Source organism: Diplotaxodon limnothrissa, linkage group LG3 (genome assembly GCF_057381915.1).
Source record: "Diplotaxodon limnothrissa isolate DT_005_m linkage group LG3, D_limnothrissa_male_GT1.1, whole genome shotgun sequence".
NCBI lineage: Eukaryota > Metazoa > Chordata > Actinopteri > Cichliformes > Cichlidae > Diplotaxodon > Diplotaxodon limnothrissa.
This window is the reverse complement of record NC_140598.1, coordinates 43,279,580-43,351,221: the sequence shown is the minus strand read 5'-3', so window position 1 is coordinate 43,351,221 and position 71,642 is coordinate 43,279,580. Positions and strand designations below refer to the sequence as shown.

General features: G+C 41.0%; 1 protein-coding gene across 1 annotated transcript; it reads right to left on the bottom strand.

The window, feature by feature from the left end:
* Positions 1-11,400: 11,400 nt before the first annotated feature.
* shroom4 (shroom family member 4) lies at positions 11,401-41,598 on the bottom strand. Its single transcript, XM_085350251.1, has 11 exons — positions 41,265-41,598; positions 36,598-36,810; positions 26,186-29,075; positions 21,126-21,187; positions 18,087-18,878; positions 15,898-16,554; positions 14,342-14,471; positions 14,140-14,241; positions 12,352-12,522; positions 12,083-12,225; positions 11,401-11,557 (listed from the first exon to the last, which is right to left on the bottom strand). Exons 2-11 carry the CDS (start codon positions 36,648-36,650, stop codon positions 11,401-11,403), a joined length of 5,157 nt encoding a protein of 1,718 aa, XP_085206377.1. The 5' UTR covers positions 36,651-36,810; positions 41,265-41,598.
* Positions 41,599-71,642: the final 30,044 nt, after the last annotated feature.

The following is a 71,642-nucleotide window of genomic DNA, read 5'->3' as shown; positions in this document are numbered from 1 at the left end:
TTTGACTTCATAAATTAAGCCAAGAATAAACATCTATAGTGGGGTTTATAAATCGCACACTAGGGAGGAGTAAGGCTTTATAGAATATGGCTTGTGGATTTAATAATACCTTCCTAATTCTTAATATTGTGTGATGACTATAAAGTGTTATAATCTTAAAACATTCAAATGGAAGCAGTTTGAAAGCTCCCAGAGCAGTCTATGCCAGAAATGTGTTGGCAGCAGTTTTCAGTTTTGCACTTTACTCATTTTTACAAAACCCCACGTGAGTGATCATACAAAAGTATTAGTAACAATTAGTAACCATTGTATGCATTCAATAAGAAAGAAAGTTCACGAGACCTGGAAAGCATTGGTAACGAGAGCACTTGGGACGTGCAACTACCCCCAAATGGCAAAGGGCTGTAGTCATGGCTTGTGTTGTACAGCTCTCTCCGGGCACGATCAATACGGTTTCTTGAAATGTTTTTTCCAACGTCAACTTTGACCTTGGGTGGTAACAGTGAAGATCAAGGTCAAGAGCTAGGCGGTGACTACCTAGTTTGGCTGCGTACCTAGTTTTGGCTAAGCATTTGGAAGTTTCAACTAGAGCAATAAAGTTTTTAATGCTTTTCACATTCAGTGTGACGTTCACTTTGACCTTAATCCGATTTAAATCAGCTCGAGATGTTATTGGTATTTACCGTCACACAAAATTTGAAAATGATTAAATGATCAATGATTAACCCTGTCATGCATGCATTATGACAACCTCAATTTGAAGTATTTTTATTCATCTTTAGGCATAAAAAAGGAATAAAAATACTTGTGACTGTGAGGTAAGTCTGCAAGAGCTTATCTCCAAACCATAAAGAGCAGAGTAGTTTGGACTTTGTGACTAAGTGAAGTTTGCGATATTAATACTTTTGTTTGTTGTGCCAGTTTTCATTAAAACTGTTCATGTGTGTCTGCTTTGAGTCCTTTGAAAAACAAAATGAACCCAAATTATAGAACAAAGCAGTGTTAAAAGGTGTCTTCTTTCTCTTAAAGTGTGCATAACGAACACAGACAGAATGCTACTAAACAGATAACGTCCTTAGAGGAGAAAAGAAAAACTGATGAGGTCAGTTACAGTCTGTTAAGGAGTTGGGTGGAGAATTTGGTTTAAACATTACACAAGATTTTAGTAAATACACGTATCTCTGTTCTCAACAAAAACCACAAAGAGCAACAAGTCTGACTGGATTGTTTGATGAGGCCCTGATAACTTGTAGAAGTGGGCGGAGCTGATCATATTATTTAGATAACGATGGCTCTCCAACAGTTTGCGTGCGCTTTCACTGTGGTGATCATTTCCTTATGCAAACGTAAGAAAAATGTTTTATTTTTTTCAGATATTTTCTCATTGCTCAGGTTATATCAGGGGTGGACGAAGTGTGAGATTAATTAGAGGTACAAATGTGACTATTCTAAATGAAATGTTTCACCTGGATACAAGGAAAGAGTCCATTTAGCATTAAAGGCATTCAGAGTCATGTCTATTATTAAAATGTAATCAAACAAAATCAGCCACTGGACTGTTTCCTTTTCACACTTATTTGATATGAACATTTTGTGCTCTATTCAGTCAGTTTCTCTATTTTATAAAGTGCAGATATTTCATGTTCTATCTTTGTTAGTTTTCTTTGTCATGACAGTTATTTTTTTTCGCAGTTCAGCAAGAGTAACTGCATATGTCACATCTGATCATCCCTCAAACCTGTATTACAAAGAAACGGCACCAATGAGTTTACTTTAACCATCTTCTCTGTTTTCTTATTTGTCTGTTATCAGTATTGATATGATAAATTGTGCATGTACTGTGATAACAAACATTAAACTAAAGTATAACAGTATTAATTAGTCAGTGAGAAAAATTGTGAGCTCAGAATTATTTTAGAAGTTGCAGTGTAGTGAGATCATTTTGTGAGATTGTTTGAATAAATAATTTCATCTATTCGCTTTCTCACAAATGCACGTGTTTGTCTCGGTTTTTCTTTTCAGGTTGTCGTTCAGAGCAGCCCGGTAAGCAGCCAAAGACATTTTTACTATTCAGGTTCTGTGTTTTTGACTTATTTCCTTCTCTCGGCTGCACAGTAATTGGAAAATATACACAGTAAGCATGTCCTTATTTGGTTATGATGGGTTATTTGGTTATACAGTATAAGATAAGATAAGATAACCTTTATTAGTCCCACACGTGGGAAATTTGTTTTGTCACAGCAGAAAGTGGACAGTGCAAAGTTATACAGCAAAAATTAGAGAACACTGGAATACAATGAGAATAATATACTGTACACAACTGCACAGAATGGAATAAAATATACAACATGATAAAACATAGAATAAAAATGCTATATACAACTGAGTAAAAATACAACTTTGTCAGAAAACAGTATTGCACTTAGTCTTATTGCACATGTGTGGGTTTGATCAGCTGCAAAAGTCTTTGTTGTGGAGTCTGACAGCAGTGGGGAGGAAAGACCTGCGGAGTCTCTCCGTCCCACACCGTGGGCTCCGCAGCCTGCCACTGAAGGAGCTGCTCAGTGCTGTCAGTCTCCTCCATGGGGTGGGAGATGTTGTCCAACAGGGATGACAGCTTAGTCACCATTCTCCTGTCACTCACCACCTCCACAGGGTCCAGAGGGCATCCTAGAACAGAGCTGGCCCTGCGGATTGTTTTAAGTGATAATTCAGTGTGAATTCATCTTTTTGTTTTATCCTAACAACATGGATAAGCCTTATAGAAAGACTTTGTTTCTAGACAGGCGCCCTGAAATGCAAATTGCGTGTTTTACAAGCAGATTTTCATGGGTTAGTTAAGCTGAACTTGCGGCTTCCCAAAACATACCCCAAGGTTTGTGCCTATGACGCCGTGTATCTCGAGAAATGGGGGAGATGGAGTCTTTGAGGATGGGTGGGAACAGGCATAAAGGCTGATAAGAGCCAACAAACTCTTTCCTTGGGGTTAAGCCTGACACCTGCGACCACGTTCGTTAGTTTGTGTATTTGACCGTCTAAATTTCAAATTGTTTAGACAATATACGCATTGACTTTCGATACCATATTTAAAACATAGACGTGCAATACATTATTTAATTTTGTTTGTCAACCGCTGTGTATTTTGGTTTTCAGTGTGAATTTATACAAACAGGAGATACTTTTGTAAATGCAGGATCATATTTTTTAATGATGCTTTTTAGACACTGATCTGAAAGATAAATGTTTGTGTTAGAAGCAGCTTTGCTGGATTTGTTTTTAACTTGATGAAACATGGTGTGAAACCTTTTTCTTGATTCAGTATTTTTACAGGTTTTAACTGCGCTGACTTTCTGTCTTTCTGGAAAATGTAGGCCAACTTGTGAAATGAGAGCGTGCTCCTGTTACGGCTGAGAGGGCCAGGCTGTGGGTGTGGACTCATGCAGACACCGGGGGAGGCAAAACGGGCGTGAACACAGTGCTTTATTTACAGTGCCTAGTTAACGTACAAAGCAGGAAACTATGAATGCTATGAACTGTGGAAGCTATGAACTGAGAACTATGAGGCCAAACTGTGAACATGAAACTCTGAGTGCTATGACTAGGTGCAAGATTTCATGGATGGATCCTGGGAATGGAAAAAGGGGCAGCGGCTTGGATGGAGGTACGCAGTCACTATAATGAGAGGAGACAAGTAGTCAGTGGCAGTCTAGTGAATCACAGCTGCAGGATTAGACTATGGAGGTTAGGGCTTACGCGTTGCAGGTTACAGTGTCATGCAAGGAGGGGGTGTCCAAGGGGTTCCGGGTGAGGAGTGTCCAGAGAGGATCCAGAATATACTTTGAGTGAGGGACTTGGCAGGGAGGCAGGCAGGTGTAGTCCGATGATGGAAAGGAAGCAACCAGATGACAGAACCAGCGTCCAGGCGGAGATGTGAGTAGTTTAGCTCAGGAAGTGCGACTGCCAGGTGGGTCGTGAGTTAGCAGAAGATCTGGCAGAGGTCTGTTGTGAATGCTGGTCTTATATGCTCTGCTGATAAAGCTGATTTTTTATGGATCTTAATGTTTAGAGACAATAGCGAGGCACTGACCTGTGTCTTTCTTTAAACTGTAGATGTTTAATTCTAAGGCTACATATGATTTATGAGTCTGCTTGGCATATGCTGTGTATAAAGGCTCTGGAACTTTGCAAAATGACGTAGAGGCGGCTTTCGCGTGATTAATTGATTACAATTTCAGTTTCTGGGATGTTTTCAGTTTTCCCTCCTGTGTCTATGAACAGTACGGTTGGTGCAAGTTTTTTATTTGTGAAACTGAGCGTGGTTGTGGACAATTCCGACTGCATCGTTTGATTTGAGTTTCGTGTTGGATCCCTCTCTTTAATTGTTAATTCTCTGGGAGCAGTGAAGACCAAAACTAGGACTTACAAGTTTTGCCGTGCCCCAGTGGCCAGTGCGAGGTTGTGCCGCAGATCCCAGCTGAGGGTCCAGCCGGCCGGTGGGAAGACCGGTTGATGTCTGGACGTGCGACTTTGGGTAGCAAAGTTGCTACCCGCACAGAGCGTTTTTGACAGTCGGGCGTTGCTTATGCAAAAGAGAAAAGCAACAATACAGCGTGTTTCTCTGCTCCAAGACATCCGCGGTTCTTTCACACGGTAAGCATGTCTGCGCTTCATAAATGTCTGTCTGCCAGCGTTAATTATTCAAACCGTGTTTAAAACGTGATTCATTTGTTTTCCAAAAACATTTCCTCTAAATTTGCAAAGTTACTGATTTAAAAATATATATTTTCAAGTTTTTAGCTGGATATCAAGCATATAGGTCAAATATATCTCAAATATATGATAGAGTTTTGAGCATATTTATATAGCAAAAAAAATCACAATGGCATAACCATGTTAAATAAAAGATGCCCAAGTGTGCACCAATGCACTCTAATGCATGCCTTTGAACTGTATGTTTTTAAGTGCATGAAGTGTACCTCTACCTCTGTAGCTGAAACCAGTCTGTATCCATAATTTGTGGATCTACTGATTTGTTTTAATGTGGCACCTTTTTTTCCCACAAACTGCAGACGGTGAAATCCTCTTTATTTGATAAAGTGCCCGTAAACTATTCTTGCTCATACTTACTTTGTTCCCCGGCTACTTCTTTACTATGTCAGTAAACCATTTGAACAAGAAAGGTATCGTAGATTTAAAGGCAAAAAACTGGAATGACTTTTATGCAACTGTACATATTAATTCCAACAAAGAGTGAAAATCCAAAAGCTGCAGCAATCCTTTGTATTAATGGTGTGTGTGTGTGTGTGTGTGTGTGTGTGTGTGTGTGTGTGTGTGTGTGTGTGTGTGTGTGTGTGTGTGTGTGTGTGTGTGCGCGCTCACAGAAGGAAGATCATGGCAGGAGCTTTTTTTGAATGCATTTCCAATCAGCTTCTTTTTTTTTTTTTACAAGAAGTGTAGTTCATACATTGGAATAAATGTATTCTTTTCGATACTTTATAAACACGAAACTAAAGATTTTCAGTTCATGCACATTGTGAAACAAGAAACTAAATATTTGTGTCACAATGATTTCTATAAAAGCAGGTTGTTTATGGGGATCATGTGACAAATCTATTGTGGTCACAATTAATGATCAATGGTGATTGAAGAGGAAGCTTGAACCCTAACTCTGGACATTTTCATGACAAGTGACAGCGCAGACATCTGCTAACGAGAGAACATGTTTTTTGTTCACCCCAAATTTGACAGAACCCTCAGACATCCAGAGCTAACTAACTAACAATGTGGAGCAATCTCAGTGTATTTAGCAGCTTTTTTTTCCCTAAACACAATCAGGTGACTGAGACAAATGCCTGTAGTCATCAACTTTGGTCAATGTGAACATTGAAGGAGATTTGTTCCATAGACACCTTACACTAGTGTTTCCTACACTTAATCCAACACTGCTGTGTTCTATTTAAACCCAGATTCCTTTTATAGTTTGCAGTGAAATTTCTTAAACCATTGCTTAACGGGCCAGAAGTACAAGTCACTCTTTACTAACACATTGTAGAAAAGTTTACTGCCAGACAACAAAGCTAACAGTCTCACGCGCTCTTTAGATTTTTACCCTTTTTTCACCAGTATCACAACAGATGACTCCCAAAGTACGGCTCAATAAACAAACAAAGACTCTAAAGTCAGAACAGAAAGAGACAGTTGGAAGATTAATGATTGGGTTTTTATGATGCGTGGTAAACGACACCGTCCTCTTCTTCTTCTCTGTGTTGTGTGTGTGTGTGTGTGTGTGTGTGTGTGTGTGTGTGTGTGTGTGTGTGTGCCTTAGAAGTCATATTATACATTAGCCATACTTACAAAAAACATTTTGAATTTCATTTAGAACTGAGATTCTAAGTTGTAAGCATTAATCTCAGCCAGGAGTATGTTTCCCCACTTTCATAACGCTAAGGTGTCAAATCCGTGACCCCTAACAGATGGTTTGTTACACACAGGCGACAAGGGCGAGCCACCCTTAACTTACAAAGCCTCACACACTATAGATTTTTAAAGTTCTTGTGTACAATGCTACACAGTAAGAGACACCGTGTGCTCTGTGACATTATAGACTTCTACTTCTGCTTCCATTGGTTTGCATTTTAAACTCCCAACCTTTCAGGCTGTTATGAATGGCTCATATTTCTAACATTTTGTGATGTAAAAGCGAACCACACTTTTCTAGTCACCGACAAAATGGAAACTTTTAGTTTGAAGCCCTGCATTTCTCTGTACTTGGTAGGGATGGGTATTGATAGAGAAGATTTGAAAGAACAGTGAGATCTTAAGAGATCCAGCCTACGGCTGTATGTATGTATGTAGCGACTAGCAGGTGAGGTAGGACTTCATTTTGATGGGCACATCATCACCAGTGTTGGTCAAATTACTTGAAAAAAGTAATTAGTAACTGATTACATCTTCAAAAAAGTAATCCAATTAATTTACTGATTACTTATTTTCAAAAGTAATTAGTTACTTAGTTACTTTTCAAAAATTGATTGGGGAGATTAAAATTAATAATATATTTTTATGTGTTTCAGCCACAACTCTACTAAAACCTCAGCCAATAATAGGTAGGCCAACCTTTGGACCTCCTAGTTGTCTGTATGATAGCCGCAGTACGTGCACCACATTTGCACACTATCAGAAAGTGCCCTGGTGGAGTGAGGAGCTGTAAAGAGAAGCAGTTTATATTCTAAAAATGTTTTAAACTTATAATCTTACAACACAAAATTAGTATTATTAAATTAGTAAAATTAGTATCTGCAGTAAAGATCTTTTCATACATTCTATACATTGTACTATAGGCAAAGTTGCCTCAATTTTTATAATTTTTTATTAATATTTTGCACATTTGTACATTTCATGGACTCTTCTATTTTGGAGTGTATTTTTTTATGTATCTGTATTATATTATAAAATACACATTAAAAGTGAATCTCTGTCCAAAAAATGCAGTCAGTTTACTTTTTATTCACTATGAGCATCATCCATTATTCTCCCGCAGTAATTAAGGTTAGGATATGTATTTTTTTTTTTATTCCAATCCATTCTTCTTTTGCAGCATTTAAATAACCTTGATCAGATTTGATGGTTTTGTTACAGACTTTCACAAATGTGGGGATTAAATTGTGTTAAAATGTACAAAACAGTGATTTCATGTTTTGTGAAAAGGACTCAGGCACAGAGAGACTGCAGTAGTACAGAGGGCTGGATTTAAATGCAAGTTCATCGGGAAAGTGAAGAAATGGGCAGAATCAGAAAAAGAGCAGAATCTAGATGCATTTCACTGATACGGACCTGAGTGCAGAATCTGTAAAATGACACCCATTTTTATTTTCACTCACTTTCCAGTGAATAGGACAAAAGACCTTAAACCACATGACCTTAGTAGTAGCAAATGCATAAAAATTAGACTTTTATGAAAACGCTGAATACAAATGCAATTTTTTTCTGTTCAGGAATGCAAGTAATTAACTGCAATTGGACAAAATAATAACAATAATAATAATAATAATAATAATAATGTACTTTAGTTTGTTTGGTCTTTTTTATAAATGGTCATTTTCGGAATTCATTAATAACAATAATTATATTTTAACATTAAGAACATCATTTTAGTTAAATAGCTTGTGTATCTGGTGGATTAACCATTAAACCAATATAAAAAATAATTTTGGGAGTTACCAAAACATTAAACTGGGGCGGTTTTGCTCCTTAAACATACAACTCACGACACTGTACGTTAATATTGTATTTCCTGGCCTCTGCTCCATTCAGCAATTTAGACAGAGCATCAGTATTAATGACACAGAGATCATTTCCCTTCAGGAGAACTCCCCAGATCCCGCAGAGCTGCTGAATGACTCCCCCTCGTCATCAGTCAACCTCCATTTACCCCGAGCCGTATTTCGTCCAACCACATTTGAAGAATGGCCCCACCCCGAGAGGAAAACGCATTTCAGCACCGGACAAGTTGATATAAAGAGAGCTTTTACCCATGAGGGCATAAATCACAGCAGGAGACCCAAAGCTGGTTTAAAATATCATTATTATTATTTATGGTACTTTTTCCTCAGATGAGTGTTTTTGCAGTTATAAAACAGGCCTTTTCAGTAATGCATGTTACAAAAAGAGACAAAAAATGGTTTGTATTAAATCAAAATGACAGATGGAAACATGAACAGAAGAATTATTCTCTTTCTCAGGTCCAATAAGCAACTTTCTGTCCCTCTCCTTTCAAATCAGTACATTTCCAGTCAATTTATAGAGCAGGAATACATTTAATATGTACAAAACATGGGAGTAACACAGTTTTAAGTTTAACTGGACATCTTAAGAAAATGAAATGATAATGGAATAAAATGTAGGTTTGTTCTTTGTTTCAGTTGATCAATAATTAAATGATCAAACAGATTGGACCAAAGCGTTTCAGAGCCGTTTCATTTCCCTTCAGCATCACTTTCCTTAGAAATCTTTGGAATGGGGTTTGCTCTTCTAGTTTTGAATTTGTATTTATTCAGACAGGCAGGTCTGGACTCCTTTCTGAGGTTTAGGCCAGCGGAAAAAGCTTGGAATTGGATTTTGGCAACAAATCCCAAATTACAAGACAGAAGTTATTTTAAAGTTTAATGGAGGGTTGTAACAATAAACAATTAACTAGAAGTTCTTCTCTCTTTCAGGAAAGCTGAATTCTCTCCATTTTGTCAACAAAAACCACAAAATTCAGTTTTAAAACGGGCTGTATCTGCTCTCTAGATAAAATGTAGATGAGAAAACTGATACTACATATATCAATCTACTTCCAAGAGCGTGTTAGCTTAGCTTATCTTAGCAGAAAGACTTGAAACAAGGGAACACTGCATTTTGTTTGTTTAATGTGTACAAACTGCACTTTAAAGCTCAATATTTAACACATTGTATCTAGGTTGGTTATTTATGGTTTATTTTGTGTTTTTTGTGGTTAACCTAAAAGTTATAACAAAACCAAAACAAGCTAAAACAATTACGTTAAGTAGCTAGGTCTTTACACTTTTGTTCCAGTATCAATTATGATACTTACCTTATGTTTTTATAATAATTGGTGTTTAACATTTACTTTATGACTCAGTGATTAGATTGGTTTTGTTTAATTTGAGCTGAACTTTAAAACAAGGCTAAAATAAACAACTTAAAACAATTAGCCGCTAAATCCTAAATACCAAGATGCTAGCTCCATTAGCATCAAGAGGTAGAGCTTTAAAACACTGCAGTTTTCACACTTTCAATCCTTTGTTTATGGATCAATAAACAAAATACAATGTGTTAATTATTTAATTTTGCTGGCAGAAAGAGTCGGGCTTGTCATCAATGCTAAACTAAGCTAACTGGCTGCTAGATGTAACCTTATATATACTGAAAGGGTTTGACAGGGTTTGAATCTTCTTATCAAAAATAGCCAAAATTTATACAACATTTGGGACTCGAATACAAATTTTAGGGCAAAAATGGTGGACTTAAAAACATTTTTAAAACTTTACAGTTGCTTGAACAAGCTTATTGGACAGAAAAAATGAAAAAGGATACACAAAGTTTAGTTTAACACAAACCAAACACTGGATTCATCCACTGCCAAAATATACAGTAAACTTCAACTCCTTCCGGTCTTCTTTCTCATCTTTTACAACCTATTCCAGTCATTTCAAATATCAAAACCGCTATATACATTATAAACACGCATCTTCTGTACATAACGGTCACTCCGTGGCAGAACAAGTCAGTGAAGTGTCAAACTCCACACAGTAACACATGTTTACAGCCACAGACATTACAGTAAAAAGAATATAAAGTGATATGACAATATGATGCTTAGATAAAACAGTATATGTGTTGCTGAAGGCTGTAGAAATGACATGTTTAGCTGTTAATAATCCTGCAAATGGCATTTCACAATATTGGCTTTAGTGTGGTTAAGTTAAGCACCAAAAAAATCCTTTAATTCTCTGAACCAGGAGATTTAAATACATTAAAAACAACAACAACAAAGTGAGCAGCGTCTTAGTGACACATTCAACAAGCAAAAATGTCTTTGGCAGCGTGGCGCGATACTGGTTAGAGGACAATAAATGTTACAGTACGTGGTTCATAACGTGAAGCAGAGGGTACAACATTTTCTCACGTGTTCGTTCGGTCCACGAGAAGCCGCTCACTATGAATCTTCACCAGCTGTTTCACTCACAGATCGCCCCCCATTTCCAACACTGAGCATGCTCTGTGCTCTCAGATCGCATATCCTGGAGATTAATTGTTGATATGTTTTGGTATATCTTTAGATTTATCCATCCACTGCAGTCTGTAGTTAATGATAATAACAGTCTTTTTTTCCCCCGTCTTTTTTCATTTTGACACCTTGGACTCGTGCCTCTCTCCTGGTCTCTGTTGTTGAGAGACCTCCATTCCTTCTCACCTACTTAGAGCCTTGCAGGGTGCTGATTCAGCTGTTTGTGTTGGACCTGAATTCTCTGCGTACAGGTCTGCTAATCCTTAAAAAAGTAGTTCGAGGTGCTAAATGTGAAGCTACATGAAGACTTCAGAAATCTGTGAGGCAGTCAGTTTTAGACAAGGAGACGATTTCGCTATCTGCAGATGGAGCCAGCCCAGTTATTTCCAAGTTAATCAGCTCCTAGCAATGGTTTCATACTTGGTCTCAAAACAAGTGATGCAGTTTTCCTTCAAAATAAGAGCGGAGGTTCACGATGAAAATTGATCAGGATGGCATCCTTTTCTCAGACAGATGAAATCGTAATCACCAAATCTCCTTTTCTTCATATCCAAGTAAAGTCTACAAAAAAACCCTTCCTTCTTCTCCGCTTTCAAGCTTTGTTGTTCCTAATATTGTCCATATCCCATCGACATGCCCATTCCCAGCCCCAGCCCCAGTCCCAGGCTCTCCCTCAGCCCCCTCAGCTGCTCTTCTCCCAGTCGGATCTTGTCCTCCAGCTGCCGCTGCTCCACCAGCAAGGCGGCCTTCATCTTCACAAAGTGGCTGCCGAAGGGAAAAACACAAAAAACCCACAGTGAATATTATTAAGATGTTTGGGGTAGAATGTTGAGCTTTGATACTTTGATTTATGGAGTTAACATGCTTTAGTGTCTGTCACATGCTGCCCTTCAACACAAGAAAATGTATTGAGCTCAGCTTATATTTAGTGAAGCAGTCAGATTCCCATGGTTTGCACGAGCTCAGGTGCATGCTCAGAGACAACCCCACTGAAAACCCAGGTCATAACACACATTATGCACATGACCCAGACTTTTTAGAGATATCTGGCTTCCTGGCTTCCCTTGGCGACCTGGATACGGTCTGGCGTGATACTTTAGACCATCTCCACTGGATTTTCAAAGGTCCAGAGAGAACTCACCAGATGCTGCAGGATCTGTGACACTTTCCAGTCTCTAGATGAACCCATTCCAGAGCTCCTGACTACACTCTTACAAAGAAAAGTGAGCTCTCACCAGAACTCTCCACCGGTGGGTTTGTTTATGTTGCCACACTGGGCATATATCCCACCTGTAGTCTCTGTGCTGCTCTGGAGAGAGGCAGCGGGCCAGCACACGGCTCACAGCCTGCTCTCTGCGGTCTACGTGGTCCTTCAGGTCCTGAGCCTCGGACAGCTGCCTCATGAGCTGACGCTTTTTCTCCAGCAGGGGGAGCTGCAGTGCAGAGAGCGAGGGAGAGGGAGAATAGAGGTATTTTAAAAACAAAGCCCGATGCACTACAAGTCCACTCTGTCTACATCTGCTCTTGTCCTCGTTTCTCTCCACCCTCATCACCCTCACCCTCTCGTGGTGCTCCGTATCAGGGTCCAGTGTGTCCAGCGTGGTCTCCACCCTTAGCAGCCTCCCGGACAGCGACAGCAGCAAGCTCACCACCTTGTCCAGATCGCCGATGAACATGCGGAACTTGTCCACCTCGTTGGGCTTGCACACGGAGACCACCATGCTCTCCACCTGAGAGCAAACAGGAAGAGCAGATTTACTGTAAGTCAGTGACGTGATGGACAGAGCTGATGAAACACAGAGCTGATGCAGTGGATGTGAAACCTTACCCAGCATCAACACGCTTCTTCATTCTGCATCCATAAGATGCTATTAAAAAAATAACTGCCACGAACTTTTCAAATAAACCTGTCTGGTTTTTGTAGCCTCCTATTGGTTAGAAAATCCAACACAATGTGCTAATTTAAGTGAAGAAAAAAACCTAGCAGGCTGAACACTATTAGCTTTAAAGGTCCCCACACTCTTACACTCATATTTGCACTGTTCATTCGTGTTTCTTAAACACTTCCTTAAATGTCTTCTCCTTTAGGGTTTGTCACAGTGGCTCATTTGCCTCCATCAAACCCTATCCTTACCATCCTCCTCTGTCACACCAACCACCTGCACGTCCTCCTTCACTATCCATAAACATTCTCTGTGGCCTTCCTCTTTTCTTAGTATTTAAACTCTACCTCCACTCCCTGCATGCTTACCTATCCACCTGCCTCCGTCTCATTCACACACATGGATTCTGTCTTGCTTCCACTGACTTTTATTCCCCTCCTCTCCAAAGCATACCTCCTCCACTCCAGGATCTCTCCCACCTGTTCACGACTCTCACTACTGATCACAGCGTCGTCTGCAAACATCACAGTCCACAGAGACTCCTGCTTGTCCTCATCAGTCAATAGAAAAAGGGGCTCAGAGCCGATCACTATTATAATCCCAGTCTGTGTGATCGTTGTGTTGGTGTTGTTCCTGGATCATCATAATATGTGTCCAGGATCAACACTGCATCTGACCAATCACACTGTTATGATGTCACAGAAAACAAAAATGCTGATGACGTACACTTAGGAGGAGAGGCTGTCCGGGTCAGGCTCAGGGCGGGGGTTAGGATGCAGTTGTGGTTAAGGATATAGTTTGGTTAACCTTAACCCCTATCACTACAATGTGATTGGTCACTTGCAATGGTGAACCTGGACCAGAATTAGTTTTTGTTTTGTTTTGTTTTTTTATCAGGAACGACACCAACATGAGGATATCAGATCGTGCATATCATCCCACCCCCACCTTGAACCCATCTGTCACTCCTATCGCACACCTCCTCGCTGTCCTCATACATGCACCACCCTCACATACTTCTCTGCCCCTCCTGACTTCCTCATGCAGGACCACAGCTCCTCTCGCTATCATATACTTCTCCATCAACACAAGAAAGCAAACATCACATCTGTAGTACTCTTGAAGCCAGTGAAGGCAAACTGCCGCTCACTGATGAGCACCTCCCTTCTTAACCAAGCTTCAACAGCTCTTTCATCAGCTTCGTCTCTGTGCAGTTACTGCAGCGCTACACATCACACTTCTTCTTAGCACATTAGATCTCTTGTGTTTAACCACACAAGAGCGTTTAACCACTCTTGTGTGTTTAACCACAAAAAACCATCTAAAACAAAGCAATAAACAGCTTTGCTTTAAAAAGAAAAAGGTACTTTTCTTTTAATCTGATTGAACAAGAAAAATACAACATGTTAATAAGTGTGTTGTTCTGTGCTGACATAATGACCAGGTGAATGAGTTCGTCCTTACCTCCTCTCCCAGCTGTGCATTGGCTCTGATGTCCTCCTGCAGTCCTCTCTGAGCCTCCCTCAGCACTCCCAGCTTCTTCCGGAGGCTCTCCATCAGCTGTTTCTACACAACAGAGGAAGAACTTAAAGCCCAATAACCAGGAGCGGTCCTCTCCCTTTATCTCCACCACACCCGTTCTTCAAACAGCAGTCGCATGAATTACCTTGTAGGTCAGCTCGTCATCCTTGTCGCGCTCTCTGTTATCTGTGAAGTCCTTCATCTGCGACAGGATCTGAGCCTTGGCCGTTGATGTGCTGTAATAGGACGAACAGCTGGAGCTAGCTCCTGACCGCCTGTGGAGAAGGCACCGGCAGGGGAGTTTATGTTATTCCCACAGTGATAAAAGACAAAAAGAGGTGCAAAACAGACAAAGCTGTAAAAACACGGAGATTACAGGTGCATGTAAAAGAAGTGCAATTAATTACGTGGGTTTAATGAGGCAAGACATTAACGAGCGGCATCTCGGCACAACTCGGCTCCAAAACTGTGAAACATGAAGCCAAATGAGAGGACAGTGAAGTTTGTTTTGTTTTTTCAACACTGTGTAATGCTTAGGGGAGTTCTTTTTCAACATAATGGGTTGAAATATTAAAAATAAATCCATGACTTAGAATTTCACAATTACTTTAACTACGTTTTTGGGTAACTTGACCCGCTTCCACCTATACGGCTTTGTCTGGACTACAGGTAAGCTATAATAAAAGTTTTCAGTGTTAAGTCAAAGAACTTGTCAGGGTCCAATCCAGGCCTTTGGAAAGGATCGTACGATGTTGAAATTAAAGATAAGAAGGGTACTGTGTCCGTTCACAGAGATAACAACCTGCTCCTAAACACATTCGTAACAAAAGGTGCTGTCTTTAATTATCAGTGGGAAGTATGTGGAGGCGAGTCACAAACGTCCGGTTTCTGGGAGTTTACATCAAGGAGGATCTGATCCCAGAAAGCACAGCAGAGACTTTACTTCCCGAGTGTCCTCAGGAGGAAGAACGTCCCTCTGAGACTGTTGGTTTCCTACTTCAACTCTATAGATAGCATTTTAACATACTGCTTCCACGTGGGGTTTCCTTGTTGTGTGGTGGCACAGAAAAAGGTCCAGAGGGTTATCAGTGTTATCAAGGGTTAAAATGATTGGAAACTGTGAGGACCTACACAGTTCAGACAGCCTAATATCATAATCAGATCATCACAGATCTCTCCCAGCCCGGTCACCTCCTGTTTAATCTGTGACCATCAGGTGGGGCAGAGCAATTAAAAGGGCAAACAGACTAAAAAAAATGTTTTTATGCTTTCCCCCTTTTTAAATCTGTTTTTAAATCTTATATAGTTTTATATGTTTTTTAGGACTGTTGGTGAGATTGCATTCAAAATTGCTGTACAGTGACAATAAAGACACTTCATTAAAAAAAGTGAAGACAAAAATGAAAAACAAATGTTTCTTTGTTGATTTTTCAGTTTTAAGATTTAAAAAAATGAACCCGTCTGCACTCTATGTGGTGCTAATTACCCACCATGCACCTGTGCCTGCGACTACGAACCATCTGTAAACCTAACAGAGAAGAACCAAGTCTTTTGGAAAGGTTGTGGGAAACAGAATGAGCTTAGTGATGAGAACAGTTAAGTCTTGTACAAATCAAATGGTCTGTGTAACACACACACACACACGCACGCACACGCACACACACACACACACACACACACACACACTCTCTTCTCTCATACCTATCCAGGCTGTCTGTGCTGTGCTCTACGGGTTGTGCTTCTCTCCAGCTCTCTGTGCCCGACTCGCCCTCACTGCTCTGGGGGAAGAGCTCCTCCAGGCTCAGCCCCTCTCTGCTGCTGCTCTCCCCACCCTCCAGCTCCTCCTCCAGGGAGCTGCTCTCCACCCTTGTCCTGCCTGACGGAGATGCCTCAGAATCCGGGAGCGTGTCGATGTCCGTCTCCAGGACCGTGACAGGGAGGGCGAAGCACGGGAGCTCGCTTGTGATGGGAATGTCCTCTCCCGGAAGCTCCTCCTCCTGGAAGTCATCGATGTCGGTCTCTAGGGGGACGTCCAGGTCAGCCTCCAGGCTGTGCTCCGGGCTCGGGCTGAGGGTCGTCTCTGATTCGGTTCCTGTTTCAAGGATCTTCTGCTGATCTTCCATCTGGAAGCCTCTGTCCACACGAAGTTGCTCGCAGTCGGTTCGACTGGCATATCTACCGGAAGCCTCGATGACACCTCCGTTTTCTAAAATAGGAGGGGTCGCCGTGTCGCTGTGAACCCTGGGGGCTGAAGCTCTCTCCCACTCTGCTCCAGGTCTCACGCTGGGCTGCTGTTTGTAAGGTTTGACTGTAATTTTGTTGTGGTCTGGGCTGCAGCTGACGTCCGTCGCAGATGAACTACAGAGAAACAAGAGAATTAAAATAATCTGACACATCAGTAAACCAAGCACAGGAATTAGGAGTCTATTAAAATCAGTGATGGGAATAACGGCGTTACAGTTGCACGGAAGTAGCTGTCTACGTAAGTAAACTGGGTGCTACAGCTTTAAGCAGCTGCGCGCTCCCGCGTTCAGCTATCACTTTCTGCTCGACAATCACTTTTTGGAACAACACCTGTAGCTCAGGGGACAAACAAGCGCATGAGTGCTGCTGTTTCACTGAGGAAGAATAAAGTAGTCGTGGTAAGCCAATCACATGACCACTTTAAGATGACAAAAGCAACAAGGTGACATATACCAGTTTTTAAATTGTGTTGAGAGGCCACGTAAAACCAGAGTCATGATAAACAATAAATACGCAGCGTTTTTTCCTCAATAGTTTCGTCACATTTACTGTCCAAGGACAGCGCAGCAAGCACTCTCTGCTTATGAGCAAAAAAAACAACAACAAAAACAGCCCGTTCGTCTTGTTGGACAAATGCACCATGTCGACCAATTAAAAAATGATATGGCAAAGTGACATTTGGTTGTTTAGGAAGAGGGGGAAGTTTTAGGAGAGAGAGAGAGAGAGAGAGAGAGAGAGAGAGCAGAAAAAGAGTGGGAGAGCAAGTTTTGAGATGTGAGAGATTTGTGATGTTTAGCGTGTTTGGAGTGTGTAGTTAATGTGTTGTCTTGTGTAGTTAGTGTGTAGTGTTGTGGATAGTTTTGCATTGTGTGTCAGAACAATGAGGCGACTGCTGTCTCCAGGTAGAAACAGGAGTGATACACCTGCTGCTGTCAGACCTGCAGGTATCAGGCTGTGATGTTCTCCTTTATAGTGGACAGAAATATTTGGAGTGGCACAAAAAGTTTGTGGCATCTTATTGAATGCAGAACAGCTGATTGTTCTGTAAATAGTTTGAAATGGTTATTTAAAAAAGTGTTTGTTACAGTAAAAAATGTAAATTTCTACTTGGATTTTATGTTTTTTTGTCTGATTTTAGATCAATGGTGTCAATGCAGTATGTCAACATGAAAACATAACTGTACTTTCACACACGTGAGGTTGTGCTGAAAAGAATGAAACCAAACAAGGCAAAGTAAATAGTTTTTAAAGGTAAAATGTAGAGAGAAAATCAAAAGTAGTCAAAAATGACCAATTATACCCCGGACCCCAGAGGGTTAAAGATGTCTTTAAAGTAACGCAATAGTTACTTTTCGAATCTTGTAACTCAGTTAATTTTTTGAAGAAGTAACTAGTAACTATAATTAATTCCTTTTTCAATGTAACTTGCCCAACACTGATTAAAATATTAACAGTGACTGATATTAGCCCATCAAATATTGATCTTTACTGGTTTTCTATGCCTGAGAACAGGAATCGATCATCTTCTTGTTTTGTTATGCAAAAGTTTTTTCTTCTCGTTTTTCTGACTTTTCTAAAACAAATAATTCAACATTTAATAAAAAAACAAAGTTATTTATAAACATCAGCATTTTCTCCAGTCTCACCTGCTCACACTGTTCTCCTTTGCTACTGAAGGAGGATGAGGCGGTGGAGGCGGCAGAGGTGATTCAGCCTCCCTTTCTCTATGGGGCGGAGCCACCGGCCTGAATCCCCTCCTGGAGAACATGGGGCTAGGTGGAGCAACGGTAATGAGGCGTTCCTGAAACTGAGGCTGATTCTGATTGGACGGGGCGATTGTGCGTTCCTGGGTTTGACTGCAGCTGCATCTTGGACACCCGCCCTCCACCACTTCCTGCCTCTCTGGAGGAAGACTGAAGGACCTCTGCCTGGAAGTGTCAGGTGGAGGGACGTAGGTGGACGAGTGGGCTGAATAGTGAGCCCCTGGAGAGTTGAAGGAGGCAGGGATGGAGTGAGGAGCAGCAGAAGCAGATGAGGAGGAGAACAGGGTGTGGTGAGACGCTCGCCGGCGGTGGAACTGCTCCCACTTTGGGGGTGGTGGTCTTGGAGGAGGGGGTGTCTTCTTCCTGTTTTGCCTGGAAACACTTGATGCATCTCCACGTCTCATGTTGCCTTCCTCCACCTCACTCAGGGTCTGGCTGGTTGCCATGGAAATTGAAGGGGACCAGCGCTGGCTGCTGTCGAAGCGGAGGTCGTTTTCGGACATGGCTCGACCTCTGAGATAAAGAGGAGCTGGTGGAGGTGCAAAAGCGTAGCCGTTGTGGTCATCGGTGCTGCTGTCTGTGTGTCTGAGGCCCCATCGAGGCTGCTGGAGGTGCTGCTGGTACTGACCGATGTTCTCTGGAGGTCTGGACTCCCGCCTCCAGCTTGGGTAGTCCCTTTTGTTGTGGAGAAAGTAGAGTGACACGAGAAAGGTTATTTTATAAATAAATAGAGAGTGAGCCAAGCTTATAGATAAAGGAAGAGCTCAGAAACATCGTGACACAAATTCCTTGTAACAGAGCTCAGCTGAGGATGAAAGGCTTAGTCAACACTAGCCTAGCTGTTTCTCACATTCACGCCACGTGAATTTTTGGCCTTTGCCTGTGATTTCTATATTTCTAACTTTGACAAAGCCTGAAATTTACAATTTAAAAACTTCTTCGGTTTCTTTTTGTCTAAATTTGAACAAAAACAGTTCAGTTCAAACGCCAAATGACTGCAAAAAACATTTATTATGACAATGTCCAAAGACTGCATGAACTGAGCATCAGAATGATGAAGAAAGGAGATTTAAGTGACTTTGAGTTTGGGATGATTGTTGCTGCTAGACGGGCTGGTCTGAGTATTTCGGGAACAGCTGATTTGTGTGGGATTTTCCCACACAACCATCTCTGTGGTGTACAGAGAATGGTCTAAAAAGAGAAGATGTCCAGTGAGGAAAACAGTGGGTGGGTGAAGAAGAATGGCCAGATTGCTTCAAGCCGATAGGAAGGTAACAGCAACTCAAGTAACCACTCGTTGCATCCAAGGTACGCAGAACATGGGCTACAGCAGCAGTAGACCACACAGAGTGCCTCTGCTGTCAGCTAAGACCAGGAGACTGGGGCTACAATTCACACGACATTTAGATGGCATGCTGAGGTTTTTCTTTGTATCATTGGTTCAGGTGTCGGTGTAACAGTGTGTGGATACACGCTGGTCCCCTTAGTACCAACTGAGCATCATTTAAACCCCACAGAGTATTGTTGCTGACCGTGTCCATCCCTTAATGACCACAGTGTACCATCTTCTGATGGCTGCTTCTAGCAGGACACCAAATCATGTCTCAAAGCTCACATCATCTCAGCTGGTTTCTTGACCATGACAATGAGTTCACTGCACTCAAGTGGCCTCCACAGTCACCAGATCTCAGTCTAACACAGCACCTTTGGGATCTGGTGGAACGGGAGATTCTTCTCATGGATGTGGAGCTGACAAATCTGCAGCAACTGTGTGATGCTGTCATACCAACATGGATCCAAATATCTGAGGAATGTTTCCAGCACCTAGTTCAATCTACACTATGATCAATTAAAGTAGCTGCAAAGGCGAAAGCTGTCCAACACTGTAATAGCAAGGTGTACTTAATAAAGTGTCTAGTGAACGTATATGTATGATTTGACACCAAGATCATGAAAATGGTCAATCTTGTTGACTACACCCTAAGTAATGATGTTTTCCTTTATCAAAGAAGCAAAAATAAAATGAAGTGCTTGCCAGTTATCGACTGCACTTATACAGACTGAAATCGTGAGCCTTGTGCTTGCTTTTATGCATGCTGGCAGGAGGTTCTTACAGTTGCACGTCACAAAACACATGCATCTTTGATCCTCTATTTAAAACTGAAATACAGGAGTTGCTGCGGAGAGAAAACGTGCTTCAAACCTTCAAACTGAACAGAAAAGGTGGTTTAGAGCAGGTTGGGTTGAAAATTTTGTTTTGAATTGGTTCCAAATGCCACGTTTTTCACTAATTCTTCTGATGACATTGTGCTCTATTTGTAAAGTGTGTATACTGTTAAAGTTTTGAAAATGCTTTTGGAAACAGTTTGTTTGCCCCCCAAAATTGAGTCTTCCTGTTAAAATAAACTGCTAAATAAAAACAATCAAAGTTCGAGTAACAAAAGACAAGATGGACATTTCCAGAGGGAGTATTCCTGAAAAAAAGCACATCAGGAACAAAAACACAGAGACAGTGAAAGCGGTTCAATTACAGTAAATGTTTCCTTTGTGCATACCATGCTCACTGAGCTGTTTCGGTCTCAGGTCAAATCCGAGCAGAGGCCCTTTAACGAGCACTATGCGTCCTAAATGCCCCTCCCGCTAACATACATCCAACCACATATCATTATGGTCACATTTGGAGCACGCGTGATTACTCCACACACTTAGAGCTCATTACAGGCAAATCACAGCCGGGCATGACTGAGTGGGATTTCCGCCCGCCAGTGCACAATGGCCCGACCGCACCTAAACGCCTCCGGAGAACCACACAGGGGATGGAGCGAGTGAAAAGAAAGGCCGTGAGCAAATACGTGAAGATAACCAGGTCAGAAAGAAGAAGGGAAAAAAAAAAAGGTGCTGGAGAAGAAGGAAGCGGCTCACCTCTCGGTCAGGCTGTACTTCCTGTTGAGCTTGCTTGTTTCCTGCTGCCTGGCAGGATAAGTCTGTGGAGAGATTTAATGGCGGTTAATAACACCAAAGGAATGAAGGAAGGCTTCAATTTGGAGCTGAGTGATGTTCAGCACACGTCCCAGCTGAAGGGAAATTGGTGTGTTACTCCACCCTGCAGTGGTGACGGGGTTTAGAGAGGTGGAGGTAACTTGTGCTGAGTGTGAAGTATTTCTAAGTCTAAAACCAAACTTGATGAACTACAATGAGTCAACTTTTTATTGTTATATAGCTTCAAATGCACTTTTGTTTTTAATATATTCTCCATCTCTACCTTATTTAAGTTGTCTTCTAAAAACGCATTTGTCTGACTTTTAATAATTATATTAACATTTGTTGTGTATTTTTGTGTGATTTCATTGTAAATCTCTTCATCTGTACATTTTCCACTCCGAGTTGTTTGTTGTCTTCCTATTTATAACTTTTCTTTCTTCATCATATCACATGTGCTCGAGGCTGCGTTTTGTAATGGAAGGGAAGGCAGCGGGACCTTCATAACACTGAAAACACAGGGTTTACCCTGAAGTCAGTTTGCTGTGAATCATCCTTTGATCACTCCCCCTGGCTGTCTTCTTTGTGGACAGCATTTTTGATGGACTGTTCCTGCTCTCTGCTTGGATTGCGTGCCTCGTTGTCGTTCTGTGTTTGAGTTCTGCTCTTTTTTGCTTTTGCTTTGCATTTGGGTCCTTTTCTCCCTGCACGTAACAGTTTCCTGGGATGCAGTTAAAGAGATTGCTAACCTCATCTTCGCTTTATTGCAGGATGTTTCTGTTTGTAGTACATGCAGCTTTTGTAGATTTGTTTGTTCACTTAAGATTTTATTTAGATAGGATGGATCGCTCCTTTCATCTCCTGCACTGTTGTCTATTTTACAGTCAGAGCCACTATTGCATGTCAGTAAAATAAACATATTTTGCTTCCAAGGAGCTGGACTTATTTTTAAATTGGTCTTGAGCAATCACTCTCCAGGCCTTCTTCAGTTGATCCATCTACTGTTCACTGAAGCCTCATCGGAAATGTCTCAGTGGACCTTCTTAAACAAAACAGGGAGAAACTGAAAACTGAAAATCAGTGGAAACAGGTCTGATGGAGTGATGAATCCATTTTTTTACATTTTTGGTTCAAATCACTGACAATATGTATGGAGGAAGTCAGGAGATGGGTCTACGGCCATCTGTAAAACATGGTAGAGGCTCTGTCATGGTTGGGAGCTGCATTTCAGCTGGTGGTGTTGGAGATCTTGTCAAAATTGATGGAATAATGAAGACAGAAAGTCCCATCAGATTTTGATTCACTATGCAATATCATCTGTAAAGTGTCGGACTGGCAACAACTTCATTATTTTTTACCATGATAATGACCCCAAACACACTGTCAGTGTAGTAAAAGCATACCTGGACAGAAAAACCCAGAAGTGACACACTATCAGTCAGGGATTGGCCTCCCCAGAGACCAAAGCTCAATATACTTGAAGCAGTGTAGGATCATCTCAAGGCAGCCAACACCCAAAGAAGAGCTTTGAGTGTCCTTCAAGAAGCCTGAAGAACTATTCCTGAAGACTACGTAAAGAAGTTAGCTGCCTAAGACAGTTCAGGCTGTGAACTCAAGTGTCAGATGGAATAATATGAAGACATATGAAGGGGTGGCTTAAGACTTTTACACAATTTTCCAGAAGCTTCCAAAATTGTTGTGACTACACAAGGGAAACAGTGAGCGAACTCATTGCACACACACACACACACACACACACACACACACACACACACACACACACACACACACACACACACACACACACACACACACACACACACACACACACACACAGAGCTGTGGAGGAATATTTTCTGACTGTCTGTGATGCAAATCAGAACATTCAGATGGTTTTTCTGTTGGCACAGCTGGAAGTGAATTTTACATATTTGGCCGTCACTTGATGTCAGCAGAGCATAAAACCAAAAGATAACAACTAATAACAAGCTCTATTTCACAAGCACTTGGATGGCTCTTTGACTTATTATTAAAAGGGACTTAGCACTATTTATGACACGTTTTGGCCATAACTGTTATACAAGAGAAACATTTTTATACAGGAAGTCTGAAACTGCAGAATAATGCTTAAGCTGTGAAATAAATGTTGTGGAGTAGACCCCATGCCCTCCCTCTGGACACAGAACAACTGACGGCTGCTGTCATTTAACCAGGTTGTTTACATTCGTTATTCTGTAGCTCTGCCACTGTGGTGGATGTAAAAACGTTTTTGTCCATCTGTCATCGACTCCCACCCAGTCTGCTTCCTGGTGATGCTGTTCGGTTCGTTATCATTCTTTACGTGGCTACCGTGCAGATCTCTCAAAGCTCACGACTCTACTGCTGCCTCAGCCTCGCCCTGTTCCCACCTCGCAGACATCCCTCAGTGGATGCTATGGCTGGTCTTAGTCCAATTTCCCCATCACCTCGTGTATAAAATCATGCCAAAGCTAAAAACAGACTGATAGAAGAATATTAAGCTGGAAACACGGCTGGATTGACATCTTCATCTAAAAATTATTTCGTAACCAAGTCAAGTCTTCCAACTGATCGTAATCCGCTGCCAGCTCAGTGATTAACATGAATTTGTTTCATTTTGAGTATAAATAACAACTGATGGCCTTTGGGGAAGGATATATTGCTTCAAAGAGTACATTGTGTGTTTTTGTAATGATGTGGGAGGTAAAATTAGAAGGAAAAAAAAGGAATCTGATTTTGCAAAACATCAATTGAATTTAAAGGCGCAGCCGGCCTCCTTTCACTCAGTGACAGACCACAAATAATAAAAGCGGCTGCAAAGATTTTGGTTTCCGTCCTGTATCCAAAACACACAAACATGACCACACAGACACACACACACAGACACACACACACACACCTTAATGACAGCATAAACCTCACTTCTCAATACAAAAGGGAACTGTGTGAAATGAGTGAATTTTAAGGCTGACCGTCACACCGACACCTGGATATTAGGGTTTCCCCTTATCACCCATCCAGCACATCTGTTACCACTAAAAAACAATGGACCTTGTCAGCGGCAGAGTTAAACACACGGGGTTATCGCTGTGGCATCTAACCGGCAACCTTTGACTTGAGAAGAATGTCGACATGGAGGAGGCCGAGGTTCACGGCTCCCCGGAGGCCTTGGTGTGGCGTACCCTCACAGAAGTGTCCTGAACCAAACATATGCTGAACTCAAAGTACATTTAGTCCAAAACAAATGTCAGTGTGGATTGCTTGGTGTCGAATGATGAGGGCACGAATGTGCAGGAGTTCACAGAAGAAGCAAAAGTTCAGACGAGGGTCTGTGCCCCCCTAAGTCGGATCAATTTGTGGTAAAGATGTAACCCTATGCCGCTATTATCGCTGACACAAGTGTCCCGCCGCTGCTCGTTCTCTCGCTCTCTAGGTTCTGCTGCAACAATCCGCTGAATGAGAATTTCAGACTGTGACCGCATGCAGGATAAGAGGCTCGGCTTCAAACCCACTGTTCAACCGCGGAGCACTTGGACCGAGCGGCCGCTTAGCTCCAACATCCAAGCGAGGCCACTCGATCCCTTTGTGGTGCTGGTTGAAAGGAGCGAGATAGTTTTCGGTCTCCGGTGGTCATCTCAGCTTGGTCCAGCAGAAAAGTTTACTTTTCACTCTCTAAAGAGGTACTAAGTTTCAATGCTGCTGGAACACTGGCTGTGATTCAACTTAGGCAGGCTGCCTCTCAGGATCATCGCCTCAATATGATAACGCAACGTTAACACAGAAATGAGTTCATTGGTAATTATGGCGAACAATGGTTTAGCTTGAGCGCCACTTGTGAATGCATAAAAAGGTGTTTTACACAAAAAAGAAAAATAAATTGGCATTCAACCCAACAAAAAAAATCATAAAGTCTGACTGACTGAGATAAGTATTTTTAACCATTATTTTAAAGCGAGGTTTAACTTACTCAAGCATAAAATAACAGTTTTGCTTAGTTCAAACGTTAACTAAGGTGCTTTTTTAAGGCCTTAAAAAGCCCTACAAACAAAATCAGCGCTGTAGACTAACCTTTTGCCACGGTTAGGTGCACATGTCATGTGACGGGCAGGACTCTCAAGGTCAAGGTCAGAGGTCAAGTTTTCTGAAAATCATGTGAATGTGGTAATCCCATAAGGAAATTACCCTAGAATCCGGAAAATAATAACATAGGTGTAATTATAAAAAATCTCAGACGAGTTTAAATTTCAGTGACCTTGAGGTCAGAGGTCAAGTTTTTAAAAAAATCTTTGAAGGAGTTTCACTGGCTGCTGCCAGTACTTTTACACATATAAAACCAACACAAAAGAGTTAGTAGAGCAATCAAAAAAGTATTACATATTATTATTGTGCAAAGAAATTTAAAAAAAAAACAACTTCCTGGCTATTCATGAATATTATTGTTATTATTATTGTTGTTATTTTTTATTTTTTTATTTTATTTCCAACTGCTCTTAAATGTTTCACCTGTGATTTTCCTATAGGAAAATTAGATGTTTTATACCTTATTATTACTATTATTATATTACATTATTATATTTTAAACTGTAATCCCACAGAGATCCTTTAACAGAGGCCAAGAATTAAAATATGGAGGTAGAAACTTTGCTGGGGTTTCTTCCTGTTAAAAGGGAGTTTTTCCTTGCCGCTGTAGCCAAGTGCTTGCTCATGGAGGTAATTTAATTGGGGTTTCTTTCTAATATTTTGGAGTCTTCACCTTACAACATAAAGCAACCATTAGTAGTAGGGTTACTGCAGGTGAGGCAGAGGCAAAATATGAAGTGAACAAGTCAATGAGGGTTGTTTCGTTTTTAAAAGGGGACAGTAAACGAATTCTACTTTGCTGATGCTATTGTATAGTCGTATCTGGGGTATTACCATGTTTCCTGCTCACTTAGTTGGGGCAAGGTAAAAAAAAATGGAGTAGACCCTTGGAGCATCCCTCTTACCTCTGCAGATGTGTAACTCTGTGCTGAGAATCCCGGGGGCAGAGCTTGTCGGTTCTCTGGTCGCTGGGAAGGGGTGCTGACTGGATAAAAAGCTGATCGTGGGACGTGACTCTGGGTTTGGCTGTGGGAGAATATCTGAGGTTTGGACTGGAAGTTGTGGAAGTTCTCCTTGTGTTGTTGGAAGTCTTGAGTTTTTACTGTGAAGCCACAGCTACGATAAAACTCCTGATGAGAGGTGAGCTGACAGTCTTCTTCCCTTTCCTTCTCTCTTTCTCTCTCAAGCTCTTTCTCTCTTTGATTTTGGAGTCGCTCTCGTTCTCTCGCTCTCTCCATTTCTTTTTCCCTTTCCAGCTCGAGCTCCCTTTCCCTTTCCCACTGTCGGACCCGCTCCTCTCGCTCTCTCTCCCGCTCCATCTCCCTCATCCTTGCCCTCTCCATTTCCAGTTCCCTCTCTTGTCTTTCCTTTTCCTGCTGCTTCTCCCTTTCTCTTAGCCTCTCCTCTCGCTCCCTCAACCTCTCCTCCCTTTCCCTCGCTTGTTCCCTCTCCTTTTCTTTCCGCCTCTCCCTGCTGTTACTCACAGACTGCCTCCTGGCCTCCACAGTGTTTGAAAGCAGGGAGCTTTCCTGTGGTCCCCCCTGATAGGAATATCTCCTTTGGTTTGGAGGCTCTCCCCCTCTGGTGCTCCGGATAGACCCCAGGGCATTTGAAACAGACACGCCCTTGCTCGTTTGCTCAAAAAACTTCATTCTATCTGCAAACGGAAGGATATCAGAATCCTCGGTTCGAGAACCTGAAGACGAGCGGCCGTATGTTGATGTAGATGATGAGGTGAAAGCACAAACTCCATGACGAGACCCTGTTACTCCTAAAACGCTCTCATTGGAAACTCTGCACTGTCTGTCTTGATCAGGTTCTGGTTGGAGTTTGTGCTCAGGGGTCCAACGCCAACGGCGGGCCTTGCCAGCGGGAGCTGGTTCCTCCACAACTCGGATGCCAACACCAAAACTCGGGGCGCCTGGGTCCAGAATTTGGACAGATCTGGATAAACTATTGTTCTGAGGGTAGGTTAGGGATGGAGACTGAGTCTTTAAGACATCACGGTCTGATTCACTTGAGGTGTTTGATGGTATGACTGGTTCTGAGGTCTGGGAATCTTGGGGAAGAGAAGGAGTGGCAAATGTAGCCTTGGCACCGTCTTCCTGGGCTGGCTGTTCTGCATCTCCCTCCTCATTGACATCTGGATCCTCCTCCTGGACAGTTTCTCTACTACACAGTAACCCTCCTGGACCTCGACTGCGCTGAAGCTGGGCCTTTTTCCTCTGAATCTCATTGCGCAGGTTGGTGGCAAATCTCTCGCTTCGCCGGCGGTTCCTTCGATGGTTCCTGGAAGAGTTGGACTTTTTTGCACTTGCCTCACCTTCTACAACTTCTTGTTTTTTTTCTTCACCTTTTCCTCTGTCCACTGCTCTTTGCTCATCCAGTAAGGTATCCATACTTGCAGCAGCACTAAGAGGCTCAAAGTCCCGCTCAAGCATCTGCTCAGAGCTCAGTCTTTCCTGTGCTGATGATCCTGTGCTCTCCCCTGGCACGCTCACAGAGCGACCCCATGGCACGTGATGCTGATCCGGTGTGAGAGAACCGCCATTCACATTCAGCCTCTCTCTTGAATCTTTGTCATCTCCATCTCCTTCGAAGAACACAGATCCTGGGGTTGAGCATCGGCTACCTCCCCATTTGTTTGACGTGGCATGAAGGTGGTTTTGAGAAGCTTCTTGGTGTTCACTCATTGGCTGAAGTGATGAAGGGGACCACTGGCTGCTGCAGGGAGACAAAGAGGGCTCAGAAGGGTTTGATAGACTGCATGGTTCCACAGAAGGGCTGTCACTGTTAAACTGCAGCAATTGAAGTTGTGTAGCAAGGAGCTTCTCGGGAGCGCTGTGCCTGTGTAGCACAGTAGAGCAGTGCTTGGTCTGAGTGTGGGAGATGCAGGACTGCTCTTGAACCTCGGTGGAGGCTTCTGCAGGCAAGGTGTCAGAATCAGAGTGGAGGTTGGGATTTAAGGAAGTTGTCAGTGGTTCAGAGAGGTTTTCTGAGGTGCTCTCTGAGTTGTAGTCTTTATGAGCACTAGTGTCACATTTTATAAATCTAATATTTTCCGTCTGGATACAGTGTGTATCTAAAGTATCCTTCTCGAAATTCCCACTTTGACCTCCTCCTGGTGCAGGGAAGCCATTATGCATTCCTGATTCAAGATTAAGTGAGAGCTTGTTTTCTTCATAATAAGAAGAAACACCAGAACTTTCAATAGGAGCAGAAGCACAACGTGGGTTGGTGGAATTGGGATGACTCCGGGTTGCCCTAAAACTATCTTTTCTGGTTGGAGGCTGAGGAGGGTTCCTTTTTCTTTCCATTCCTGTTTCTCCATTTCTTAGAATCTCAAAGCCTCCACCCCTCCGTTCCTGCTCATAGCAGCAGGACGAGGGTCTCTCTTTTACCTCGATGGGCCTTGGTCTCGGCCTAGTCAGTGATCTGGACTTTTGTGTGATCAGCGGTGCCTCATCTTTGCCCTCACTAGGTGACTCGCAAAGGGTTGAGGTGTCTCTAACAGGGTAGCCTTGACAAGACAAGAGGTTATCCATTGAGTTGGCTTCACCGGGTCTCAGAGGGACTGTCGCGTAGTCAGATGTGTTTGAGCTGGCGGAGAAGGAGCTGTAGGCAGAGTCTCTCTTATTGTTGAAGAGGGTGGGATCGACTGGTGAATTATGGGAGTCTGAGTATGGCTGCGTGGTGGGTGTAGGTGTGTCCAAGCTCTCCATGGAGCCCAGGGAGCTGCTTCGGTCAGTGGAGGAGTAAGGTCTGGACAGCTGACTCCACTGTATGGACAAATCACTGCAGAGAGATGGAGATGCAGAAGGTCAAACGAAATGTTTCAAAAACAGACACTGGGTGGTGCTTTGGGTTATTTTGCAGACTAAATAAGCAAACAAATGCCAACTTGATCTTTGAACAACACATCAAAAACTATCCAGATTTCTTCCAGAAGGTATTTTTTTTAAAAACAAGGACTTTTCTGTATTCATTTTGAAAAATATCTCTATTCACCAGTTTAAGGTGCTGTCAAGATTATGGCAAAATAACAAGTAAAAATATAACCCTAACCATAAAGCAGTAACACTGCACACAGTCTGATAAAGACAAAAAGAGAAACGCACTCAATGGCCAATTAAAATGCAGCTTTGTTTTAGTTTTAAAAGCAAAATTAACCCTGCGTGTGTAGTCAATATGATCAGTGGTGTATGCAATGGGCCCAGATGTTGCCATTGCTGCTGATTAGATACATGCCACCTCTTCCGCAGTGCCTGCAGAAATGTACACAAAACACGTGCGCCAAAATATCGATGTACGTGTGGGTGGGGTTATAGGGTTAGGGGTGGGGTTAAATCTAGGGCTTGGGGTCATTACCACTGAAGACTTCAGAGGTAGTTTTATTGGTATTATTGAGTTTTGGGGAACTGTTCAACTATTCTTTGATTAGCATAGTTAAACAGCATTATGGATTTAGGGTTAAGCTACTTGCCATTATTAATTATCGAACAATTCACATCCAACACGTAATTGGCGACTCATCTAAAGATTAGGTTGGGATTAACATTCACTCCTGTTTTAGGAATTTTTACTAGATTAAAAACTTTACCCTTTGGGTTTTCCAACACACAAAAATGACCTCATTTACTCTAACCCTGGATGGGTTGACCCTACCAGCTTCATTTAAAGTAGTTTAAAGGTTTTTGCTGGGGAGCTGGACTGTAACAACTGCAGGGAAAGGCGGAGGAAAGTCAATACAGTATCAAAATCAAAGTAAATTTTAATGTTCTCTAAGCAACTTCATGTGGTTTCCAGAACATTATGATGTTACTTCTTGACTGACAAGACAGTTAATGCCTTTAAAAGCTACATATACTAAGTCATCTTTAATTTTCATATACTGTAAGTTTCGATTACCCCGCCCCTCACATCCCATCCATACAACATTTCCACTGAACAGCTGGTGGATCTGTTTTCTATCAGTGGTGAGCTGAAGATCCACGGCAGCCCCATGCGTTTTAAAGCCCCTCGGAGGAAGGCTCTTTAGGCAGAGAGGGATTTCCTCCTCATCAACTCACGCTGCCTACAGTCAAAATGTCTAAGTCATTCCTTGATTCCTCTTATCCTTTTTCATCTTCCTCCTTCATTCCTTTCTTCCAATTTTTGTCCTACCCTGTCCCAACTTCTTTACATCAAATGCACAATATTTACCCCCCCCCCCCCCCACACACACACACATATATATATATAGCTTTTAAAAAACATTTTACTTTCTAATAACTATATATATAGCCAAAAAAGAGAAGCGTCTGTACAATATAATCTATCCTAGCACATTTGATTTAGATAAGAAAAAAAATACTCCCCCAGCTGAATCAAGAGAGAAAAAAAGGCAGATGAGAAACAGATGAGGTATCCCTTCTAGGGCAGACAGACATGCAATAAATGTCATATGTACTGTATATCAAATGTTGCTCAATGGACTCAACTACCCGCCACTCAACCGCAATGTTGGGTTTGAATTTGACCTGTGACCCATGTTACACATCATCCTCTCGAGCTCTTTGGCCCCCCTTGTAGTTTCGACTGTTTATTAGGCCAAAAAATGACCCCGTTTCCCCCAAATGACACAGAGGAAAAAAGAACAAAAGAATTCCCAACCATCTCAACTTCGTGGAGAAAACCACACGAGACAGAATAACAGGGAGCAAAAGGAGAGCTTAGGCAGCAAAGATAGAAAAATACACTTCGTACATATTGTCTTATCAAGCGGGCTTTGAGGGCACCCAGTGTTCATGCGCTTGGTTCAAATCCAGTGCCATAAAGGCTCCAATAAAAACCTGCAGGCATTTTTATTGTGGTATTTCTTTTGCCTGTAAAGAGGAGAGAGTGGTCACTCACCCTTTTGTTATTTCTTTGGTGTCTTATTCAAACAATGGGGAAAGTTGTCAAGGAGACAGAGGAGGGGTTACAGGAGACAGAAATTTCTGAAGGACTTTGATCTCAAACCAACATGGGCAAGACAACCAGCAGACTATCTCCAGGCTGCTGCTTGTGGTATTTATGGTTTACAATTCTTTGCTTCAGAAACGTCAGTTGTAAACTATTCAACCTCAACTTACTCTTTTACGCTAAATACAAGTTTTATGCTCATGTATTCCAATGTTTTGATGATTTGTAGTACGCGTATAGGTCATTTTCCTTTCCATGCTCTTACCAGTAGGCTCTATGTACATGGTGTCTCTCACATTAGACAAGCAATGTTTCTGTGTTTGACAGCTACCGTTTTCCAGTATGGCTGGATAATGTAAGAATTATATGAGCCAACTCTTAAAACTTCACTGGCTTTTGGAACATGAAGAGGAATTTATGTCCTTTATATAATGATCATGGGGTAATAAAGTCAAGACTTTAAAGTCAATAATAAAATTAGTGACCTTTAACTCATTAATATGCTGTATAACAGAAGTTGTTTAGAGCTGCATATCTGGATATGCGGATCCAAACAATGCCTTGAGGGAACTGTGCTACTGTGCCATATAAATAAAATTCAATTGAACTGAATATTTGGTTTGATAGACTTTTACACCAGAAGCCATTTCTGATGCAGGGATCTGTGCCAGCTCCCAGGTTCAAACCAAAGATCTTTCATGTGTTATGTGAAAATGCTATGAAACCACCATTAAGCTGAAGCAGCAAACAACAGCTCTGCAAAATAAAGCAAACATGGAAATGCCAACATTGCAGTTTCTCTAGTGTCCATCCAGACATGTTCAGGCATGTTCGTCAGTCTCAAGCGTTCAGTACTAGAATGACATAAATGGGAGCCCTGGGAGTGGTGCAATATAAGTACATAAATCGCTCAATAAGATCACGGGTGTAAAACAGTGAGATACAATACTCTGACTGGCAGGGTGGAAAGTACGCTTCATTATCTGCATGAGAAAACAGTCTTTGAGGGAAGTGAGCAATGGATGGGAGAGGAGAGGCTTCTGTATAAGTTTGACCTGGGTGACAGAGAGAGGAAGAGAGGAAATGAGACGGGAGCTGGAGAGGAAATGACAGTCACTCCTGCCCAATCAGACGCAATGTGGAACATGTGAGTGTGAGGTTTGACGAAGACGCACCAGCACAAATACACAAACGCACGATGTGAGAGTTACAAAAGGCATACACACTCCTGTGAAAGCTGGAGATATTTTATCCCTACTTTACTTATTGCTTACACATGGTTAGAGCAAAAATAACACACACACACACACACACACACACACACACACGGACTGTACAAAATGTACTCTCCTTCACACAAACACAGTTTATTGAACGTCTTCCTCTCTTTGTCCACATTTTCTGGGAGTCACACGACATTGTCCAGAGTTATGCCGGGAGCTGCCTCCTCATCCGACTGATGAGATCAGGCGGGAGAACTGTGGGAATAAGAACCCCCCACGCACACTAACACACACATGCACACATCATGTGGGACTATTAAAACAGTGGTACGTTAGATCACTGATTGCTATCAAAAGGAGAACAACTGACAAAGACATAAAGGCTATTTTTACTGTGAGTAGCTTGGTGAGATCATACTCTAATACAAAGAGTTTTATTCAACCTGACTATCCGATTCAATTATTTGTCACTGATGTATTACAGTAGCAGAAAAAAAAATCTCATAGCTAGACTCAGAGCGGAAGTAATACTCATTGATTTGGGAAATTTTCAATAAAAAGTAGCACTTTCACTAAGTAATTAGTCATTTACACATGCTGCTTGACAGCTGGCCACCATATTGGATGTGCTGCACCCAGCAGTTGATGGGGAAAAAATGTGTAGTCCCCAACTGGATGGCAGTGGTTCCTGGGGGTTTCTGGCTCTTGCTGGGTGAAAATTCAAACTATGATCACAGCAATATGTTAGCAATCAAATAGTCACAAGAAGGTCTGCCAACCAGTTGGGTGACACATGTTTTTCCCTAGTGACAGGTGGTTGCCAGGGGGTCACTGACTGGTCTGAAAATCTGTGTGGCTGGGACTTGAGCAATCCCATCGACTGCAATCAACCTCTGGAAACCACTCACAGCCGATCAGGGAACACTAGTTTTTCTCTCTTGGTTGCCTGATGGTCATGGATTAGTCTCTAGGCCTGTGTAAGTGGGACCTTAGTCACTTAATCCCACATTGTCAGCATGAGCACCATGATATCTATATGTCAGAAAACATCACATTGACTTGTCACGTGTCTGCAAAACTACAAAGAATATAGTTTATGTAGAATGGTCTCCCACCTGATATTTTATATGGGCACATGGGCAAAACACTGTCAGAGGGCCAGAAACTCAACAAAAGGCAGCTTCATGTTAATGAATTTGGAGGGGAATGACTAATGAGTCTGGACTGCTGTTTAACTTATTATTCCAATTATGTGCACAAACAAATCTTTTCTGTCATGAGTTTGAACATTGCAAGATCCCAAATGATGGATAAAAAGCTGTCTGTGCTGCATGTTTTAACATCGGGTGGCCAATGGGTGGTCAATGGGTGGCCAGGTATAGTAAATAATTTCCTAGTCTTTTGTTTTATTTTAGAGTTAAACCAGTTTGAAACATTCAAAAGTCTTTTAATGTACTGACATTCCTTAAAAGAATCACTATTTTAAAAAATCATTATTATCTATATTCTTTTATAGACGATGGCATTTATTCTGACTTCAAATATTCAGTTTTAATGATTGCAAAATTGTCATCCTGGAGTCCATATTAAGACATGTTTTATGCTAACCTAAAATGACAGCAAACTGTGATTCTTTTAAAAGAAAAAGGGAATCTGTGGATGTTTTTGGGGCTGGCTGTTTTAAAATGATGCTGTAGATATTGAATTCAGTGAGTTTAAGGTCATTCAGCACCATGTTTCTCATGTTTTAATTTAGCCAGATAAGTTCAACATCAAATCCATGAAAAGTGGGATTTAATTTAGAAGTAATTTTGAATGGAGTCATACAGGACTTTTATGACTTAGTAGTAAAAAAAAGAAACCTGAATACTTCCACAATTTAGAGGTTTAGCAAAGCTGGGCTTAATGACATAATTATCTACTATCTCATGGCTCAATGAGCAATTGCTAGAGTCTGAAGATCTGTAATTGGTACAGATTAATTACACCACATGGCAGGAAGATATGATACTGAAAACACACCAAACTTCCGCCGAGAGGGCGTCTGAGATAAACCCATCAGCAAAACAAGGTTAGCCATTAATGCGTTGCTGTGTGATTTGGATTAGTCGCTGTGAAAAAGACCACACTGGAAAAAGTGTGACTCTTTCATGAAGCATTCAAATGTTTGGTGTCCAAAACTCAAGTGTACACCACCACTTTTTAAAAACTCTGCTTTTCATCAACATCTCAACTGGAAAGGTGAATTACTTAAACCAATTTCCACTCCACCCCATTTTAGTGTTATTCTACATCTTTCTTAAAACTTCTTGATTTAAACTGCAACTATTAACTGCAGAAGGCCAAATAACAAAACAAAATCCATCTGAATTTGTTGTTGCATCCCTTTCACTTTTAAAAACCCCGAGGGCTCTGAATGGATTTGCCACCGCAGCAGAAAACATCTTGTCCCCCACGAGCAGACGAACAAAGAGCTGGTCACCAGAGAGATCTGATTGGTTATTGCTTTGGAATGTTTAAATAGAAGCCAAAAATAGACCTGCTTCCTGTGTGGGCCATGTTGACATTAAAACAGTGATGTCACCTGCTTCCTGGCAATTGTTGGCTTTAGGGGCACAGTCAGAGTCACAGGGACCAATTTTTTTTTTTTTTTAAATCCCAGGTGGGGACTTGCAAATAATGGGATCATACTGTATGACTAATATAAAGTATGATGTTTTTGGTGGAGCAGCAAAACCTGATTTGCTGTAATTCAGATGAAGATGCTCATCTTATATTCCCCAGCTTGTAATTACTCTTCCCCTCAGTGAGGAAGCGACAAATTAAAGCCAGGAGAAAAACGAATCCCAAAAGAACCTTAAAATCAGAGATATCACTGAGCGCACCATATAAACAACAGCTTTACATGGAGATCATCTGAAACACACTGCGTCAAGACTACGTCAAAACATCTTGCATAAACCTTATCGGTAAAAGGTCTATTATCATTAATAGTCATTAGGGAAACAAGGTGAATATCTCCGACCTCTTCAGTCGCTTAGGCCCATTTTACACCTGCCATTTTTTGTGTGCGTTGCATGTTGTGCCACTGCACAGTTTGTTTTTCTATTCTTGGCTCCATATGATGTCAAAAAATATGGAGCAATACCCTTTATTTGGTATTCCAACTCTGTAACATGCAACGTCTGTCTGCTCAGGAAACTGAATTTCCCGGAGGAATCCACCCAAGGGATTAATACAGTTTTATCTAATCTATCTAATCTAATCTAAAATACAAAAGCCCCTCCCACTTGCTTTCAACCCTTTCTTTGAGCCAATCAGAAGAAAGTTAGTTTCAAGACAAAGGTGCTAAAACAGCTTATTTCAGCTAGATGATGAACTGAGGCTCTGCACTAAGGCTCACTATAGGATCTATTCCAAACCCGAATCCAATGTTAAAAATATGGAGCTAGAACACAATCGCTCTTGTGTTGTATCTTATATCTGAAAAAACATCTTGACTCCCTCACGGGGCTCAGCTCGGACCCAGCAGACCACTGGGTTTGTGCACCACTGGAAACCCTGAGGCCCATAAACATCACGCTCACAGGCTTCATGCTATAAAGACTTATGTAGTCCAGTGCCAAATGTCACTATCAACAATATCAGTCAGTATGATGAATGTCTACCTCGACCTTAAGCGATATAGTACACTTCGAAAGTATGTAAATATTGATTAAACCAAGTGATTTATTGCTCAAATCATCTTTCAAGCAAACAAACAAAGCTCCTGCTACTTTCACATTCTACATATGTGAGACATCACTGAAAATAGTAAGGCTTTTACTGCTTTACATAACTGCAAGCTTCAACATTTAATATATTCATTACGATAATTAATTTAATTATGAAAGCAATTCCCTGTAGTGATATAATCATGTAACTGCATTTAAACATAGAAAATCCCCTGTAGAGCACAAACAGAACTTTACATGAGCTCGGAAGATTTCATTGAGTAAAACCCACCTTTCTATGGTGGCTTTTATTGAATGAAACCTAAAGGTTAGAAAAATTGTCAGAAAAAATTAGGGACCCACCTCTCAGGAAAATGCAAATAAACAGCACCACCTACTTATGAGACACATAAAAACTTTGTTCACACGTTAGCTCACCTGCTGTCAGTCGTGTGCCAGGGTAGTGTGTAAGGGCCGGGGTGGAGCTGCATGGCAGGTGGAGGGGGTGGAGGAGGGGGGAGAGGTGGGGAGTCGGCAGTGGGGAGGCAGGGTGGTGCTGGAGGAGGGGACGGGGGGGGAGGGGGAGGGAAGGGCAGCTCCGACAGCTTTGCCAGGTGCCAGGAGTGAGGCCTGATGAAAGGGACACTACGTCTGTGGAGACAAAAACAAAAACACACAGGTGAGAATCAAGTGTTTAATCAATCAATCAGCTGATCAGAGAGGAAAGTAACGGCCCCGATAGCCAATTTACCAGCAGTTCAATGGTACCTACTGCAGTGTCCCTGTATTACAGGAACACTGCGTTCTTCTACTAAAACACATCCAGAAACATCCTTTAGCACCACTTGCAGGCCAGTTGAATTTAGGGGACTCCTGAGATTTTGGTCAAACATAAAGAAGCGGCTGTGGTGTTGTATTTCCCGCCCGGATGCTTCCAGTGTGTCTGTATAAATGTGAAACATGCTTTTCCCCTGGCAACTAATGTGATTTCCTTGTTTTTAATAGGGCCGGTTTTCCTTTTTCCTACCTACTTCATGTCTATGGGATCTTTTTACCCACCACTTCTAAGCAGGATGTCTGAATATGATTAATATAGGCAAAATGTATAAGATGACATGCTTGTTTGCAACCACAAGCCTAAGTGTCTTGGATCGTAAGAGCTCACATAAAATGTATGCCTACAGCGGCAGCGCCGTGCCAACCTAAATCCTGTGGAAACGGCTTCCTCGCAAGCTGTTTGGACTTCAGCGCTATGTCCATTAAAAACTCATCTAACGTGTACAGTAAGCCCTCCGGTCTGATCTAAAGCCAGGCATTCCAGTGTATCCCAAGATATTCACTAAGTCCCTTGTTCAGACTTCCGATCACATATGCTCGCCAGATTCAGCTCAGCCCCCCTGCAGACAGACTGCAAGATGGGCTGATTGAGCAGAAGAAAAGAGTGAGAAGACTAGGCAGTTATAAATGTTACATTCCTCAAGTTTGAATGGACCTTTATGGTGGTAATCATATCTTTAAGAATAACACTGACTTGGAAATACTGTTGCTGGATGGAAATAACATACTCCTAGTTCCTCTATAGAGAACAGGAACTAAGAGGTGTGAGCTTGAATCAAACTGAAGTCAGAAAAGCTGGGAATTTGCTGAGAGACTTCACCCAGTGAGAAACTTACTTTAAAAAAGACAAAAGGTTCAAGTATCTGGTGCAAAAATCTTAGATGTAGAGTATAACAATTAATAAGCTTTAGTAAAAAGGAAGAGTTTTTGGAACCAAAAGGACGCTTTTGGATATTTAAATCAAAGAAAATCTCATAAAATTCAATTTGAAATGATTTTCTTTATTGTATTTTACTTCATTTTGACTTTTTGCCACTGACTTTGACTCGGCTTGTTTGACTTGACATTTTCTTTTACCTACTCATTGAAAAATGCCATCATCAGTCAAATAACAACTCAATTAACCTAAAATTTCACAAAACTGGCTCGCTCCAATTTCAAATACACTTCAACCTTGACTGGCATTTAATCCTTTGACCCGAGACTTGACTTGTCCCAAAAGGTTTAAAAGTGAGTTTGAAAACACCCGAAATACCAACTGGATGACATGGTGGATAATTATGACAAAAAAGGGCCAAAGTTTAATTCCCAACAACACTCCAATGAGAGGACTATTAAGGTCATCAAGCACAAAGTACAAAAAATGTAAAATTAGACTATTTTGGAAAAACATAGGGAAGTACAGTTTTGGGAGAAGAATGCAGATCCTGGCACCAAGAGGGAAAGGAAAGGACCATTTTTGCATATTATTGTTTATGATAAAGCAGGGGCAGGAGACCCATTTCCAAAATAAACACTCCAGTTTCCTGATTCTGGCTCCTTAAGAGGGATTTCTATCTGAACCCGCTGATTGTTCAACTCTGCTGACAATGTCCTTAAATTATCCCCTGAGAAAGTTTATGCAGAGCTTGCGTATGTGCGTCTACGCTCCTACGTGTATGCTGCACTATGTGTGGGAACTATCTAAACTTGACCAGACAAAATACCATTATTGAACAAAATACAAACATTGACAGACCCCCCCCCCCCATTTCTCACTGCCACCTCCTCAGTTTCTCCAAGTTTAGCTTTCCAGAGATTGATTACTGTGAAAAATCAAATGTAGTAATGCCAAAGTCAGATGGAGATGGTGTGCACGACAAAGGGTTAAAAAAAAAAAAGGAAAAATGTGCCGACTCGTAGCTTAAAAGAAAACAGAGCGCTGATCTGCTGTTGTGCAGCAATGCAGGGGACAAGGGAAAAGCTCTCCAAAACCACAAAGCCAATCAGTGCGTTTCCAAAAGGCTGAGAGCAGCAGCCAAGAGGGCAGCAGTGATCAAATTAGGGGATTTACAGCATGAAGAGCTGCACCTCCAACATAGGAATACATAAGTGTTCTTACAAACTTGACTAAAGTGCTGTACAGCTTAAAACAAAACCAAAACAGAAAGTTTCACAGTACGAAAACTTGGATGAATGACTAATAAAGTATTATTAAAAAAATAAATCTCAGCTAATAAAATAATAAACAAACAAAAAAACCACAGAAAACATATGTTTGAATAATTTCTATAAGTCTCCATGCAGCATAGAAACTGACCGTGAGGCTATTCTACAGCTTTGGAAAAGCCGCCATTAACCTCCTGGCGTCCACACATGTGAACATCACATTTTGGGTTATTTAGACCAAAATACTCAATTTTGACTACAACGGCCTGATATCCACTTACGAGCACATTATACCGCTACTGTTCTATCGAAATTTTAAATGAATATCCTCATATGTGGCTCTTATTTTTCTTAGAAACAAAAATCAGGTTAAAAAAAAAATCTGCAAATTCTTTGTTTTTACATTCATCAGGTTCCAATATGTTCAAATATCACAGAGAAATTAAAAATGCATGCCGTGGAATAGTTCGGGTCTTAGGAGGTTAAAGCACAGCCTCCTTTACCCTCTAATCCCGATCACAGGGCAATAACAAGTACTTCTTCTGATAATGTTACAGTGGTAGAAAAGGGTCAAAGCTGTTACGAAAATTTTTGGTCAAAGATTATTTAAAATGAAGAAGACTGTGTTTAGTTCAAGTTTCCTAAACCAATTATTAAAACATAGGGTTTAAATTAAAAGCTGTGTTTATGTCAGTTACGAAAAAATGAAACAACTCACAAAGGACTAAAACATTAGTGTTAAATGTACACCGTAGGTCTCTTATAACTGAAAACTCTTAGGAAGCCCTACATCCTAATCTGACATGGACCTCCATAGAAATCTACATGTCGCATCAATGCAGCCAACAATGACCATGATTGGCCAGTTGCATATCCATTGAGTTCCCCTGTTCATTCTCAGATGCTTTCTTGCAGCTTCACAGAATTATGGGTAATCTTGCTCTATTTCCTGGAGGGTTAGTTTCTGAACTATTGGAATGGATGTAAGGGAATGCACAAAAAAAAACAGCAGGGAAAATCTAAGGGTATATATATACTGTATATACATGCTACAGCAAGAAACTCACCATAAGAAAAACAGCTACCCAGGAAGTGAACAAAAAGTCCCAGTGAAAGAACCGGTTTCCCTGCTTAAAACTGTTTAATTTTTTGTTATTTGGACTTTTTGGCACAAAAAAAAAAAAAAAAAAAAGAGGCAAGAACTTTAACCTATTTTACTCAAAACTGTTGAAGATCTGTACTACATTATAGTAACATTATTATAGTAACATCCACAGGGACTCTTTTATTTATGAAAAACAGGAAACACACAAAGGACCCGGCTCTTACTGTCCTTTTAACCACGGTGACTGAAAGATCTGGATCAACGAAACAGGCTTAATAATAAATCCACAGAACTCCCACTTTCCTGTTCCTGACACTGTAACCCAATTGGCTACCTGTCCCCCAACTGGCAACAACAAGCAAAGAGGAATCACATGAAGCACATTTTTCAAATAATTCCCTGGCACACCCTGAACAGCAGCTTGTCCTTGACGTGGAGTCAAAGTTAATGAGATAAGAGATGATAATTGTTCCGTTTTGACCGCAACCAATTGGGAAATTCAATCACGTTGGCTCTACGTAGCGAGCTTCTACTTCAACATGTATTCTCTGGGAGTTATGCAGGTTTTTAGGATCTTAAATAGAAGAGCTGGATGGAATGAGAGAAGTGGCAAGGAGACGAGAAGAAGACACAAGCTGGCGACAGCAGTCAAAGGCCGAGAAATTATAAATTCTCAACTCTGAATGAGCCTCTATTAGAGGATCTGCTGGAATGTCCCACTTAATGGTCAGCAACGGCAACAGCTGACTGATACTGCAAAGGTCACAGCGCATAATCTCAGTCACACACACTGTCTCAATACAGTACAGACTGAATGCCAGAAAGGCGGCTGGACAAACAAGTAAGGACTGAAACTGACTGAAGACACTTTGCTTTGGAGACAGGACGGATTCCGTTTCTTTAAAGATTCACAGCGACAAGAAGCTGTGATTTTAAAATGAGCCAGAGGATGCAAATGTCCAGATTATTCCTCGTAAGTTTGAAAATAATGTTGCACAAAGGCTGTCAAACTTACCAGACTCCCCAAGCTGAAGCGTCCACTGTCAAACTGATCGGGTCTCTTCACAGCTTCCCTGACAGCCACAGTTCAAGTTCAAAGACACTCTGCTGCTTTAAGTCCCATACACAACACTCTCTTGCTTTTATGGTCACAATTTGGAAAGAAATTCGTCCTCAAGCCAGCTGAGGTCTGATAAGAGTCGATGTGTGACTTGAAAGTGGAGTTCAAGCCAGAGAGCTTGTTGTCCATCTGAGGAGGTAAAGTAGGTGGCAGGTTCTGACCAGGAGGGAAAAACCAACCGACAAGCCTCATCTCCCCTCTCCCTCCTTTTCCTCTTTACTTCCTCCCTTGCTCCTCTTGCTGGAAGACAAAACATGACTATTACTCCCTCCTGTATTCTGCATTTCTCTCCTTACTTCCCTCCCTCTCCCTCTCCTTGCCTCTCTCTCTCCCATTTCATTCTTTCCCTGCCTCTCTCGCCCCCTCTCAGGCAGGATGTGTGAGTCAGTGAGGGAGGAAGTATTGTGGAGGGCAGATAAAGTAGCGCACGGCTGCTAGAATAATACCCAGAGTTCCACACTGTTATTGTCTGACGGGGGTGTTCAGAGGTACTTCCTCCTTGTGTATGTGTGTGTGTGTGTGTGTGTTTGTGCACACGTGTGTTTGCAGAGCATGAAAAAGACATCGAAAGAGTAAAGACAGCAGAGTGCTGGAGAGACATGGGGGGGGGGGGTTACACTTTGGCAGAGAGATGAGAAAAACAAAATGTGGTGAAGGAAAGGGAACGTAGTAGAGGATGGAGAGGTCTGCAGAATAATTATAGACAAACACAATGAGTGGTGGTGATGGATGGACAGTAGAGAAAACACTGTGCTACTGATAAGAAATATTATCCTTTGCAATTCAAACTTTGTGCGCTAGTGTTGTTCAAAGGACAGAGCAGCGGGCAGGAGGAAAAAAAACTGGTCAAATTCTAGCCTCTGTCTCAATGTTGGCTCCCAGTGATTCACGAGACAGGATTAATGGGGGGGGGGGGGCATTATGATCTCGAAGGTTTAGTTTTGTCTTGTGGTTTGTACCCTTTTCCATTGCAGTGGTGCAATTTTGCCCCTTTGTAAAAGAACAAACTCATTCAATGTTAGTTTCACCTTAAACTGTGATTGCTAAAAGAACTTCTGGGAGAACTACAAGCAGAGAGCCGAGTACAGCTGTCTCAGACACACACTTAGATAAGCTGTAATAAGTTGTACCTAATAAATTTAAAATGTAATTTTTAAGTTACATTTTAATACGAGTATTTACAATTTGCTACAGTATGTATAAATGGGTTACAACAACAACAAATGCATTGCAATCATATCTTCATACACTGTTTGTTTTTTTTTCATTTAAAGCACATTGGTTTTTAATTTTTAATGTTATATAAATAAAATTTACTTATGATGATTCTTTTTGGAGAGTGGGTTTTGGATATACTAAAAAAACAGAACAAGAAACAAACCTAACTGTTCCCAGTAGGCTTCTAGTAGCTTAAATTATAATCAAGTGTTGTTAGAAGGAAAAAAAGCAACAACCACATAAAAATCCCATCACGGCATTCCCAGTTTAGACTCTAGCTGGGAACTTACCATGCATGTCGTTAATGTACTGCCTTATCGTTCATTTCATGTCAACTCTCAACCATGCACTTCTAGAGGAAAGCATGAAAGACCATTTATACTTAAAATACACAACTGAAAATCCACATAACATGACAGCTGAAATACTTTTAAACTAAAGCTAATGATGATGATACCAAAATTGCTTTTTCAATTAGATTATAAAATGTTGGAAAATCCCGAATTCACAAAAGAAGCCAGAAAAACTTCTGATAGGTTCTTTGAATTGCATAAACAGTCCAAAAACCAGATGTTAAGCAGATGTTAAAATTACAGTGGTTGCCTTTAAGAAGCTGAGGCCAGAAAATGTCTGGATTTTCCTTTCTTTAAAAAAAAAAAAAAAAAAACTAAACTGATTTATCCTCCAACAAGTTTTTTCAGATTAATCTATCAACTGATTACTCAAGTTTCAGGTTCAATGCAGCTTGTGGGTCAGAGTGGACATTTTTTCATTTTAAACCAATTTAGATTTGGGGAGAAAATTTCGCCCAGTTGTTTGAATGAAAACAGTGTTGGATAAGAGAGATGTAGAAAGCTATATTTATGAGGGTTTCATAACTTTTTCTTACAGATACCGTGAGGAAAACTTAACTAACCTGCAGTCAAAACGTAAAACTGTTGGATTGTTTGCTCTGCGCAGCAACAGACCACCAAGGCACGCTTAAAGAAATTATGATCATCCATTGATTCCAGTAACAGGTGAACCAAGCCAAACACCCACGAAGTTTATATAAAGATGATCTTTCAGAGGGTAAACTCAGCCTCAAATCTGCATTCTTCTTGATGACCCATAGGGGGCAACCAGTGTGGCTGCACAATCAAGTCTGACTATATAGATGTCTATGGGGAAATGATTGTGCTTCTCACATGATTTATGACCTCAGTAAACAGTTTCCTTGTGACTTTGCGGTCCCCAGTCACAGCTTCAAGACTTGTTTAACGTGGTATGATGTTGATTTTGAAAATTATGGTCCAATTTAGAGTAAAATCAGGCTTTTTACTGGTTCAGAGTAAGTCTTTGGAAGGTGAATACTTTCACTTAAGGTAAGTACTTAAGTTGATTGGTCTACATTTGCTTAGCATAACGAGTCTTCGTTACCTTACTTAGTCACCGTTTTCCTGTTATTTCCAGCCATTTGATAAACAACAATAATGTGCTTTATGCCTGCGTACATTAAACCTCACAGAAGCAAATGGTTAAAATTTCCTTTTGGTGTGAGCACAAAACCTATTTGGTGAGTGCCAAACACTGAGAAACACTGGGTCTATTTTGTGATTGACAAATCTATACCTTTTGAGCATGCAGTATCGCTCACTTTTTATGTTTGATATCCAAAGTCTAAGATGGCACTCAGATCCAGGCTTCAAAAACAGGAACCAGTGGTCACTGTGACTATTTGCACCTTTTATAAAAGAGTCTTTTGTTTTTTTTCTTCAGAGGGTAAATTCACCTTGGCTAAAAGTGTATCAATGTCACTATCCCCTCAATACTGACCAGACATGAAGCTTGCAGAGCAAACAGCAAGAGGTGAGTGTCCAGCATGAACGGTGTTAAAGTTTAACCAAGCACACAACCGCTGATACTTAATAACATGAGGCCCTCTGTGGGCTTCAAAGGACTTCCTGGAGACGTATATCTCCTGCAGACCCCACGGAAAGCACACTGTGTACATGCATGTGGGGAGATTCCTTACATTCCCTGTCTGCTCCGTCAGGGTCAAGGGTCAACTATGCTAGAAAGCCTTAAACAAGCTCACCTCCTCCCCTCTATCCCCTTTGTGTTCGCATGATAAGAATCTATTTGTTTGCTTAATGGGTCTCTCTTGTGTGTGTCTGCATGCAATCAGACCCTTGTTTGTTTGCCTTGCAGCCCCTCATCACCATTGATTATGGATTTCTGACTGGTACCCGCTCGTAGGCATGCATTTACTGCGTAGACACACGCATGCAAACATGCAGGCTAATTCCAAAGGGTTAAACACACACATACACACACAGCTTTCGCATACCAGGTAATCAGTACAGTGAGACTAGGCCCATACCAGAGGCTGATGGCAGGAAGGGTGAAGTCCACTTTAGCCTCTGCAGCACAATGTGCTGTTTGTTACTGGCTGATCCCTTCGATTGTGTGCGTGCTGAGTCTGAAATTAACTTTTTGACTCACAAGATAAAAGCACAGTTAGATTAAAAATAAAACCCCCAGCAAGGATTTTTTTTTTTACAGCAAATAAGATAATATGTTCAATACAACAGAATACCAATATCTAATTTTACTGGTTAATTCAATTTTTTTAAGTAATCAGTGCCTCCTGTTGTTAGAACTACATTAGAAAATTATTTTAACACAGAAGGAATCAAGATGAGTCTAGTGTCAGAATGTAGGTAAGAAGGAGACCTTTCATATGATGCAACTTCGTTTTGACTGGTAACTAGGGCTGCTCGATTATGGCGAAAATGATAATCACGATTATTTTCAGTGAAATTGAGATCTCGATTATTTGACAATATTTATTTAACCCTTTAAGACCTACTATAGAACCAAGTCCGCCAGAGCTTATATTATTTTTTTTACATGCTGTAGAGCCATTTTTGGGAGCATTTCAAGTTGCTATACATCAACACAACTGTTATAGCCCATATTTTAATAATATGTATGCATTAAGTGCATAGTAACTACATTAATTGCAAGAAAGTGCAATAAACTACAAAAAAATTGAAAATCGTTTTTGTTTTTTTTACATATATTTCTACTTGGGGAAATTTAAGAGGCTTATCCCTCAAAACTTTAAATACAAAAAAGTTGCAAAAAATAGTTTCCCACCACAGGAAATTTATTTTGAGTGTCTTCATAGTTTTATTTTGGAGATACAGCAATTTTTATATACTGCAGGAAAAACAAAAAACAATCCTATGATGCAAATTTGCAAAGAAAACAGCATGTGCATCAAAATAAACTATTTCCAGCAGTGCAATTCGAGTTCTAAGCATCACAGAAACTATTCAGAAAAGTATAGAGTCAAACATGACTTATAAGAACACCAGTATAGGCTTTTAAGGCCTACAAGTAAAAAACTACATTTTCTGCGAAAATGACATCACTTCCTGTTTCGGACAGGAAATGGCGGACATGCGATAGTTCGCGTTGACGTCTTTTTCAATGTGGGAAGTGTTACGAACAGCTGATCGGATCGGCAAAGCGTGTTTCTGGAATATTATGTTTTTGTTCCTGCAAGCGCTTTTTATGCAATATTTGCAAAGCTTTATGTGGAAGGAAACCGTGACCGAGGACAAGCTGATGGCATAAGATGTAAGTACAACTCCTCCGGTTTCATATGCAAAACAAATTATTGCGCTAGCTTACGCGGTTCCGGTTCTACAGGGATTTAAAGGGTTAACAATAACAATGTATTGAATAATGACTTTAAAAAATAATATAAAATAGTGTGCAAATACTGATAACAGTGCAAATGTTTGCAATATAAAAAATAAATGAAAAATGTAAACATCTAAGTTTAGTGAACTTTGCAGTGTTGCTCTGTGGTGCAGCTATGACACCGTAGCAAAGTTTACACACTGTGTCTACTTGATCCACGAACCCATAATGTTTCCACACCACTGAAGTTTTTTTTTTTACCTGTCTTTTCAACCAACGGCAGTCACTCTCCTCTCCAAATAACTTGTGCTTAGCTTTCCGAGCTTCCCTCGGGTCCTCTTAATTGTTGTGATGCGTGTTCGAAATGCAGAGAGGTGCGCTCGATTTGCCACACGGAGCAGCGCGAGAGTAAAGCACAAGGGAGGGGCTAATAATCGGCTCAGTCATTTTTAATGATCGTTGAAAGCCCAGATCGTAATCGTGATTAAAATTCGATTAATTGAGCAGCCCTACTGGTAACCCATCTCACGTTGTGGTATGAACTTGTAAAGTTTATCCAACATGCACTTCACAAAGTTTTCTCCAGTGAAACTATCAGAAAACAGAAAAAACATCCAAGGTACCGATGTTGGTTTCTGTTACTCTCTGTTAAAGAAATGAAACCACTGCAGTTTCTTATTGAAATCCCGATGTATCCCATGATATATGTACTCAAAACTGGTCATAGAAAAACAAAACTGTGACCCCCTTTAGATTGTGACACTGAGAGGGGTATAAAATTGATTTGACTACAGTTTTAAGCAGAATTTCAAACTGAGCTTAAATGTATTTTTTTTCTGCCGTAAAAGATTCAGATTGTAGCGCTCTCATATACTTGTGGAACTTTGAAGGAGTTAAAAAGCACCAAATTTCAACCCATCGCCATGTACATGATGGTCTGAAACCTAGAAAACATGAAGGTATAAAGGTCATAACAGTGACTGGAATGGAAGCATTTATTAGGTCACCATCCAATGTGAAGGTTTATGCTATAGTGGGCCTCAATTAACAGTACTGCTAATTATCAAAACCATTTTATGTTTCTTTAATGGCTAATTCACCAGTAGCTAAAATACAGTCAAAAGTTTAAGACCACTAGAAAAATAGCAAAAAATCATATTTTGCATGGTTGGATCTTAACAAGTAGATCTTCAACATGCAACAAGAAGAAATGGGAGCGAGACAGAACATTTTTTAAGCATGCTACTTATTGAAAACAACACTTAAACTGACAACGCTTAAACAGGCTTAAACAGGCTATGATCAAAAGTTTAAGAGCACACCTCCAAAAAATCCTGTAAACCGGCCCAAAAATTAATCAAAGTTCCAAATATGAACTCAGTATTGAGTAGCTCCACCATTATTGTTGATCACATGCTTGATGCAAGTGATTCCATGAGGTGTGAGAGAGAACATTTCTCCAAGTGGTGAAGACTGCCGTACGAAGGGCATGCACTGTCTGGAACTGTTGTGCACTTTTGTGAACTTACCTTGCCATCCATCCCCAAAGGTTCTCAATTGGATTTAGATCAAGGGAACATGCAGGATGGTTATTCTCCTGGAAGAAGTCCCTTGTCCTGCAGGCATTGTGTACTGTAGCGCTGTCCTGTTGAAAAACCCAGTCGTTACCACACAGATGAGGGCCTAAGTCATTAGAGATGCTCTCTGCAACATCTGGACATAGCCCTCCTGAAGCTCCACTGTTCCACTGAAGGAAAAAGCACCCCAGACCATTATGGTGTCCCCTCTACTGTGACACATAGAAAACTTCTCAGGTGGGATCTGCTTTTCATGCAGGTAATGTTTGAAACCATCAGGACCTTCAAGGTAAAAAAAAATTCTCATCAGAGAATAAAACTTTCTTCCTTGGTCCAAACAGTCAGTTCTTTGGCATTCAAGGAGATAAGGCCTTTGAAGCCCTTCAGTCTCAGATGCTGTCTGATGGTTACGGGGTTGCAGTTGGCACCAGTAACGGCCTTAATTTGGGTCGAGGATCATCCAGTGTCTTGACGGACAGCCAATTGGATCCTCCGGCTCAGTGATGGTGAAATTTTTGGGTCTTCCATTTGACTTTTTCGTTCCATAACCCTCAGGATCATTTAAGAAATTCCAAGTGACTGTCTTACTGTGTCCCACCTCAGAAGCGATGGTGTGCTGCGAGACTCTGCTTATGCAGTTCAACAACCCAACCATGTTCAAAAAGGGACATTTTTTTGCCTTTGCCATCAGAATGTCATGACAGTGTGACATCAGCAGTAAATCAGCCTTATTCGGTTTAAGTGTTGTTTTCAATAAATTGCATGCTCAATTTTTTTTTTTATCTCACTCCCATTTCTTCTTGTTGCATGTTGAAGATCTACTTGGAACCTTGTTAAGATCCACCCATTGCCATTTTTCAAGTGGTCTTAAACTTTTGTTTGGGACTGTACCATTATGTTATCCATGAATGTTCAAATTACCAGTTTCCCAAAAAAAGCATAAACATAGTAAAGACCATTATTTTCTGATTAAGATGCCAAATTACAGTTATTTACATGAATTACTGAACAGAAAATGAGCTTTAAGAGTTGAATGTTGTCCTTGACTAATTTCTGACTTCTTTAGTCCACTGTGCCAACTCAAATTTTGATTTTTTTTTTAATGTTCAGAAATATATGAAAATAAATCTGCTTCTGGTAAATAATGACGCAGGCTCAATGCCTTAGCTACATGCAGACTTATCAGTTTTACTGTCATTTTAAGTCCATCCCAATAACAAATGGCTTTGGGTTTTATGTGATTGATGTACATTTAAGTGGTGCAATCCTTAAGTTAAACACCGTTAATTTCAGTTCCTGTGTATATTGCTGAAATGTCTCTGAAATCAGCGTTATGCTACCATTTACTACATTCAACAATCTGGAAAAGTTTAAGCAACATTTTTCTTAAAGAACATCACTGTGGTTTGCAGAGATGGGCAGTAACGCGTTACTTGTAACAAATAACTGTAATCTGATTTTTTTCAAGTAACGAGTAAAGTAAGGGATTACTATTGCAAAAACGGTAATTAGATTACCGCTACTTTCCCATAGGAACGCTGCGTTACTGCGTTACTAAAACCGTGATTTTTTGTGAGAATGTCTCATGACAGTGACGTAAGCAAGTGTGACATTCATGACAACAGCTGTGTGCAGATCAACAATGGATCATATATCGAGTGCGTGAGAGAGTATGAGCGTGCAGCGTTTAAAGCGTGGAAGTACTGACCTTACTTTAAGTTTGATTCCATAAAAAGTGACAAAAACATTAGTGTCCGTTGTGCGTGGGAAGAAAACTTCTTTTTACAGCGAAAAAACCCCTAAACTTCCAAGCAAGCACCGAGTGCACTACGATGTAATGGGAAATTCACAGAGAAACTCACGGATTCTTCCACTGACCGCTTCGGCTCACCTGCACCAGGGTAAACCTCCGCCTACCCTGCTCCTGCTTTACAGGTGAAAATATGGACTGTCCCACCAGGGGAGAGAAAACTTTAGACTTACTGTATGCTAACGTCAAGGATGCATACAGCTCCTCCTCCCTCCCCCCACTTGGTAGGTCAGATCATAACCTGATTCACCTCACCCCCCGCTATGTGCCAATTGTGAGGAGGGAACCTGTGACCACCAGGACTGTCAGGAGGTGGTCAGAGGAGGCAATAGCGGAACTACAGGGCTGTTTCGAGGTGACCGACTGGGAAACACTCTGTGAGCCTCACGCCGAGGACATCAATGGGCTTACTGAGTGTATCACAGGCTACATAACTTTCTGCACCGACTCCATTGTTCCAGCTCAGACTGTTCATTGTTACCCAAATAACAAGCCGTGGGTGACTAAGGACATCAAAGCCCTCCTCAACAACAAGAAGAGGGCTTTCAGAGGGGGCAACAAAGAGGAGGTGAGGAAGATCCAGGTGTTACTAAAGGACAAGATCAGAGAGGCTAAGGACAATTACAGGAGGAAGCTGGAGTGGAAACTCCAGCAGAACAGCATGAGAGAGGTGTGGAGGGGCATGAAGACCATCACTGGATTCAGGCCAACCAACAGCAGGGGAGCTGAGGGAGGTGAGAATAGAGCCGACGAGTTGAATCTGTTTTTCAATAGATTCGACACCACAGTGTCTGCTCCCACCCCCACAACCTCACCTGCAGTCAGCCTGGAATCCAGAGCCACACCACTGTGCCAGCCTCTCTCTTCACATGTTGCCTCCTGTGAGATTCCTGACACCCCTCCCCCACCCATCACCTTCACTCAATACCAGGTTGAGATGCAAATGAGGAGACTTCACTCAGGCAAGTCTGCTGGACCAGACGGAGTGTGTCCCCTTGTCCTCAAGGCCTGTGCCCCCCAGCTGTGTGGAGTCTTTCATAAACTGTTTATGCTGAGTCTGAGTCTGCAGAGGGTCCCGGTGATGTGGAAGACATCATGCCTCGTCCCTGTACCAAAGACGCCTCGTCCCAGTGGCCCCCAGGATTACAGGCCCGTGGCACTGACCTCCCACATCATGAAGACCCTGGAAAAGCTCATCCTGGACCAGCTGCGACCCATAGTAAGACCACATCTGGATCCCCTTCAGTTCGCTTATCAGCCTCGTCTCGGAACAGAGGACGCCATCATCTACCTGCTCAATCGTGTCTACACCCATCTGGACCAGCCGGCGAGCACTGTGAGGGTCATGTTTTTTGACTTTTCCAGTGCTTTCAACACCATCAGGCCGACCCTCCTGGGTGATAAGTTAGCAGCGATGCAGGTGGATGCTTCTCTGGTGTCCTGGATTGTTGATTACCTGACAGGAAGACCACAATATGTACGTCTCCCACAGTGTGTGTCTGACAAGGTGATTAGCAACACAGGGGCACCACAGGGGACTGTCCTCTCCCCCTTCCTCTTCACCCTCTACACCACAGACTTCAGCCACTGCACAGAGACCTGCCATCTTCAGAAGTTTTCTGATGACTCTGCGGTGGTTGGATGCATCAGCAGGGATGATGAGACAGAGTACCGGGCTGTGGTCGACTCCTTTGTCACGTGGTGTGAGCAGAATCATCTGCAGCTCAACGTGGCAAAGACCAAGGAACTGATCGTGGACTTCAGGAAGACCAGGAAACACTTGACCCCTGTTTCAATCCAGGGGGTCAGTGTTGACATTGTGGAGGACTATAAATACCTTGGAGTACACATTGACAATAAACTGGACTGGGCTAAAAACACCACAGCACTTTACAGGAAGGGCCAGAGTCGTCTCTATTTTTTGAGGCGACTGAGGTCCTTCAACATCTGCCAGAAAATGCTGAGGATTTTCTATGAGTCTGTTGTGGCCAGTGCGATCCTCTATGCTGTTGCATGCTGGGGGAGCAGGCTGAGGGTCGCAGATGCCAACAGACTTAATAAACTGATCCGTAAGGCCAGCAATGTTGTGGGGATGGAGCTGGACTCCCTCAAGGTGGTGTCGGAGAGGCGGATGCTGTCCAAGATAAAGACAATGTTGGATAACACCTCCCACCCACTCCATGACATGTTGGTCAGTCACAGGAGCTCGTTCAGTGAGAGACTGAGATTACCGAAAAGCACCACTGAACGACACAGGAAATCATTCCTGCCTGTGGCCATCTCCCTGTACAACGCATCCACTTAACACACTGTTTGCTGCTACAACTACACATGTTTCTTTTCCAAATATTTATTTATAAGTGACTTATGTATGTATGTATGTATATATATGTATATATTGTACTATTCTTAGTTAGCGTATTGTCTGTCTTGTCTTAATGTTGGTTTAAAATGGAGCACTGTAACAAAAAATTATTTCCCCCAGGGATCAATAAAGTATTCTGATTCTGATTCTGATAGAGCAAAAGGACCGCTGAGTCTTTGACTTTATTTATTTTCTGCTGTGTTTTACTTGCATCTATGTCAAAGAGTGAGTGTAACAAAAAAATAAATAAATAAATTATGTGCTGGAATGTGCAGAAAATAGGCTTAAATGTTAAACAAATTTCTTACAGTCAGAGAATGTTGCATATAATTAAATTTTTGCTTGATGCATAAAGTTAAAAGATTAAAACTGATAAAACAAGTTTTAAAAAGAGACTTTTCCATTTGATTACATTTTGTATGATGGATTATGTAGAAAAAGTAGAATTGGGCTGAAAGATCTATCGGTTTATTCAGGTTGTAAATCGTGTTTTTAAAAAGTAACTAAGTAACTAAGTAATTAATTACTTTTGAAAATAAGTAATCAGTAAAGTAACGGGATTACTTTTTGGGGGAAGTAATCAGTAATTAGTTACTGATTACTTTTTTCAAGTAACTTGACCAACACTGGTGGTTTGTAACTAAGAAGTAAAAGGTCCTTCCTGCTGATGCACAGTAAAACTTTAAATGACAGATTCTTATGTTATGAAATGTGTTCGAATGGCAGTAACAGCTTAAGATAAGACATATAAGGGAGCGGAAGTTTAAACACTGAATAACTGTCTGGCACTCACACTGTTTAAGTGCCAAAGAGAGTCGAAATGTCAGATGAAGTATAATCTGAAACGTGGTTGAAATGCTGAAAGTTCAGGTAATAAGATCTGAAACTATCAGTAAATACTGAAAGACGCAGCAGTTAATTCAAATGAAAGTGCTGAAAGTAGCTTATATAGTGCTAGCCTAAACCTTAAGAGACAGAAATCACTCTTAGCTGACTTGTTGCATTTATATTTCAAGCAAAGAACAGCGAAGGAAATAAATCATCAGAAAACAACCATGTGAGGTGTCTTCATACAACCGATTACGTGTATAAAGTTCTTCTGCGTCAAACACATCCTGTTCCAAGTTACAAAATGCATTTCCACTTGTTTTTTCCCCTCAGACACACTAACTGATGCCACAGAAAATGAGAACATTTCCTGTTTGAATTCAGGTTTTTTACTGTGAATGAAAGGATAAGACTAGTTTTATCACCTCTGATCTTTTCATGACAATTTATCACCTAAACACTTGCACCCTATCAAAATCATTGCTCTGTACATTAGCTTATCTTTAACTTATGGGCAGTTTTTAAACCATTTCCTCATGTGAATGAATGCTCAGGGGATTCAATTAATAACTATTTGAATATATAGATTTGCTTTTTAAACATTAACTTGTATTGCCATGTAATTAACCAATGGAGAAGTACTTTTCAATTTGTCAAAGCATAATGTGCGTTTAAGAGCACGTAGCTTCCAGATCTAAAAGTAAAGCTATTATGGAAGTGAATTAAACCTGCACTGCTTTTAATGGCGACCAGGTGATGGCTCTGGTTCCAAAAGTCCAGCTGTATAGAGATGAATGGGAAAACAGCCTTTAACTCCCATCATTTAAGACCTTAAAAGCTTTTGGTTTCAGTCTCTAGTTTTAAGTCTTCGTGAACAACAGGAAGTTAACTTTGTAAATTATGCTCCCCATTAGAGTCAAGCAGGGTAAAGGAGGGTGTGCATTTAAAAAAATATTCCTCTACAGCAGATTCTTAAGAAAACAGTTTGCTTTGATGACAGACCTTTGGTGCTATCCTGCAAACTATAACACAATGCCCCATTTGTGCAAATATCCATAGTGGAAAGGAGGAAATGTAAATTAACCGAAATCAGCATCAGATTGTTAAATTTGAGAGTTAATGAGTATGTGAAAAAGCTTTGGCTCTGTAATGTGTTCTGCAGCAGACTAACTTGTGAATGACAGTCAGGCTTATCTTTTCAGTGAGGAGTGTGGCTGCTCTTCTCTACCGCCACACATTACAGCAGCTCCACCGTCACTTTCAAAGCCAACAAGTTTGCACATAATTACTTAAATGCAGGATGCCACAGACACCAGCCCCGGTATGTGCAGATCTAAAATCTGAAATAAGGGGCTTATTTCTGACGTCAGTGTTTAGGCAGAGAGATTAGGAATAGTTGTAGAATTATTTTGTGAGTCTTCTGACACTCTTAGTCAGGTTGAAAGTGTCTTTAAAGGAGAGGAACAACTTGTTTCAGAGGATGAACTGGTGGAGTTACATCATGACCCAGTATAAGATGAATACAGATTATTTTGGACTGATGCAAAGCTTCTCTGATAGCGTGCAAGAATAAAAAAATATGGAGCAGAAAATGAGTAGAAATAAGTCATCTTTAAATTGAATCAAGTGGCGTTTTTAACTGGATTCATTTTATTTACTACTTTATTATTATTATTATTACTACTTTATTTACATTTTATTTTTACTGAAGTAAAACAGGGATTTTACAAAATAAAAATGAAAACAGTAAATTCACTACATACTACATTATGGCTCATCTGTCACTGCATGTCAATGAGCACCACTCAACCTACTCGAGTCTCAGCTGCCTCAGCTAAAGCCTGAAAGCATCATGTTCACTAGTATGGCTCCTGTACAACCTGAGCTTTCTTACTTCCATTTCTAACCTGTTTCCAATCACAGTGTCTCTCCATCTTTTACCACTACCTCCCTGGCTGTTGATGGACTAAACATAAACTTTAGGAGCTATGGGAAATCACCAAAATTAAAGTTTGGAGCTGAGCTGATCACACTTAAGGTCTTGGTTCATGTGTGTCCACATTGGCCCCTAGGAATTTGTTTTAATTTGAGACGACATTGTCCATCTGTGTATGTGTGTATACATCTGCGTGTGTGTGTGTGTGTGTGTGTGTGTGTGTGTGTGTGTGTGTGTGTGTGTGTGTGTGTGTGTGTGTGTGTGTGTGTGTGTGTCTGTCTGTTGGGGGGAGTCAAACCAGTGTCATGTATCACAGTTTAATGGGCCAGTTAATAAAAAGCAGGCCGGAGGAGACAGATAAACTGTTGCAGACCACACGCATTTAGGAGAGACTCAACCACATGTTAATGCTGATACAACACAGTGTTAGGGCAGCTAATCACCATTTCCAATATCTCATTAGAGATATTAGAGAAATACCTCATTAGAATATAATCCAAAACATGGGTCTCGGACTGGTTGGAAATTATTTTAAACTGGTTCTCAAATCAGTCAAGATATAGTTCTTACCTGGGCAGGAAAAGTAGGAGAGAGAGCAGTAGCTTGGGGCGTACTGAACCCATGCCACCAAATGAGCCTCATAGCACACTGGCGTCTAAACAGGTTAAAGAGAAAATATTAACATGCTTCTCTGAATCAGGCTTTAAACAGAATATTCAGAGCAGTCTAAGTCCATACTGAACTCTGAATGCTGTCGACGCAAAGCGGGAGAAGGTATAACGACGTGCTTCAAACAAATGATTAAGTGACGGGCTTCACAACAACCACATTTTGGTTAAATAGGGATTATTTTTAACAGTGGATTACACAAAGCTACTCTGATAGTGATATAACCACCAGCTGCTAGGCCTGCTGGCAGATTGTCACAATTACCTGCAGTTTTCTGCAGGGTGCTACTTTTATAATTGTTTTAATCTGACCATCACTGTCACAAAGACCTTTCAGTTTCAGTCCCAGCTCTGCATGCCACTCTGCTTGTGTAAAGTGGACTCCAACCTAAAAGTTGGTGTCCATCCTGTTAATTTAACATTTTGCAGGAGAGCAGTAACCCTCAGACTAAAGCACATAAACACACGCTCTCTTCTGTTCACAGTGTCGATATTTCATGCTAAACAGTGTCAGATCCAAAATCATTTGCAGTTGGGGCTCTAATCAGACCCAGAGTGTATGTATGTGTGTGTTTATCTGCGTGTGAGGAAGAGGTTTTTGAGGAATGCCAGGAATGTCTATTGTTCAGTTTGGGAAGGAGTGATGGGGGGCAGGCTATTGTGTTTCATGGTTCTTGGCACCGCAGATCTCAGTCTTACACCGGTCTCCAGGGGCCATGTGGTACAAAAAAAAAAAAAAGCAAAACAACGGGATGTGTGTGTGTGAGTGTACTTTTTAACCAGCTATCTGTCTGTGGAAAATTCCCCCTCAGAATCGAGTATGTTTGAGTGTGTGTGTGTGTGTGTGTGTGTCTGGGCCCACAAATCCCTTTGTGACAGAGTCAAACAAGCGTTCACTAACATGAAAAACAACAAAAGAAACAAAACCGCTCGCCATGTAGAGCGAGATGAGCTGGGCTGTCAGAGGAGAAACTCTCTTCCAGGAAGAATGTTTCAAATGAACACGAACAAACAAAACTGCGAAATAGAGTAGCACTGCTAAAACAGCCGGCCTGTGGACAAAATCAGAGAGATTACAGCAGTGCGAGGCAGGAAGCGAAATGTTTAACTTAAGATTTTGTTTTAATCTGTAAAACATTCAGACAACACTACAACTGATTGAGCTAGACTAAATATACAGGTGAGGCAGGATATCACTGACATTACAGCTAATTTAACTGGGAATGTCCAGGTAATCATGTCCTCTTTTACCCGTCAACACACTTCAATTACAATCCCCCAAAACATTCAAGACTAATAGAGCTTAATACTCACAATTAGAGGCACTTTTGTGAGCTGAAATTTAATTATTTAACCGTACTCTGATGAAGCACATCGATTCTGGTATTAATATTGACGTTTTAAGGAGTTAAATGATCCTGAAGGTTTCATCTGGAAAAATATACCCACAGCAGAGACAGAGCAGGATATGGGCCAATTGCATTGTATTGCACAACAAAGAACCGTAATGTTTCAACCATACCTGCCAGTGTCGTTGGAAACAGCATTTTTTTGACTAGAGATTGTCAAGGGTCTCTGGACGTACCTGACTGAGGCCTCAGTGAATACAGTTTTGCATTTTTAAAAATATTTGTTTTATTTTTGTTAAGTTTTCAATTCACATTAGTTTCAGTTATTTCAGGTACTTTCCAGAGTAGGTTTGCTAGTTTCAGTTTAGTTTTTATTGTTTAAAAATGTTTAGTTTTAGCTTAGTTTGTACTAGTTTCAATGTTAGATTTAATCTTTTTAAACCTTATACTATAAAGGTATTAGCTGAAGGCTGAAACATAAGAAGTTGAGAGTACAGGCATATTGGGAAAGGTTGATTCACAGTGGAGGCACGCTGTGATAACAAAACTGAAACCAGCAAAGACTAAAATTCTTCTGTACTTTTATTTTATTGTTGTTAGTTAAACACAAAAACGTTGTTTCATTTCTCTATTTTTGTAAAGTTTCTAGTTTTTATTTATTTTTACCAGTTAGGTAGAAAGTTTCACCACATCTACTTTATTAATTTTTCTCTATTACATTTTCCATTAATTTTCTGAGGTTGGAGTATCACCAAGCACTTTGTGCCTCACATATCCTCTGCTCCTCATCATCTTGCAAACTTTTAATGTTTAAAAATGATGCATTTCCTGGAGTTTTTATTCCAAATCGGGATATAGTTTAATCTGCAACAATTTTGTGTCTCATTTTCTGCACGAGTTAGTTTCTAAACCTAAATTTGATAATTCACTCATTTCCCATGTGAGCATTTCTGATGTACATAAAAGTACACCACTGATATGACAAAGGATTCAGTAAGAAACAAACTTGACCTCTGTTTGTGAACCGTTGACGTAAAAAATGATTATTAAAGAAAATAAGAGACACTACGTATAATACAACCACAGTGGAGCCAGCAGATGGCAACCTGGTTTCAGTTGGTTCAAATTAACAAGCACTTATTGAAGCCATTATCTTCTCATAGATGTGAATGAACTGATGTGCAGTGCGGCTGTGGAGAGGCTTAGTCAAATAATAAAATAAAACAATATAATTAAAGGCTCGGCACACTCTACCACTTCTATGCACAGTTAGAGATATTTAGTAATCTATCCATCGACCTATCTAGCTGTCATCAACCTATTCACATACATTTACAACCATTCATAATCTACGGACCTCAACCTATCTACCAGCCCATTAGGGCTGCCACAAACGATTATTTTGATAGTCGACTAGTCACCGGTTATTTTTGCGATTAGTCGACTAATCAGATGATCATCCATTGGAGGTAAAACGTACAGCTTTTTGCACCAGCAGCATCTGCTCTTATATAACTATCATTAGCTTACAGCTTTAAGTGTTTAAGCTATGTGCTAACTAAAAATAAAGACAAGATGATAGTTTATTAAATTTTAATGAAATCTGCAGATTGTTTAGATGAAGTTTAATAAACTCCTTGCTATCTAAAATATAACGGGACAGCGGAGTATATTCTGTATATTATATAATATTATATAAGCTGTCTGCTTGACGTTTATTCAGCTGTGTAAAAACTATAACTTTAAACTCAGCAAAACCGATTTACTCAGGAACAAATAAAATACTAAAAAATGCCAAACAATATCATTTTTAAGTTATCTAAGTGACTTATATATATGTTTAACCTGAGTAGCGAAAGACGGCGGTGGGTTTGAAAACGATTGGCCGGGAGCTCTAGTGAGCCTTGCCCCCGGCTGGTGGGTAACAGACGTCTCCGAAAACGTCGGAGCGCTTTTGAAAATATGTGGTGTCTTGATAAACTGAGCAGATATTTGAGGTTTCCACAGCTACATTCTCGCCTGAAAATATGTTAAACGTTTATTTTGTGACCCAGAAAGAATAATAAGAGTAATATTAAAACTAACTAGATGCCGCCATTTATGTAAACTGAGCTGGGCTGCGCTATGAATTCTGGGACAGAGCTACGTCTTCTTCGGGGTTTAACGGCAGCTGGCATCCTTGTACATGCAGTGCTGCCATCTTCTGCTTCAGTCCGTTATTACACTCTTAAATCCTGCTACTTATTCCTGCGTCTTTTGTGATCTTACAAAGCTTCAAACGACGCGTCGACTATTAAATCAGTCGTCGACGATTTTGATAGTGGACGTAATCGTGGCTAGTCGACTAATCGTGGCAGCCCTACAGCCCATCAATCAATCAATCCATCTAGATCTATTGATCCATATTTCTATCTATTAATTTATATCAACCCACTTATCATATATCATCACCTACCTACTTATCAGTCCATCCACCATCAGTCTAACCGATCCAGCTAACATCTATTCATCCATTCATCTACCTATTTATATCCATATCAATCAATTGATCCCTTCATCTTTCCATTGATCCATGCATCAACTATGTGTCTATTGACAGATCTACCTGTCTATTTGTAAATGGTAAATAGACTGATATACATATGGACTTAGTGCTTTTCTACTCTCTACAACCTGCTATTCACACCCATTCAAACAAGCACTTTCTTCTAGAAGAGTAAGTTATTTACTTACCTTCTAGCTAACATTCACACCTAGATGGAAGCATCTGGTTTAATGCCCAATGCATCTGTGGTCTTGCTCAATTTGGCATGCAGACTGGAGCCAGGGATCAAACCACCAACCTTCCGATCAGTAGATGCGCTGCTCTCCCTCCTGACAGCCACCCCGTTAATCCATCCATCCATTTATTTGTCAGGGACAATGCACACAAACTGAGCTCATATGACCTGATTTAACTACTAGTTAATTTCGTGTTAAATGAATGGCCTAAATCTTGCAGCTTTGCTACATGTCATCTTTTCTCACGTTCCTATCTGAGTCAGGAATCATGTCAAAACATGTCAGCATTTTCTTTCACCTAAATACCGGAGAAGTCCCACAAACCCTGGATTCTTTTCTCCCCCAGCCACTTTCCCTGTTTCCATTCTTTCATCTCCTCTCCCTCCTCCCCACTGCGGCCTTCGGTTAAAAACAAATGTTTGACTAATGTGAAGCGCAGATGAAAGGGTGAGTCGAGATGAAAGAGCTTTGTCATAAAGTCGTGTTTACGCTGTCAAAATCATCAAACGTGATGTCAGGCTCTCTTGTAATTATCATTTTAATTTCCTTACGTATTCTCCTTCTGCCACGTAACTCCAGCCTTTGCCTCGCTGAGTCGGTGGGTATTTCCTGTTGTTCTGTCGTCTCATCTCTATGAGTTTTAGACATTTACCAGATTGCTGACAGAGTATGACAGAGTATTTATAGAGACGTATATAAAAATGAAATTGGGTATGACAGAGCGAGATAACCTTGATCTGTGCGGAGAGACTGAGCAAAAGGTAGGTTAACACAGAGACAGACAGACCCATGCCTGCATCCACACCAATGGCTTTCTAATTAAATTAAACTAACATTCATGTTTGGACTGTGGGAGGAAACCAGAGCACCCAGACCCAACCGAAGCTGCCAAATTACAGACCTGAACCCAAACCGAGGCTTTACTTCTTTGGCTCTTTCTGCTCTACAGTGCATATTAGTCTTCTTCATTATTACAAAATCATAGAGAAAAAGAGCTCTATGTCTCGATACTGAGACCTCCCATATTTCGCTTGATAAAGGGAAACCTGTACGTGGAAAGCAGCAGTAAGACCGGAGCACAGCACAGATAAGCCATCAACTGTATGAAAGGCGGGTCTGAGGGGGAGGTGGTTGCAAAGCTGTCTGCAGAGTAAGTGGGGGAGGCTATATGGGATGAGCTGAGCCACCCGCTGAGCAGCAGAATCTAAATTAAAGTGTTTTAAAAGCAAAAAACACCAAATTTTGCCTTCACCAGCTTGGTTGTTAACCCTGACGTGGAATGAGAGGTTTACGTGTAACTGAAGACACAGCGTGTTCACTGGGTAACAACTAGTCATGTACCATTCATTAGTCACCGAGTATACTTTGGATAATTGTGCTTTTAGACTCTATTAATGAACGTTCCCCATCTTTTTGCAACCAGAGAAGTCGCCCCCTGCTGGGCATGAAAAAGAATGCAGGCTCACTTTTTAGACCAGGCAGACATTTTTACGTTGTGACACTGGTTTATCCAGACTTTGAAGACACAGTACATTTTATCTGTAAACTCACATTTTTTTACCAAAATACTTTGTTACTGCTGCACATTTATTAAATGATTTTTCCTCTTAAATTCACACAGATACATATTCTTCGTACAGGAATCACTCAAAATAGCTTAAGTGAGATGCAACAAAGAAAGTCAAGCAGTTTGACTCTATAAATACTGATCGCTTCTGTTTCGCACCAGTTAAGATTCATGCTATGTGTAGTTCACTGGCGCCCCCTAAACGGGTTTTTTGGTACTGAAGTTCTAAAGATTTGGTGCTTCCATTTACAGTTGCACACATCAAAATGGTCGAATAAAACTAACATTTTAAATGCTTCTTCCGGGTTCATGTAATTGTTATCATGGCTGGCAAATGTAATATAAACATAGGCGCATGTACACCTGCATGTACAGAGGAGCTTCCTATTCCATCAGTCGCTGTAAATAAACTGTTTGATCTTTGTCCGCTTCCCATTAAAGACGCTGCTTTTCACACAAGTAAACACACAAATCTTGCTAACACATTAGCTGGACAGGAAGCAGGGACGGGAAACTCTGGGAAGAACAGGAAATAATGATCCAAAAGTTGAAGAATGTCCTCCTGCATGCTCCGTGGCTGCCCACCACTGAGGGAAGCCAAAACACACTCACACACACACACACACACACACACACACACACACACACACACACTGCAGCTGAAATTAACAAAAGGTCTCTGAAAACAGGAAGTACTATAGAAGAGACATTTCCAGGTCGGGCCAACAAAACATCCCCAAACTTCACTTCCAGAAATATATTGGAAAAATCATCACTCGCTTAAAAACACCCCAAAATATGTAAAGAGACAAAAATACTCCGAGGCGACAACACTTTGAAAAGGAGGGCAGAGGGCTGGCAAGCGTAGAAACTGAAAACTATTCTTATCAGAGAACACAGACGCTTAAAAAAGTCTCTTATGTTTCATTTATGTAGGAAAATGTGTGAATGAGATGTTCATTTCATTTTTTAAGAGATACAGCAACGCAGCAGAGGAAATGATGTTCCTATAGATGTATGAAGCTAACCTTTTATGCAAAACATATTTATGAGTTAGAAAAGAGCTTCAAAATGTCTACTGAAAGCCATCAAAGTCCAGTAAGACAGGTGTACAGAGGCGCAGGTAATTTCCACAGTGGAAGGTGGAACAGGTGGTATTTACAGACTGTTCATAAAAGACAGACATAGTGGAGCCAATGCAGATGTGCTTTAAACATGGATTCTTTTGAATGGCCAGCAGGGGGCGACTCCCCTAGCTGCACAGAGACTTCAGGTTGTACGGAAGTCTGGGAAAATTACTGGCTTCATTCTTGATTTATAATCTCTGTAAAAATGTTTCTAGTGAGTTTATGATCCAAATCGCTCATTACAACATGGAGCTCACTTTGAAAATTATTTTCACATTTATGTAAAATAGATTATAAAGCAAACTGTTTCCATATGGATAGCTAGCGTTGTTATTTACACTGGCATTTCCCTCCTTTGACATATCAAAAGAAGTATATGTCAGTCATATCGAATTCACATGAAGAACTCCCCTATATAATATGTAGCAAATGATCATATCTACATAAGCATGTCTTCATGTATGCTAGTGTGATTTTTATTATAAAGTGTGGCCAATTCTGCGGCTGTTTTGGGGTAATTAAGGACAAAAATGCTCTTTACTGCCCTGTCCTTCATAAAATGATGTTCAAATTTATGTTTTTTTGCTTTTCTGTTAAAAGAAGCATTTTTAAGACAGTGGTTGTCTTAATTAAGAGAAAATACAGCAGCAGTTAACAATAGTGTGGGTCTCTTTCACCCTCAGCTGGCTTGTTAAAGGAGCCATAAAGCATCACTCCTGAAAATAAAAGCTAAAATGGACCCAAACACACTCCCCTTTTCTTACCCTCCACTGAACTGCTGGGCAGGCCAGTAAAATCCTGCGGTTTGCCAGATTTAGCCTGTGGGCCTTCCTTTGGCCTGCTCCTCTTTCAGCAACAGGACAATGTAGTAAGTCTGATCTGAATGTGTTTTATTTAAAGAATAAACAATGGCGCTAAGAATGGCGAGAAACAGATAGAAAACAGACTAAATGCAACATCTCTGTAGCAGCCGACAGGCACGAGAGTGAAGTCCTTACTGTAAATGCAATGGAAAGCTGTCAGACACAATACGCCCTTTTGTAAATCATACACAAGCCTCTATTTCAAAGCTTTCCAAGCAGAGTTTAGCAAAAAAGAAAAAAAGAAGTAGTGCAAAAAAAAGTTGCACAAAAGTACTATTATCAAAATCATCATCTCTCCTCGCCAACTCCACATTTCCTTCCACTGAATTTACATCTCATAATTAAATCCACAGTGTGTACATTTTCCCCACAGGCCCCATCGGCTGAAAAGACCATTTATTCAGAGGGGACCCCCGGTGAGTGACTTCCTGATGTTTCCACAGGCAAACGTGTTGAGCACATAATAATCCACAATATTACTCCCCATGTAAGGCCGTTTAGACCATTTGAGCTTTAATGGAGCTTAGAATAACAGAACGAGTGTGCAGGATAATTTCGCACCTTTATTAAACACATACACATGTGCATACAGATGTAAAAACATAGCAGTGCTTTAGTTTGGTGGGGAAAAAAAGAAATGAAATGTAAATTAAACGTAGTCTTGCCAAATTTTTACAAAACAAGATGATTGGTTGAAAGATTCCCTTTAGGTTGCCAAGCAAAAAGACAAAACGGGCACAAGCTTCCAGAAGAGGGCGCTGTTCAGGCCTTGTCAGACTATGAGCTTGTAAAGCGCTGATAGGGCTGTGCTTTATCAACCTGAAACATTTCCTGTGCTTGATGAGGCCCTCATCTTTTTTTGTATGGAGGAAAAGACACAAACTTCAGAAACTATTCAGCTGTCATTCTCAGCCTGTACAGCTTCTTATAAGTACTGCTCATTTTTACAACGTGTCGTTTTCAATGCAAACGACACATACAGTTCGTATACCTCTTTGCAACTGACTGATCTCTAGGCCCATGTGAATGGGGCTACAGCAGCTACTTACAACCATTAGCAGTACTTATTTTTTCCAAAATGACCAGTAGTTACCAAGTAGTTGCCAGCAAGTCTCGAGGTCTGTGTAACTGGGACATAAGCAAGCTAGCTAACCACAGGATTAGCACAATAGCTTCTTATCCAAATATAGTAAATTCTAGCTTCTAAAAACTAACATGTTGTGACCAAAACACTAACATGGAGGATTCAAAATGTGTCCAAAAGTCATTATGTAACGTTGCAGTGGCTACGTCCATGCTTTTGCACTACCTGTAACTCGGGTGGATAAAAACATGTTATAAGCTACTTGCGGTTGCTCCCTTGCTACAAGGGGTCACCACAGCTAGCAGCTCGGCATGTTTCATTTGGCATGCTTTTATACCGAATGACTTTCCTGACGCAACCCCAAAGTGGATTTGTGTCTCCAGCTAGAATAAACCAATAATTGTGCAAACCACTGCACCACCAGAGGCACCAATGGATAAAAAGATGCTAAAATGCCAAATGTGCCACACAAAAAAATAAATAAATAAATGGTAGGCCTTTATATACCTTGGTGACCAGCCGAAGCAACATCTATGTGCAGGAAAACACTGCTGTTCTGCTCTTTTTCTTCTTCTTTTTTATAATGAAAGCACACAAAAAAATGGGTGTTGAGTTAACTGAAACTGTAAACTTATGAACTGTGAACTAATCTTCCACATTTTGCAGTTTCAAGTATTCATACAAACACTGTAATGCTACTAAATTAGTCTGATCTGAAACTAATGGCAAAAGAGGGACTTTCTGTTCAGCTAGCCACTTTTTGGCATCACCGAGTCCAAGCCAAAAATATCTGTCCCACCAAACCACAGCATGTCACGCTTTTTACACATTCCCACTAAAGATGTAGTAAGGAACACGAACGTCCATCCATTTACATCTCTGCACCAACAGCCCCTATGTGTTACTAAAAGAGGTGGTAATGAGTTTTGGCTTTTGACTAAGGGCCCTTTTCCACTGTTAAAAGTATACAAGCAGAGCCAAGTGTGCAAATGTGAGCATTTCATCATCCCTGGCCAGCCAGTATGTGTGTGTGTGCAGTACTTTCAGAGGGTTCCTTGTTCCTGTACAGTAATGACTAAAACCAGACTGGCAGGCGGGTGACGTGACTGGCACAGCGTCAGGGTCAAAGTGCAACACAGTCCCACCTAATACAGAGGCTGTGATTGGTCATTAGTGTCAGTAACGTGTCGATCACAGGGGGTTTAATTTATGTGTGGGCGACCAAAATAAGAGCACTCCAGCCAAAAAAACAAATAATACCTCTTTATGGGCACAGACAGAGAAACACGCAGGCTAATGGCACAGAAATGCTGATTCATACAGAGGAGCTTGCACAGATTGAAGGAGGTTATAATACTGAATGTCATCTTTACAAGGCTATGCTGTTTTATGAGTTTTAAGATGAGATGCGCCCACATTTTTAACCACCTGAGCTCCAAACAGTCAGAGAAGAGGTGAGGGGGGAAATCTTTAACGTTAACTTTAATTAAAGTTCATTCAGTTAGTTAATTCATCCATTTTCTAACCAAAGGCTCCCTATTTCTTGGCCACAGTTTCAGCTGTTCTGGGACATAAAAGTGTTCCCACCAATTAGGAGACCAGCTCTAATAGAGGGTGCAGACTGCATGATACAACTGCAGTGGAGGATGGCCATTGTTAACGACGATTTATAATTCTAACTCATACAAAAACAGAGGTGGACATAAGTTTAGGTGGAACTTTTTTTTCTTTTAGCTGCTGTACATAATTTGCAGAGAAATCCTTCTTAAAGACTCCATGCACTTTGGTTTAATTTGCCATTCTTCACTAATGTATAGTCTATCTCTCAGATATAAAACGGTGAGCTTTTCTGACTATAATTGCTTCCTCAGGCATGGTGACCATTGTAACAGCAAAAATCATGTGCATTCTGAGCACAGACCGCTTTTAGAGGAAGATCATTTCCTCCACCTGCCAATTGCTGCATATTATGCCGTCACCCACACTGTAAACATTATCCTTTCATCTTCCTGCGTTTATCCAGGTCCAACATGCAACAGTCCAACAGATGCCAAGATTAATCTCCAGCCCTTCTGACGGGAGGCCAAGGTGTTTCCCCAAATCAGCCAAGAGATAATGACCTGAAACACCTCACCCATGAAGCACCCTAGTCAGATGCGTGAATCACCCCCAACGGGCTCCTTTCGATGTGGAGGAATACAAGCTTGACTCTGAGCCCCTACCAAATGGCCAATCTCCACATCCTGCCTCTAAGTTCTCATTGCCACAACTTTTATCTGCAATCTCAGTCTTTCAATGATAAATCAAGGGTGGGAACGTAGATGAAATGCTTGCTTTCAGGCTCAGATCTCTTTCTGTCACCAGACTAGACCGATCTGTCCAGTCTCACTCACAATCCACACTGAGCTTGCAGACATACTGTTCATGCAAATTTCATAACAAATAAGAGTAGGATCTGAGCTTTAGATAGAAGGATTACTTCATAGGTTTTGTTCAGTTTAATGACATCTTCATGTGCAAATTTTCCAAGTGTACATTTACTGTTGCAACTTAGTGGATGAAGGCTGAAATCTAACACATGTTTATATATAATAGTTTCTTTTTTTGCAGGGAGAGAAAAGAAAAAGCTTTCCCTGTTTCCATACGCTTTGTTGTTTTTATCAACTTTTCTCTCACACTGGCGTTGATTTTTCCATACTACCTAACTTACTTAAGATGTAAATCCAAGATATTAGTGGTGTTACAACTACTGCTTTGTCTCCTTGGACAGCTTCAGACAGCTGTTTGGCAGCAACGCGCCTTGTTCTGGCCTTGAAACCAGACCAGCCGTCCAGCACCTCGGGGTTTTCTGCTCCTGTTTCTGCAGCAGGCGGATTAATTCTGTTAGGCATGCACACAACAGTATTTACACCCACATGCGTACTACACTGTACATCATATTCAGCAGGCTCAGGCTGACAGATTGACCAGTGGACAGACAGAAATGTCTTTAGGAATGCAACTGGCGATGAGAACTCTCCCAGTGAAACCCACAGTGGGTGCTGGTGTCTGGTATGTGTTGCATGTCTGACTGCTGGGGCTTTCCCAAAGCTGTGTGAGAGCCGACATGTGTCCACACATATGCTAAACACTCAACACTAACAGTCTGATCGGTTACATAGATATGCTGTAGATGTACTGCCAAGTTAGCAGCTTCAGACTTTCTGGATATTTACAGCTTAAATTTAAAACTTTTTAAGATGTTATGGAAAAACATGCAGCTCGTTTCTTCATTTATTTGGCAAAATGTCCGATTTTTGTTGTTTTAATGCAATTCTCAGAGCTCTGGTTGATATTATTAGCTGCTTAATTGGTCTGAGCAGCAATTTAAGATGAAACATATAGGTTTAAGTCTATACAAATAGCCCTTAACCCTTTCCCCTATAAAGATGAGCTCCCCTGTACTATTAAAGACGAGTTCTGAACCCTCAGTATATCAATAAAGATGTGCTTTGATGACTATTTGAACAGTTTCCAAGGGTTTTCCAAGGATAGCTGCATAGGCAGGGACCACTCTCACTAACCACTAATTCACACCCGGTCATTTTGTTGTAAAAGCAGGCCTGAAATATGAGAGAGACTACTCACATCGGTAGAGAGAAACAAGGGTTATTCAAAGTAGGCTCAGAGTCAATCAAGCCAACAAAAGTACCAGAATAAATATCCCCAAATCAAATCGCTGATAAGACTGTGACGTGTCCTCACATGGGTCAGAAGTATTAAAGTTAAAAAGGTTTCAAATGAACGTATTCTTAATGACATTTACCAATACAAATGGTAGTATGACTATTACTAATCTGTCAAAATATTTTAGAGTATCAGGCCAGCCATTAACTCAACTCCAGTTACTCATTCTGTGTGCTCTGAACTAATTGCTTGTTATAGAAACAGGTACGGCCTCCCCGAACGACCCCGTAACAGAGCGCCCATTGTTGAAACACTTTATTACACTGATCAACCAGTATTTTGCTGCTGGGAGTCAACTGTACTTTAACAAATTTTACTTGCTGACATCACTTGCGAACTCATTTTCATTACCTGTTTTTTGGTTTGTTTTATTTTTTCCCCCAGTTATGACATGCCAACTGTTGGACAACTTAGGATGGCTGGACAGAAACAGCAACGCCCTTCAGCATTCAAGAAATAAGTCTGGTCTCAAGGAAAGTGACGCCAAGTATAGGTAAGGCTGGTCCTGAATCAGCAGCAATGGGAAGCATTAACACAGGTTATCCCGAATTTTGTTGGCAATCGCAGAGCAGAGAATTATGCTGAGCTTGTGGATAACACAATGAAAACATATCAGCTCAGGAGTGCCAGAATGACACTGAAGACGCACTTACCTCAAGTGTTTTTCCACCAAATCTTGAAGATGTTAGCAGGCAGGACAGATTTGATGTAAGATAGAAAAGTGATGGAGAACTGATATTAGGGAGATTTTGATCCGGGCGTGATTGCGGACTACTGTTGGTTCTTGAGAAAGACAGATGGCTGTGCAGCACAAGCACAAAAGCAAGCATCTAAAAACAGTTGCGAGCACGCTGATCCCTGGTGTGTTTTCAGAATGAACAGATTAAAACTATTTTTGTTAGAAATAATTACAATTCAAATGTAATTACAGTTAAAATTCCTGTCATTGCGTCGATTTATTACACTGATATTCAAAACTGTCAAAACGTCAGTGATAACAAAAACCTGACACGCAAATTCAATTAGATTTCATATCTGAACTCACTGTAAAAGAACTTGATAAATAGCTGAAGTTCACAGTTCAATCAAAGCAGCAATCGGTTGAGTTCAGCTCCTGACAATTTAAATGCCAGAGCTCAGATCTGCTGCTCTTTTCCCCCAGCACTTTTTTAATCCACATTAAGATGCCAACTGGAGTTCAGTTGACGGGCTGAAACTGTTCCCGTCATTAGCTCCAGCTCCAAAGCCAAAACACAAATGATGTTTTTTTGCCCTTTGTGTGTCTGTGTGTTTTTGTGCACAAATTTCTACCCTTTTACTATGTCTCAATAAGGTGCATCCTTGTGTTAATCAATACAGCGTGTTTACACTGCATATTACTCCTAAACAGACCTTTCAAGCTGCTGAGGAGTGTGCACCACTTCAACTTGCAGTTACACTTCTGTGAAGGTGCATGTCAAGCTACAGTGTAGGGTCCAGAGCTGCGCTGGAGCCTGCGCCTTAGACTACACACAACCTCAAACATCCCATGAATCAAACATTAAAGTTCTGAGGAGAAACAATGCGTAGCTGTTTTTAGCAGGAAGCTCTGACAAGCACGCTAGTTGCAAAGTACCTAAATGATAAACAGAAATTTATCTGCTATAGAGCAAGATTGTTCTTTCTGGAAAGGACCATAAACGGTGCTTAAAGAGAGTTGACGTCAGAGTTACAACCATGAAGTGAATGCAAAAGTCCAAGTCAGAGCAAGTGTCAGTTAAAATCTTCTGGATGTGTGCACAGTCCTGTGAGTTTTTGAATAACGGCAATTATGACTTTTAAATAAAGCACTAAGGATATACAACTGCTGGTGTAGATGTCAACAAATGCGCACACAAGCAGAGTCACCTATACTCCGCCCTCACTGCTCATCGGTTTCCTTTCAGACACCCTGAAAGTCAAAGGTGACTTCCCGTGAAAAACATCTTAAGTGTGAGAACGCGCCTTTTAGGTGCCGATGAACCGGGGAAAAGGACGGTGACTTCCTCCCTCACCTTCCTTCCCAATGCTGAGAATCAAACTAAACACAATATTAGGGGTCAACAAGTCAAAGAAGACGAATGAGCCAACGTTCACTGTGAAGCCACGAAATTACTTGTTGATGAAGTTTATGTACGAGTGCCGTTTATTTAACTATTATGGTTGTTTTTTTTAAACTATTATTATTTTTTGAAATCTGCAATCTCAGCTTGGGAGCTTGACATGCCTCAAAATAAAAGCAGAGAGGCTGACGGGAATGATGCTGTGAATAGGCCGAATGCTGAATGGCTGAAAAATAAAAGAGAAAGGAAGCGACAACTTTGTTCACCGTGAAGAAAAAGAAGCCGAAAAACAAAAACGAACACAAAGAAGGGCCTCGAAGGGCAATGACAGTGGCTGAAGAGGACGTATTAAATGTTTTTAAGCTCGAGTTTCACATCATCTCATTTCTAAGACGAAGAACATTAGCCCCTGCTGCAGAGACCAAACTAAAGGCCCGGCAATATCATAAGCGTGAACCGCATTACTCCTTTGACACTGCCCCCTGGTGATAGTACACTGTTACAGCATGCACACAGCAGTCTGCAAAGCACGTGAATGTGCATTGTACAAGGTTAAAATATCAATACTACAATCTAAATATCAGGAGAACAAATCAATATGCTTTCAGATGTGTGGCTACATGTTGGTGACCTTTTCCTGGATTCTGGCTCCACTGACAGGTGAGAGGTAGGAATTTCAAACATGATACTGATAACCAGGAAAATACTCAATACTCAAAACCATTTTCCGAGAAGACACAAACCAGGGGGTTAGAGGTTCAGGGTTGTATCAGGAAGGACACGCAGTATAAAACGAGCCAAATGAAACATGTGGTACCTGCTGTAATGACCCTTTGTAAATTAACCGCAGCCGAAGCACACTATCTTAACGATACTATAATGTGGCTATCGGGTAACTGATAATAGTTAACCAGTCACAACATTTGGCAACTCCTCCCTGAGCCTGCTTCAGCCACAGCTTTCTTCCTTTTAAAAGGGAGTTTTTCCTTCCCACCGTCTCCAAGTGCTGCTCATAGGGGACAGTCTGACTGTTGGGGGTTTCTCTCTAATATTGTAGGGTCTTTACCTTAAAGGTGAAGTGTACTGACTTCAAAAATATGCACTGACCAGGTTAAGAGTTGTGGTAACTGTTCAGTACTTTAATGATGTTGACATAAACTAGTTAAATCAATTAGTATCTGAGTCTTGATTTATTTTGACAAACCTTACTCAGTAATGACCCTTCAGGTCACCTCCTTGTTGCCAACTGGTGCCTTTTCCTTCCCCTTTCGAGCTTTCTTCCCCAGAAAAGGAGCACCGGGTAAAAAAAATTGACAGTGCTGCTCTGTAACCGATCTCCTGCACTCGTTGGTTTCCCACTGCTCAGCAGCTGCAAACACATGAAGCCCTCGCTCTCAGAACAAAGTAAGAGCCTTTCTGTTTCTTCTGACTTTCTCTCTCAGCACAATCTCACATGTAAATACAGCCAAGAATCACAGCAAAGTCATTATCTTTACCAAAACTGCAGGGGGACTTTGTTGGACGATGTTGCAGTAATAACCTCATTCGTGAGCCCGTTCGCCGAGGTTCTTTGTTAGAGGTAATTACACATTATAATATT

Excerpts from the sequence above, each read along its gene's own strand:
- shroom4 (XM_085350251.1), bottom strand. The coding sequence starts at position 36,650 with ATGCAGCTCCACCCCGGCCCTTACACACTACCCTGGCACACGACTGAC. Across the intron at positions 14,242-14,341 it reads ATGACGAGCTGACCTACAAG|AAACAGCTGATGGAGAGCCT; the intron begins GTAATTCATGCG and ends TCTGTTGTGTAG. Across the intron at positions 11,558-12,082 it reads GAGCAGCACAGAGACTACAG|CCACTTTGTGAAGATGAAGG; the intron begins GTGGGATATATG and ends TCCCTTCGGCAG.